General features: G+C 32.7%; 2 protein-coding genes across 2 annotated transcripts in view; one reads left to right on the forward strand and one right to left on the reverse strand.

Annotated features, from left to right (window-relative positions):
• Positions 1 to 1,942: 1,942 nt before the first annotated feature.
• On the reverse strand, positions 1,943 to 31,495 carry LOC143043754 (uncharacterized). Its single transcript, XM_076215935.1, has 8 exons — positions 31,294 to 31,495; positions 29,947 to 30,131; positions 13,686 to 13,728; positions 10,674 to 10,827; positions 9,083 to 9,309; positions 7,464 to 7,742; positions 5,984 to 6,271; positions 1,943 to 2,510 (listed from the first exon to the last, which is right to left on the reverse strand). The coding sequence occupies exons 1-8, from the start codon at positions 31,493 to 31,495 to the stop codon at positions 2,212 to 2,214; spliced, it is 1,677 nt and encodes a 558-aa protein (XP_076072050.1). The 3' UTR covers positions 1,943 to 2,211.
• Positions 31,496 to 70,755: 39,260 nt separating this feature from the next.
• The window catches only part of LOC143043463 (uncharacterized), a 9,274-nt gene continuing 7,940 nt past the window's right edge, over positions 70,756 to 72,089 (forward strand). Inside the window, exon 1 of the mRNA XM_076215750.1 lies at positions 70,756 to 70,791. The gene's annotated coding sequence lies outside the window, so the exon portion shown is untranslated. The remainder of the gene's footprint in view (positions 70,792 to 72,089) is intronic.

Here is a 72,089-nt window from a genome sequence, read left to right on the forward strand (position 1 = left end):
GTTGTGCTTAGTTTAACCCCACTCGAAAAATAAAGTATCCCAAAACAGAATGAAGGTGCACAGAAACGAAAAACGCGCAAACATAACAACTTATCATTATCGAATTGCTGACAAAATATCGACTCATTCTGTTCAGTTGTTCCAAGGGAAGGTATGACGAAAATTTTTAAGTTTGTTAAAATTTCCAAATATCGACAAACACGAAGCAGTTCAAAAATAGGCTTGCACGTTACAACTAAAAAATGTTTAAATATGAAGTCATTTGTTTGATAGTTTCTGAAAAACAGTATGACCGCGCAATTTGTTGGACGAACCGACGGACAAGGATATTGCATTAAAGACTTGAAGTCTAGGTACTTCTTCAACTTATTAAAATGTATTATCATGTTTAGGTACTTCTTTAGCTTATAACATGTATTATCAACAATTGATGTCAATCAAAATGTAGCTTGACAAACGAAGAGTCTGACTATCAAGTAGTCGTTGAAACATAAACCTCATCTTTCGGTACATAAACCTGACGCAATTTAAAATCTATGAGTTCTATTGTCATGTTCGGTCTTAAACAGGAACACGTACAATTAAAGCGCTTCCAACTATCAAGCAAGACAGTGATATATAATGATTAACAATAACTTAGATTGAAGAATAGGTGGTATGAGTGTCCACGAGACAACTCTCCATCCCAGTCACAATTTGCAAAAAAAAACCAACCATAGCTCAAAGCACGACCAACAACGCGGAGCCCCGGCCTACACCAAACAACAAGCCATAAAAAATGTTCCATTAAACGACCAGCTCAAAACAACCCAAAACAGGAAAACCAACGGTCAATCCATACAAAAAACGAGAAACGCGTAATATCAACAAACAACACTAACAAATGACAACCACCGAACTCCAGGCCTCCGACCCAGGACATGCGTAAACAAACACAGCGAACGTCAAAAACAAGTGGAAAATACCATAAAGAAAATCAAATTTCATAAGTCAAAAAGAAACGAGCAAATATCATGGCAAAAAAACCCGGTAAACGACGAAAAGACAAACATCAGTCTACAAAACAGTAAGACTGCAGTTTAAAAACGAACGAATTTGTTCTGACCTGTTTCTTCAGTTCGCCTGAAAAAATCACTTGAAACTTCGCAAAACAAATGATAACAAAAATACACGGAACACAAGATCTGGAAAAATTCACAGAAATTTTTTTTTCTTCATATCCGAGTTGCTAAAGACATCTTTTTCTTTGTAATGTGCTTGCATAATGGCGTATAGTGCACCATGTCATAATTTTAAATTGTAATGCCTAAGTTAGTACTTAACAGCATGTGAAATACAACGACGAGGTTGGAAAATAATATGGTCATAACCTTTCGGAATTTTGGGTCTTAAAATGCTCTTCAGTTTCGTACTTTATTTATCCTTTTAAAATTTTGATTAGAGTGTCACTGGTGAATATTTTGTTGACAAGACGCGTACACAATATTAAGCTTGGTATCTATGTTTTTTTATTGAAGATTACAGAGCATGACGGTGTGTAGTGATACTATAAAATGAAAATTTATTAGCGTTCAGTTTTCACTGTTCCAACGTTTATAATATTTATACTACACATTATTGTACAAAAGTGTGCACTAATCTATAGCGAAGTAGAAGTGCATGCCACAATCATGTAATTTTCTAGAAAGAGACGGGCGAAATATACTAAAAGGATTTTCAATCTCGTATGCCGAAAATTGACAGACAACGCTACGGCTAAAATAGGAAAAAAAGACTTACCGACAAACAATAGTACACAAAACGCAACATAGAAACCTAAATTATAAAGACTGAGCAACAACAAATTGAGGGTAATCTCAAGTAAATCGCATGAATGAAGCTTACAAATATTGACTTTTCTTGCATTGAATACACAACACCAGGAAATAAACAAAGATCGCTCACACATTCATTATCTGTTTTAGAAATATCGTAGATTCGAAATCTACAAATTTATGCACGACAAATTCCACAGGTTATCCCCTTTTTCACAAATTCCAAAGCACATTTTATAGAATGACAAAAGTCTCAATAATATAATCGTCCATAGACAAAAATTATAGACACAACTTATAACTAATTTTACAGCTAAAACTATACATGTGTAGTGTCTGTCAATATATATCATTAGTCAAGCAAGTTACTTCATACTGCTACACACATGGTTTAGTATTAGCATTGACTACTATGCTGATCCTTCAAGGGTTTGAAAATAGTACAACATTTGTCAATAAATCTATGAAAATCTAGAAGCACCAGCATACCAAATGTGGTCGACAGCATTACTATTCCGAAATATCCAATACTAGCCGAGGATGGTCGAGAGTCTTTAGCAGATGTAAGTTTTCTAGTGTGAGACGACATTTTTCGTTTATCTACCTTCATATTGTTTACTATTTCCTGAATACTCTCCTCCAATGATAATGTGGTTGTTACATTCTGACAAGTACAAGTACAATAAGGATAAATGCCTGAAAATATACGAGGCATTTCAAAAATTAAAACTGTAAAAAAAATATCATATACTATATGAAGCTACGTGTATTGTATCTGATCTAATATTACGTACAACATATAGCTTTAAAACTTTTTTTATGATATAATGTAGGCCCTTTTGTTTTGTAATACAACAATTTCGAGTTGTTTTTCGTGAATGAGTTACATCGGTTGACTCGGGTTCAATCGTCTTTAACAAATTCATCAAAGAAGGTTCTTACTTTAACGTTAAGGCATGAGCATTGTGACATATAACATTTACGGGAAAGTCATCTATTAAATGAGAACTAAGTAAGACTTAGACCTTACACTTTGTATAATTGCAGCTTATTGGAGATAGCTTATTGTGCTTTCTTGTTACGTACACAGATATAGGAAGATGTGGTATGAGTGCCAATGAGACAACTCTCCATCCAAATAATAATTTATAAAGTAAACCATAATAGGTCAATGTACGGCCTCCAGCACGGAGATTTAGCTCCCACCGAACAACAAGCTGTAAAGGGCCCACAAATTACTTGTGCAAACCATTCAAACAGGAAAACTAACGGTATAATCTATATAAAAAATGACAAACGAGAAACATGTATACATTTTACCTGTTGTCATGTCTGTTTGTTTTGTTCATACGTCGTTGTCATTATAGTGGAATTTGATGCGATTGTCATACAAGTTGGGGGTTTAGTTAGCTATAAAACCAAGTTCAAAAGACGTGTTAGGAAAGACGATAGTACTGCTGGCGCTCGTGTTGGATGGAAAGTGAATACAAAATGACTTGGGGACCATCTCTAAAAGTACAAATACTTAATATTTTTGTAACCTTTATTGGCGTGTTTGATACTTCTGAACTAATTTTTTTAAGAACCACAAAATGTTTTATAAATTCATTTTGAGGTAAATGTATATCAATCATGTGAATAATCTATTTTTTTTATATATATTTATGTATATCCTAATCCAGGGTCTTTGATTAGATGATAACTTTTCAAATAATTTTGATTTTAGAAATAAAAAGTTTGCAAGACATTAAAAAAAAAGTTAGCCTCAGCTGACATTGTTTCTCGTAGATTGAGGTTCAAATGGTATTTATTATCTCGACAACAAAATGTAGGAGGATTCTTGTAACGGTACAGTTTTCCGTTCTTCCGTCTGTCTTTCCACCTCTACATCCTTGATAAAAGAGGGATGAAAGATACCAGAGAGGCATTGAAACTCATAAATCGAAACTAACAACGTCATAGTTAAAAGAAAAAGACAAACAGACAAAAAATAGTACACAAACACCACATCGAAAATTTAAGACTAAGCAATCAGAACCCCACCATAACTGTGGATGATCTCAGATGCTCCGAAAGGGTGAGTAAATACTTCTCAACATGTGGCACCCGTCGTGTTGTGTATGTTAGCGAAACTCGGTAATAAGACTAATTCGGTAGGTCACATTCGTGAAAAGGGAACGGGATTGGGAACATATCCGATATTATCTAAAAGGGCCAACCAACTCGTGATGGCGTCCGTAAAATTTACGAAGGAATGACTTCAACTTCAACATTTGGAACTCTTGCTTTTTATAGCTTCATTGTGATAACACTCAACATCGTTTTAGGATTTTGACCAAACTTAGTAATACTTAGTCCTGATGAACATCTTGCATCCTGTTTTCAAGTTCAAGGTCGCAGGTGGACATTCAATTTATTTGAAATCATTGTTAACACTTTAGACTCATCATAGTTCATTATATATTGACCTCACTTGGCATATGAATGAATGTGTATGAATATCTAGAACCAAATTAATTTTGCAGTTCATAGGTCAATTGACCACTAATTGTTTCATAATAAAATAAACATAATTTAAGAACGAAAACGCCGAGGAAAAAAGAAATGTTATTTTATTTTTATTTCGGAGTCTCGTGTGTATCTTAATCACGCAATCAAAAGTTTATAGACATTCAGCATAGTTTGAACTTTATGGGGCAATCATAAGTTTATAGACATTCAGCATAGTTTGAACTTTATGGGGCAATCATTTGACCGAACTTACCCTAATAATTGAATTATGTGCTGGAAACAAATGCTTCCTAATTATAAAATTGTTATGTTTAAGGTAAATAGACCCAAAATCCAAAATATGCATTTATAAAATAAAGTATCAAGCATATATCTTGTGTAACAGGGTCTTGTGATTTCCAAAGTAAATTGTTTAAATCTTATTTTTTTCTTCAAAATCGTGCCCAAATGAGAGTCAAAAGGTAGTTTGTTTTCATTCGGGAGATAGGGCGGGACACAACTATTGTTCCTTTTTTTGTAAGAATGTGTTGATTCTAAAAATAAAATAAAACATGTCCCCCTTTTTCCACAAAGGTAAGGATTTGCCTCATTGTTTTTATTTTACTTTTCGCATTCCGTAATCAAATGATTAAAACTACATGTATTGGTTATTAAAATCTTCAATATACCACGTAGTTGATAAAAAGTTCTCAATTAGAAATTAGTTTTGGTCTTTGAAAATGCTCGATTACGACCTGAATACTATAAATAACGTATTAGAGTGGTCATACAGATAATTAAAAAAAAAACGATAGAGTATTTATACTTTTGGAAATGACCTTCGAATCATATTGTATTCATCTTCCGTCCAACACGAGCGCCAGCAGTACTATCGACTTTCCTAACACTTCTAATCCACCATTTTCTACACTAGAAATGCGTATACCAAGTTAGGAATATGACAGTTGTTATTCATTCGTTTAATGTGTTTAAGCTTTTGATTTTGCCATTCGAGTAGGGACTTTTTGTCCTGAATTTTACTCGGAGTTCAGTATTTATGGGATTTTACTTTTTAACTATAAACACTGTTTAGGCATAGATTACCTAAGTCGTATTTGGGATAACTTTTTGGTATTTTGGGTCCTCAATGCTCTTCCACTTGGTCCTTCTTTGGATAAATAACTCTTTTGATCTAGGCGTCACTGATGCGTCTGATGCATTGAATTATAAGCCTGGTACCTTTGATAACTATTTAAACGTAATGTACATCTCTGTTTTAACAAGTTATTGTTGATCGTCAGGTCATTTTTAGCTGTGTTGAGTCAGAAATAAACTCATCATAGATACCAGGACTAAAATTTGTATATACGCCAGACGCGCGTTTCGTCTACAAAAGACTCATCAGTGACACCCGAATCCAAAAAAGTTAAAAAAAGCCAAATAAAGTACGAAGAAGATATAATCCGTTTAACGTATCATTATTTTATTCTTTTCGTTTTTAATTAGCTTAGTATTTCTTGACTGAAGAAATTTCAATTATCTTATCGTTATAAATTGAAAAGGTAGCATTTGTCAAAAACCTTTTAATACTAGTATCTAGTAAATAAATAATATGGCCTTTCCTTAATCTTTTACAGTACTACAAATAGAATGATTGAATCTTAAATCCTAATTGGTACCTCCGCCAGGTCTTGTTTGATTGCCATTGCTTGTTCCAATTTCTGTTGTTGTCTGTGTTGTTTTTTCTCCTGTTGTCACTGTTGTTCTGTATTCTAATGTCGTATCATCTTTTATTGTTGTAATTCGGTCTTCCGTCATCTCAACTGCTTCTGTCGTTGTGTGTACCCTAGTGGTGTGATCTTCTGTCGTGTGTATTTCAGTGGTGTGGTCTTCTGTCGTTGTTTGCACTAAGGTGGTGGGGTGTGGTGTGGTAGGGAAACATGCTGAACAATGACTACGTACGTGTACTGAAAAAAATATTGTGTTTTTGTTTGTATGTCAGTTAACATGTTAATTTGACGCGTCTTTCAATTTCCGTAAACAACCCGAGCTCACCCTGGATTGTGTAAAAGAGGGACGAAAGATACCAAAGGGACAGTCAATTCTAAAGGTTTCGTTTTCCAAGTTTTCTATAATGTGTTTTATAGAGTGTTAATTAAATTTTGTTGGGTTTTGTTTCTATTGCCATGGAGTTACCAGTTTGTCTTTGACTAACAAGGTTTGTACCACTCCATTTTTTTTTATGAATCTAAAATAAAAAGAAGAAGACGCAACCAATAAAAGAGGGACGAAAGATACAAGAGGGATAGTCAAACTCATAAATCGAAAATATACTGACAACGCCATGGCTAAAAATGAAAGGACGAACAGACAAACAATAGTACATATACTCAACAACAATAAAGATGAATAAAAAGAAAAGGAGGATTTAAAAGAAATAATAGAAATTAATTACATCAAGGTCTGGATGGGTTTTACAGAGAAAAGAATAATTGGTAAAAAGTGCAGAACAAATGGCCAAAAAGATGATAATTATGGAAAAAAAGTGTCCATAAAATAAAGAAAAGAGAATAATGGGGTGTTAACAAATAATGATTAGAGAGTAATGAGCCAAATTCACAAGGAATAGAGAAAATACTGCGAATGCATAACACAATATTTAGATGTAACTCTTATGGATAAACTGGGCTGTTATATATGTGACTGTTTTGAATAAGGGAGATCAGATATGAATATTGACACTAAGTCAAGCAAATAATTTGAGAATGAATGCATATCATGTAATTTTATTCTTTTATTCACAATATATGTGGTTTTTGGCTCTGATTCTGACCGATAGTAATATACTAAATACTTATATAGATTTACATGTGATTATGTTGTTTTTACCAACTATTTATATCAATTATGCCCTTTATGAGCCCTGTAATTTGTGAAATAATTTTTTTCTGTTTTATTCTATTTTATTCTATTCTATTCTATTCTATTCTATTCTATTCTATTCTTCTATTCTATTCTATTCTATTCTATTCTAATCTATTCTATTCTATTCTATTCTATTCTATTTTATTCTATTCTATTCTATTCTATTCTATTCTATTCTATTCTATTCTATTCTATATATATTCTAATTCTAATTCTATTCTATTCTATAATTACTTGTTAAGTTACAGTTGCGGATGTAGTTGTAATGATTTCCGGAATATTGTTGGTTGATAATGTTGTAGTAAGGATCATCAGTGCTGTCATAGGTAAGACATGCATTTGGATCGCTCGTCACACGGTAAAGGAATCCCCAGCAAACATAACCATTTGCTATTATTGATTCGCAAGTGTTAATACAGCCTGGCACAGTTGCTGGCGAGATATAAAAACTACCGGAAAAACTCCCAGAACGCCATTGAGTATAAGTGTAGTAAATACCAGTAGTACAAATACCTGTAAAAGATTTAATGCAAAATAAGTCGAGCTCAGTTGTCAGTGAGCCGGTATTAAATGATTTACGGGGCTTTTATTTGATTTCATGTGGGGAGGGGGGCCTTACAGCATACATGTATGTTTATTACCTTTTTTCTGCATATGGTTAGGAAGCATGAGACACAAAGACTACTTGGGGGCAAATATGACAGATGGATTTTGTTTGACTTTTGAGGTCCTTTTGAACAACACATAGCACTTGATATATTCAAGTACTTGAACATAATTTGTCTTTACATTGTTGGTTTTAACATATCCTGTTAAAGGTAAATCCATAAAACTTTTTTCGACGCTCCTCACTTATAGCGTGTTTTATATTTTAACTGAACAAAATACGTTAAATAAAACCAACATTGCTCTAATAATGCACAAATTTTTAACCTATTTATAATTCTTATATTACATATATATATATATAAACAAGTCTAAATTGAAAACTACGTTCAAACCTATGATTGCGTTTGACAAAAACCGCAATTTGTATACGTGTGCATGTAAAACAAATTTCGTTGAAGAAGGGTCTATATGCAACACAAACAACATTTTCAAAAAGACCAAAAAAGTGAAAAAGTAAATTTTAACAAAACGCATTTGACTAGCAGGTCGAACAACTGATGTTCTTTAACCCTGCTGACTGCCATTGGCGATTGCCAAATAAAATTGATCACAAGATGTAACAAAATGGATCTTAATATAACTTTAATACTAAACAGAAAACAATTAATTAGTGGCCAAGATGTTATGCCACAAACATAAGGTGTCAATGTTTTTTTGTTTGTTTTTTTTTGTACACCAGATCCCGTTTTCGATAATAAATGTCTTTCAGTGATGTTAGGGATCGAAACGGTATTTGGAAGGCCATATCTAATTTACCCTCATTTTCAGACAGACTCTTGAATTTTAAGAGCCAATAGGATGAACGGATCATTTAAACCGGAGGGAAAATATATTATCGGTAATTCGTACATTTTGTCTTTGATTTTACGGCCTAATATTTTCGAGTATCAACGTACTGGCTGTATCACTGAAAATATTAGTCAATACATTGTGTGATGTCATAATTACCGATAAACAGAATAATAGGTAGTTTCGTTTTTGATCTTGACTATATGATGTAGAACATATCAACTCACCCTGACGGGCTAGTCTAGATATTCCACATGATATAGTCAGTATCAAATACGAAACTACCTATTATTCTATATAATTATACAAGCCCAAACGAAAAAATATAAACAAGTCTAAATTGAAAACTACGTTCAAACCTATGATTGTATATCAATTTTTAAATAGAATAATACTTTTGTCTTCTTCGCACATAAATGATTTCTTCTCGGTATCACAATCTGCCAAATTCCATTCCAGTCCCGTATTCTCTACAACTATGTAAGTACATAGATACCCAGCACCTTCCGTTTTTGATGGAGACCAATTCTCATAACTTGGCGGAGATCCGTCATCTGACCAAACGCGATTAGTATAATCACTTGGATTTGGAGCAAACAGTCCTATCCAGATGTGCATTCCCCTGAAACAAACCAAAATCAAGCTAGATAATGGAACGACCATTCAACTTCAAAAAGGGGAGGGATTATTGATTTTAAATAGATTTTCATCCGTAATTTGATGAATAAAAATATTCTGGTCAGGCAACCCAAAAAACAAATAATCTGAATTCAGAGTTTCCCCATACCTTAAAGTGTTAAATGCTGAAATAAAATAAAACCATTGATAGCGTTCAAAAGATTCTGCCCCATACAAAAAAAAACATTGCCCCCACCCTTTTGAAATTAAATGATTGCTCCCAAAATGTGTTTTCCCCACAGGAGCCTCGGTGACTCTATTCAGTACTGGTCCGAGACCACAATTGTCGTCCCTTGATTTTCGTTGTTCACCACAATTGTCGTCCCTTGATTGTCGTCCCTTGATTGTCGTCCCTTGATTGTCGTCCCTTGATTTCGTTGTTCACAAATATAGTCCCTAGTGTTGACAGTGGGTTACTAATATAGTCCCTAGTGTTGACAGTGGGTTACTAATATAGTCCCTAGTGTTGACAGTGGGTTACTAATATAGCCCCTAGTGATGACAGTGGGTTACTTTCGATTAATTTTTATGCCTTTTCCAAATCTATTTTTCATGTTTAATGCCTCAAATTGCAAGACGGGGGTGAAATTACACTATAAAAAAATATTGGTTCAGAATTTTAAAGGAAAGTAGTGATTTGGTCCAGTTGAAAAAGTTTTTTCATTGAGAAAGCGCAGGTGGGATTTTTTTAATTTTCATTTATCTTCTAAAAGAAATGCACTACGAAATAATTGTGGTCTCGGATCTACTCGGCGTTTCAACTTTGTAATCGATGCACCAAATCCATTGTTTTGATTGGTAGTTTTCTGAGTCCGAGTTTGATACGTTTATAATCATGCGTAAATATGTTATGACCGCAAGACCTCTGTGTTGGGACTTATTGTGAATATTGGATACTTACATGTAAGTTGAAGAATCGTAAAAACACCATTATTAGAAAGTAATATATTTAAATGCAGATCATTCATTGCAGTATTGTGAGATGGTAAAATGTAAACTTAAATGTATTGGAAGAAAAGAGGAACACTCTTACTATTTTTAAAATCTTATTCTCACAATGTATTTCATTTCATCGATATAAATGATTACTTATTCGTATACATATTTTTGATAATCTCATTTTCAATAAAGACCTAAGTATCAGACCTGGACTCAAAATTCAATAGCAATGATCGATGTTGATTCAAGTAATATTCATTTGTCTTAAAAGTGGGTTGTCGTTGAGATCCGTTCTCGACCAATCATATATGCGTATTCCCTACTATGCAAATCATATAAAAATTATATAATAACATTAACAATAGTTACAAGTGGTCCAATAGATGTTCTTTGAGAAGGTGATTCTTGGCTTCTCTATAAATCTGTACAAGATTTTGTCCTTCACTATTGCAGACGGTCAAGGCAGTTTCCCACGTCACAGGTGTCGTGTATAGTGTAATATCTCCCGCCATAACCTTATATCCTAAAACTATAAATATTTTCTCATAATATTTCAAGTAATAATAACCTCAAGTCACCTTGTTAAAAATATAGAATTGGCTTTATATTCTGAAAGCGATGCAAAAAACTCCTTCAACAATAAATTTTACCAGCAACATCACATTCGTTATCTTTAATTACTTTGGGTCTCTCTCTGATATCATGGAAGTATTATATTGACAGGAACTACTACGACCCGACTTCAAACGGTTCATCTGCGATGCCGCGCCCAATTTAATGACATGTTAATTAACTTGAAACATGGCACTATATTAATACACCAGCGTGTGGCACATTGCGATAAAGTCATGTGTCGGTTGTTTCCGGGGTACGGAAATACACGAAGAAAGCGGATGTTGTCATAAATCCTACGGAAACAGTTTTAAATTATACACACGTGTATAGATGAATGTGAACGAGACATACAATCATTAATTCCAAACAAACACTTTGACAATGGATGAATTTGAGACAGATAATATACCCGATGATTTTTTTCCCTCACATTTTGAAAGTGAGATATATTGTTCGTGTAAATCGGATGATTCGTCACATCTTATCGAATGTAAAAGCATAGAGTGCAAAATAAAATTTTATCACATACAATGTGTTGGATTGCATATCTGTTGACAAAAAAAAGACTATATTGGATTTGTTTTAAAAGGTTGAAGGGTAGAAAAAGCACATCATAAGTTGTGATTGAAAGTTGTTTGTCTTACGTCCAGTGGCATTTTATTTCATTCATATTCGGGACTGTACATATTGAAAATTGAGCCGATTTAATCAAGATTTAAAAAAAGACAATTTGATTATAGAGCAATTATAAGACTTACTCCAAATCCAGGGTTGGTATAACACCATGTTAAATAAGGCTTTACGTATATAATTATATATGAAATATCCTGACTGCCAAATATACATCACTGAATTCTGATTTTATGGACATGTATATGTTAAGTGCACTGTAAAACAGTTTCAGTTTACGTTTTTGATATAGACATTAACCCTTGTTTTTTAAGTGCATATATAAAGTATTAGATTTACAGTAGAAGTTGATAACTTTAAGATTTGTCCTTGTGGGAAAACAATACTCGGGTCATAAGACTTTTTTAAAATCTTGACTAGTATATATTGGCATAGTCATATATGTTCAAATGATAAAATACTGACCATGGCTTTATATGATCGGAAAGGTCTTTCAATTGCGGGTAGACATGAAGTTTTTATATTCACAATTAAAAAGATATTAACCAACATTATATAAATAGCTACACAACGAAGTGAGATCTCTGTTCGTATTTTGTTGATGTTGGTACTTGTTCGATTAATTTTCGTATTTTAAACTGGAAATTTCTACTTTCCAGGATTATCCAGTACCTTAACTATATAGATTACTCGAAACTTCACAGTATTTATTTTTATCAAATATATTTATTTTTAACCGGCGGTAACCGGAACACACCTTAATTACGATTTAAACTTAACCCACAAACTAATGAAATATTGTCACTCACCACTTCAAAACGTTGTAGTATTCAAAGTTCTCGTCCGATTTTCTTGTTTTGTACATCAGTCGATTTGTTTTGAAAAATTGAATAATTCTGAAAGACCACAGACGAGATTGAAATAAACAAAGGGGTTTTCCGACAGGTATTAGAGATAACCTTTCGCAATAAAAACCACGTGATGATAAAAAGTATGTCTGGTCAGTTTAGGACGGCGGCATCGCACATGGTCACAAAGGGCTATTAACGATAACATACTAATTAGTTACCATATCTTTTCTACAGAGCTCCCCGGGTTATAAATAAGTGCTAATAAATCGTTGTAGTTCCTGTCAATATAATACTTCCATGCTGATATCAAAGGAACTAGTTTGTTCATCCACTGTAATCACATGTCAACACTGAGGTTTTGAGTTAGAACCCCACATGTGGTAGATAAAGGCAACAGTAGTATACCGCTGTTCAAAACTCATAAATCTATGGACAAAAAACAAAATCGGGGTAACATACTAAAACTGAGGTAGGTGTGTTCGACTTCAATCTTAAAGTCAAATGAAACGAGTGAGTGGTGAAAAAAAATTGTTTATCTACAATGTAATTTTTGAACGAATGCATGTATATATCATAAATTTAGTCTTATGTACACGATTTTATCAGTTTTTACGTTAAAATATCGCATAATCGTATTTTTTTTCTCTCTCTGTCTGTTATGAAGTAAAAATCAGTTTATTCATTGTCGTGTTTTGAAACACTAGTTTACCGATTATTGCATTATAGTTAACAATCAACAAAGAAGCATGAATATTGGTTTTTTCACTAGAAGTGATAATCTCATGTTCGTAGTGTTTCTCATGTAAGTACAAATTTGGCGTGATTTGATTTGACATTTGATAGCTTGCATTTGCGCACCACTGATAAGTTTGTTGATGCTTCAAGTTGTTTGTTTTTGCTATCAAAACATTTTAAAACAAGTTTGAATTGTATCAAGCTACGCTGTGGCCACGATCCAATACCAGATCTTTTACAATACTTTAACAATATTTGACTGCCATTAGTTATTCTTATATTGCGATCATTTATCTCCATACACTAAATAACGATCATGAACTTATCAATAAACGGACTGTCAAATTGTGAATTGAAATGCGGAATGTTTCGAGAGACAATAACCCGACTAAACAGCAGAAACAGCCGAAGGCCACCAATGGGTCTTCATTACACAAAATTGTGTCTTGACTATGAAATGTCTGTTTTGTTTTGTTGATTTGCTGATATTTAATATAGATTATGCTAATTTGAGATATCTTCATTATAAATAAATTAAGAAATAACTTACCGTTTAACAAAATGAGATAGATGATTAAATTCATCATCATCATCTGAAAAGAAAACAAAAGTCATAAATATTTTTATTCTTAGCATTATTACCAATATAGCCGAAATCGAAACGTGCTTTTCTATTACATGTATAATAGTAAATAAATAAAATTAGTAGTATTCCTTCGTAAAAAAACAAGTACTATATACGATTGAAACAAAAAAGAGGCCTTCTTTCGCTCATTTTGTAAGTATGTCCAATATATGAAAAATCTAAACACTTAAAGGCATGTTCAACCATCTACATACGTGTATACCCACGTCAATTATTAATTGGAATGAGTGTCGTAATATCATCCACGACTCACTCCATACCTAGTGTTTGAAATGGGTAAAACGGGAAAAAGCTGACAAAAAATCTTTGGACTCTTTTTTTAATTCAGTAATAAAGATATTTGATATTCGTATACAATATTTTAAAGAACATTTTACTCCTAACAACATCATGAACATGAACAACAACCATAAAAACCCTACTTCGCGTATCAAACATAAACTAAAAGAACTAGCCAAGGAATTTGTGTTGGTCCCGGCTGATATAGCTCACCTTAAGAAGGTAATCGGATTCTTAGTATGAAATAGTTATGAAAATAAAAGTTTGCATTGAAATACTTTTGGAATCAAAATGGAATATGTTTTTGTTATAAATGTTTTTAGAGTAATTTAATATGTTTTTGTTGTTGTAGAAAGTTGATCTTATTCATTTGTGTGACATAGACTTCAAATGGTTTACGAAATAGCCTAAATGCGGTGCTTTCATGTGGCGTTAAATCACTAAAAATCAAATCAAATGCATTTTTGCAGCCTTTATATGACATTTGCAATTTGGATTTAAGTTAAGAAATAAGCCATATTTTTTTTGCGCTACATATTACATAAATCTGTGATAGTGTGATTTCCAATCAAGACATACAGAAAGATTTATTGAAAAATTAAATATATTTGATCGTGAATATTGGCCTTCTGAGGGAGTCTTCTTATTTTGGAAACAATTTCTTTTGAATTCACTCAATTCAATTCTTTTATTTAGGTCTTCTCTCTCAACAACTACAATCGATATTTATGAATTATTATAGTATTAATGAATGGGTGTTTTTATAATGGCCCCGGTATATGTCCAAGGTCTGTTGTAATGGCACGAGGCAACGCCGAGGTCCATTACAGACATCCAAGGCCACTATTACTGATCGAGGACATATAACAGGGCCATTATAAAAACACCAATTTCTTAAATTAATACATTTATGAACCAACTGAACAAAAGTGTATGTGTTGCTGCCAACTTGATGCATCCTCTTACTCTTTTAATAAAATTGAGAATGGAAATGGGGAATGTGTCAAAGAGACAACAACCCTACCAAATAAAAAACAACAGCAGAGGGTCACCAACAGGTCTTCAATGTAGCGAGAAATTCCCGCACCCGGAGGCGTCCTTCAGCTGGCCCCTAAACAAATATATACTAGTCCAGTGATAATGAACGCCATACTAATTTCCAAATTGTACACAAGAAACTAAAATTAAAATAATACAAGACTAACAAAGGCCAGAGGCTCCTGACTTGGGACAGGCGCAAAAATGGGGCGGGGTTAAACATGTTTGTGAGATCTCAACCCTCCCCCTATACCTCTAACCAATGTAGAAAAGTAACGCATAACAATACGCACATTAAAATTCAGTTCAAGAGAAGTCCGAGTCTGATGTCAGAAGATGTAACCAAAGAAAATAAACAAAATGACAATAATACATAAATAACAACAGACTACTAGCAGTTAACTGACATGCCAGCTCCAGACTTTAATTAAACTGACTGAAAGATTATGATTTCATCATATGAACATCAGGCACAATCCTTCCCGTTAGGGGTTTAGTATCATACCATCATAACATATATGAGAATAACATAACCCGTGTCATGCCAACAACTGTTTTTGGAATAAATGTGTTTAGTTCCGATGCAAAGACCTTATCAGTGACTCAATATTAACGCCAAAATATGCAATCTTTAATGACTTGACAACAGTATCGTAATTATATCCCTTCTTAATAAGTCTATTCAAAGGTTTTGTAAGTTTCTGGGGTGAATACTGACACACAGTAATGACAGCTTAGTTTGAAAAAAATAAATAATTTGTACCTCACACTCATGATAAAGCGTTAAATATACCAACTAACCAAGATATTAAGTTGAAAAAAGTTATGTGTTGAAAAACAGGATGAACAGTGATCCCTATATATGGTTCTTTAATGTTGGTTGCTGGTTACTAAAATAAATAAATTCAAAAAGGTATTATACTCTTTACAACTTAATTTTATTAACTTTATTAAAAACACTAACTGGGCTTAATACAGACAAACTGGGCATTAATACAGGGCCATAACAGAAAAAACAGGGCCATTACAGAAAAACAGGGCCATTACAGAAAAAAACCAGGGCCATTACAGAAAAACAGGGTCATTACAGAAAACATGTTATTTTTAATAAACAGTCATTGTTGGCAATAATGTACTTAGTTGGTTAATAAAAAACTATAATGCATAAAATGAGAGCTATTCTATACAACATTATGAGATACTAATAGTATTTAAATGCATAAATGTTTAAAAAAAAAATTTTGCAAATGTCGGACGAATTTGCGCCGATCCTGTTAACAACTCGAGTTGTTTCCTAATTTCAATATGATAATAAACGAGCCTTTGGCATCATTACAGTTAAAATCAAGCAATATCTAATTTTTACAAGTTTTTAAACATTTATCTTTTACTTCAAACAGAGAAAAGTCGAAAATATGTCAAAATACCTTTTGCATGTTTTCCACTGCAATACATATGTAAAAATAATGCTTTTTGTGCAGTTAATAATCTTTAACAAGATTTAAGCCTTAATGAACATCGAGTTCATTGTCGAATTTATATATTAATTATGAACTAAGTGTTACTAATAACCCATATAAATAATATAACTTAACGATTACTTATTTGTTCCATGGAAGTATTATATTGATTGACAGGAACTACAACGAATAATTAGCATTTATTTATAACCCGGGTAGCCCTGTAGAAAAGACATGGAAACTGTCTACATAGTACGCTGTCGTTAATTTCTTTTGTGTCTATCTGCGATGCCGCGGTCATAAATTGACCAGAGAGACGTGGTTTTAATCGAGACAGCTTTACAATATTACCTATCGGAAAACACCTTTACGTATTTTAATCGCGTCGGTAGACCTTTATTCGTGAACAACTTATTTAAACAAATCGACTGATGCATAAAAAATGAAAATCGGCCCGGAATTAATTATTCTACAACGATTTGAAATAGTGAGGGACATTATTTTGTTAGTTTGTGGGTGAAGTTTATATCGCGATTAAGGTGTGTTCCGGTTACCGCCGGTTAACAATAAAAATATTTGATAAATATTAAAACTGTGAATTTTACAGTAATATAAAGGGTTAAGTTACTGGATAATCCTGGAAAGTAGAAATTTCCAGTTTACAATACGAAAATTAATCGAGCAAGTACCAATCAACAAAATACAGCAGAAGAAAGCAGAGATCTAACTAGGTTATATAGATATTTATATAATACAATTCTATCCCCTAAAATATGTTATCACTATCCGACCAAATGAAACCGTCCAAATGATACTGGTAAATATTATTGAAAAGTCGCACAAGAACTGTCACTATACAAATCCTTGAGTCGCAGTACTAAAAAAAATATTCAACACATCGGGGTTCAGCTGAACATTCGTATAAACCAACCAATGATCTTACCCTGGATTTAGAGCGAATCTTAATACATTGTAATTTCTACATTTATTTAAAATCTCTTTGATCTTTTGATTTTATCAGAACGATCATTTACAATCGTCTTAAATATACAGGAAATGTGTGCCACTCAATGTTATTATATAATCACAACTTGCGATATATTGCGTATAGTGCAATTTCTACCCAAAAAAATGTATCAATAAAGATGGGGCATTTATTCAATAAATTTGGTACAAATTTCCATCGTCAATGTGTTTTTCTATAGAATTTATGATGACTTGCATTAATCCATCAATCACTCAATCGGCACAGTTAGGTAACGGAATCTGCCGAGGTTTGCCGATTGCTGTTTCCTAAGAATTTATTACAACTTTCGATTTCTTCGTTTATTTCCGTAATCCCGAAAGCAACCAAGAATGACAATATTGTAGGGCACCTAACGCTGGTATGTAAATAACGTGCCATGTTTCAAGCTAATTAACATGTCATTAAATTGGGCGCGGCATCGCAGATGAAACGTTTGAAGTCGGGTCGTAGTAGTTCCTGTCAATATAATACTTCCATGTTTGTTCTTAAGAAACAAAGTTTAACAAGTAAAGTATACATAAGACTAAATGAAGTGTGTTTGAACAATTATGTATATTTAATGTGATATTTTGCATTGTCTTATCATTGATTTTTGTATTATTCAGTCTCTTTTTAGAGAGATTTCATAATTATTATTGGTATATTTAATTGTAAAACTAATTAGAAACCCGCTTATGAAAAACTTTTATTGAATTGATTAACTGTCAACCTCTCATTGGTTTTAATAAAGTGAAAGGTTTATTGTGAACTTTTAATTTGGATTCTGCATTCTGAAGGACATTTTAGCGAAAAACAAAAATATATGTGGATGTTTTAACGCAGACATTATAGCTTCTGATTAGGCCATTTTTTTTTAAATTAGCGAAAATTAACATTTAGTCTTAGATGGTGTTTTTAAAACTTGTTAGTGGCTTTAAACTAGCCGTCAGTAACTGCGAGTAATTTAAGATCAGTATTGAGTACCCTTTTTTGTTGGGATATACAAGTACCCGTCCACGTCCAATCTGTGTATTTGTTAGATTATTTATATTTGTATCCGTCTGATGAGTTAAGTCTATTTCAACTTATTTTTATATACTTATTAGTTGGTTCTTTTGTTGTACTGTTACACCACTGTCCAATGTTAATGGGAGGGTTATGATCCCGCTAACAATGTTTAACCCCGCCACATTTTGTATGTATGTGAATATCCCAAGTCAGGATTCTATAATTCAGTAGTTGTCGTTTGTTGATGTGTTACATATTTGTTTTTCGTCCGCTTTGTGTACATAAGTTAGGCCGTTAGTTTTCGATATATTATGTTCGATAAAATTTAATTCCCTACAACTATCACAGAAAACCGTATTCATGCTTGCTGAATGTTTAAGTTGTTTGTATTTCCTATTTTGTTGAAAATGGATAAAAAAACTGTTGATGAAACTAACAGGAAAAAATGTATAATATATGTGATAGTTTCATATTTGAGACAAACATCAATTTACAAACAACAACGTATATTAGATTTAGAAGTATTGACGAATCTTCATCTCCCACAATACAAGATAATTCAAAAGAGAACGAACACTTTTACTAACAGTAAAGCATCAAACTCCCCGGCAGTTCCAACTCTGATCCTCGTACTACTCACACTAATGATGGAGTAAACGGATATAGTTCTGGAACGGATACGATCACTGTGCGGAGTTTGGTATCGCAAGAGCTCATTACATACGTTCACTCGGGAGTTCCAGGGTAAACAAAACTCGCATAAGGAAAGAAGTTTTTCGGTGAATTGTCCCTTTTTTTTTAAAAAGTTATTGGAAATAGAAAATGTAGCAACTGTGCTGAGATTGGATATTTTAGAAATAAAAAGTAAAATAAAAAATAATACTGAGCTGACTTATACATGTTATAAGTTAATTTTGCTTTGGAACTATTTATACACATGGTTTCCCCATAAAATATCAAAATTATTAGATAAATTAGATAAATGATTGTACATTTGAGTATTCCAATTATCAGGGAAACAAAGACCATTTAAATTACTTAATTTTCTTAAGCAAACATCTTATGAACTGGTGACTATTTGTCTACTCAATTATGTATTCGTAATTTCAACAAATAAATATTTGTCTATATATTTGAGAATTACATGATTCTTTTTATAATTGTATAATGGTTGTAAAAGAGTTCACCGAAGCACATTGTGTATGAAGCGCTGAACTTCTAATATAGAATCGTGTATCCAAGACTAAATATCAACCAGGGGCCGTGTCAATGACAGTATCCTAGGACATGTCCTAAGATAGGTCTTAGGACATTATTTAGGATGGTATTAGGACTTGTCTGAGACATGTCGTAGGATGTCAAACAAAGCTGTCTTAGGACAGTCCTAACTACGATGGTCTTAGGACCATCCTAACACATTTATTTAATTGAAAATATATGTAGAGATTTGAATGACATAGACTGAATTGTATTTTAGAACATATATGTAAAGAGAGGGAGGATGACTCTTATATAGAAAACAATTAACGCAAAATAAAAGTTAAAGTTTTTTACGGAAAACTAATAAATACGTTATTAAATATGATAAAAGATATAAATGAATGTAATACGAAAACAAAAGTAAATGGTCACAAAACTTTGTGATATTCGTGCTGCAATTTTAGTACATAAACTAGTTTTGTCCTTAGGTCCACTCGATTTCATTACATGTATCGAATCAGGATTAGGTAAAAAAGAAGTAAACTTTTTCCCATATTTGAAAATATGTTGCTTATGATGATAGTATTGTTTAGGCTTCAAAAAAGGCATCACGAAATAATGTAATATAATACAATTAAACCTTTAACAAACATTAAACAATTTTTTTTATTAATTTTATCTAATGATAGTTTAATAGTGTATTAGTATTTTTAGTATTGCGTTTATCCCATATTTGTTGTTTTTATTACGTTTTAGGACGATGTAACCTTTAGGACTAACCTAAGACACCTAATTGTATATCCTAACTTTAGGACCAAATTTAGGACATATATTATTTTAGGAGACTTTCGTTAACCCGACTTAGGACTAAGACGTGTCCTAAGACCATCCTAAGACATGTCTTAGTCCTAGGACAGCTTCGTTGACACGCGGCCCCCGGGGTGGTGTTCACGAAGCTTTCTTTTGATTTGGACGTTTTATTAGACCATTTAATGACACGTTGAAGGATGGTCGAGTTTAATGTGTAACGATGTAAGTAGTCCGTCTAAAACCTGACGAGGAACAACAATACATTTCACGTGTTGGAGCCATCGGCTCGTTTCTCTTGACAACGAGTAAACCGTCTTTAGCAATACACGCATTGTTCAGATAGCGTTTTATGTCCTTTACATAAGTACGTTTTTTTGACGGTCGGGTCCCTTGGCGCAAGTGAGCATGTGTACGCCGTAAGTCCGAGCATTCTGTTTGGATTGATATCCAGGCGTTCCTGCTTGTAAACGGAAGTTTTTGAATCCCTTCAAGAATGTCTTTTGTTGAGATATGTCTAACAACTGAATTTTCAGTAAATTGCACAAATGTACAGATTTGACAGGCTGAATCCTCACAGTCTGGTACATTGCGACTTGCAAAATCGGACGGAAGTATAGCAGCTCCTGCTACATGTTTTACTGTTACTTGATATCTACAGGCTGTTGAAAGAAATGTCGAAACACGTGGGCTTGCTGAATGCCTGAACACAGGGTTTACTATCGGTCAATATGCACGTGTTATGTTTTGATTGTATGATATAAGGACTTAAGTGCTTAATAGCTGAGGCAATAGACAGACAATGTAAAGGGTAGCGCCTAAGCCATGTTTTTTCACAGAACCATCGGTAACGATCCATAGTTGATCATTTGGTTGAGGTAAAAATATTGAACGATTTGTTGAAAGAGCTTTCTGTGCCTGTGAGAATATATCAGTAAGTTCGTCTGACCATTTTATAGTTTCTTTAGATTCTCGACCGGCTACCATATCATCAAGTTTGCCTAGTAATGAAGCGCAATCTGGTATTACTCGTGCGAGTACTTTATACGCTCCAATAAAAGACCGTAAACCACATACTTTGTCTGGTTGTGGACAAACTGATAATGTAGAAATACGATGCGGGTTGGCTTTGATAGTTCCTAATTGCCAAATCCATCCAAGAATAGTTGTAGTTTTGGGTGCGATAATCGTTTTAGTAGCAGACAAATTTAGACTGTTCTTTTGCAGAGCCTGTAGAACCCTTGTCCAGTTTTGTAGTAATTCGAGTTGGGTATTTCCACCGCAATAAAGATCATCAGCTATTTTAGCTACAACACCTTTTTCTACCAGATCACCTAAAACACGACACATTAGCTCCTCAAGTGCTGTTTCTGAGCCTGGCATGCCCATTGCAGAGCGCAAATACACACGCACACCTTTAAAGGGGGTTACTACACCGCAGTATTTCATTGAATCACTCGAAAGTGGAATTTGGTAGAACGATTTAGTAAGGTCTGTTGCTCTTATGTATTTCCACTGTGCTATTTGACGTAAGGTTGAATCAACATCTGGCATGAGTGACGGTTGGGGTTTGCTATATCGGCCTACGTCTGCAAATGCGGTAACTAAACGGAAACTGCCATTTGGTTTCTTAACTAAAAATGACGGGTTAACATATTCTACAGATACGCCAATATCTTCTGGGCGTTTGAAAACACCAATTGCTTCAAGTTCATCAAATTTTTGTTGAAGTTCTACTAGTTGATTACGGGAATATTGCGGCACACGGCCTTTGCGTTGCGGTGGTTGGACTGGTCCCATGTTCACTCTTGCTTGAAATGGACCGGCGGCACCATTGTATCCCTTGAAATATGGGTCGAAAACATCATCAAAGTTTTTGACCGTATCCCTGAATTTTACTTTTAACTCTTGAGATAACAAATTATCTGGGTCAATTTTTACTGATTCTGAATGATTTGTCAATCTTGGGTGATTTATTTTATCAATGTTCTCAGTTGATTCGACGGCATCACTTATACACTCTGGAACATATGTTGATCGTATTTGACAAAAGTGTTCGTTGCGTCTTAAACTATGGGGTTCCTGTGTCAAATTTGGAATACGAATTCTGCCGGCAACGCTTGTAATAAAATTTGGCGGGGGCCACACGTTTGAATCCTTTCCAGCATGCATTGATGAAACATGCGACTCTAATCTTGGTTCAATGGCGAATGTATCATCAGTTGAGCAAATATCAGATGGTAATTGCATTTCAAGAAAATCACCAGGCCAAATAGTTGTAAATTGAGCCGGAGCACGTAAAACGTGTGCCCGACGGACTGTATGATGTTCGGACGTGTTTTGAACGGAGCCATAAGTATAAACGGTATTGTTACCCAGTATTACTTGACGTTTAGCGGGACGGATAGAAATGTCATTTTTTTCCATAAAAGGAATACCAGCCAAGATGTCTACATCCAAAGTTTCGACGACTAAACCCTCAAAATGTAGTTCACGTCCATCACGTGTGAAATTAGTGTGCACTTCCCCAATGACTTTGAGGGGTGAAGATCCATCGGCCTGATGTGCAGATTGTGAGCTAGACTTTATTTCAATACCCATTCGTTTAGCTGCGGAAGCACGTAACATATTGCCGGTCGCACCTCTATCAATAGTTAAACGCGTGTTATAATGTGTATGGAACACGTCAAGATACGGAGACTGGCGGACTTGGACTCGGTTTACTGAATGCATAGGTTTAGAAATATTGTCGACTTCTACGTCTGACAATTCGTCATCTGAATTATCTAATATTCCGGCAATTTGTCGGGCTTTAACCATGTATTTTCGGTCGCTGTTCGGTAAGAAAGAGCACTTGCTGAAGAAGTGGCGGTCGGGTTGCCTGTTGCTTTACACAACGGACAACTTTTAATAGAGCGTGGATAAGATAATTTGAGTTTTTCTTCATGAACAAACTTGGATTTTGCAGGAAAGTTAGAAGTAGCTGCTCGCATAACTTTTGCATCCTCAGAATTACGGAGTTCCTCAAGTAATGAGTCAAGAGCTTGCGAAACTTCCGGTTTTATTGACGACAATGTTCGCGATCTCAATTCTGTTCCATATCTTTGTTTGACCAGTTTCGGTAGGTCTGTATGTATTAGTCTTAACCATGTTAGAACGACAAAGTTTTCAAGTGACGGTGTCATTTCTTCATCTTCCTCGATTGCGCCCCCGTGATGCGTTATTTGGGTATCGCGATGGAGCAGGTTGTCTTCAACAAAAGCCATTATTCGTTGATAAAGGTCTTCTGGACGTTCGTTCGGTTCAAAATGTATTGCTGCAAAGTCTATAAAATGAGCACCCGTTGATTGGAATCCATAATGTAAACGGATGGTTTGCCATATATTTTCAATAGAAGTAGAATTTTTTACTATTGTGTTTCTAGATATAACTGGGCAATAATTGGCTATTTGACCAAGCATTAATTCTAACATGCTGACTTTTTGTTCACGTGTACTCCTATTTGCCTCGGCTACATCTTCACCATCATTCAAAAAGCCACGGTTGGGACCAAACCTAGTTTTCTTTTGCCATTGTACGTTGTCTCCTAAAAATGGTGCAAAATGTGGGTCTAATGATAACGTGTATATTATGTTTTGTCTCCAGTTTTCAAATGAGTTTACAGTTTCAATTTTAGTAAGACACCACTGTTTAGGTGCTCTGTGAGTATTAGCCATTGTGTTAAATGCTTTTGCTTATTTATAATGCAGTTTAAGTTTCACGGTAAATATTTATTTACGGATGACCTAGACAGGTTTTAGTCAGTCCCGATGTTCGTCCCTCAACAATATGATGAATAATAAACCTTTCTTGTAGGCGTAAATTCGAATCACGCTGCCACCACGCCAGTTAAGATGAAACTACACCAGGGCATTAAGTCATTACTTAACTGCAATTGAATGTTACTTGTTTAATACAGCTTTAGACTAACACATGTATACAATGATGTTTAGTTTACAATGGAGAGCGAAGAGAGAGAACGAGCTAAAACATAGTTAACAGTTCCGGACAATAGAGCCTATTATGGCGCGGAATAATGATCAATCATTACATCGTCAGTTTTTACAACAATATCACCAACAACGGAAAATCACGTGACATCATCTTTAGAAGTTACAATGTCAGATTACTAGTTCAGTGATAATGAACGCCATACTAATTTCCAAATTGTACACAAGAAACTAAAACAGGTCTTCAATGTAGCGAGAAATTCCCGCACCCGGATGCGTCCTTCAGCTGGCCCCTAAACAAATATATACTAGTCCAGTGATAAGGAACGCCATACTAATTTCCAAATTGTACACAAGAAACTAAAATTAAAATAATACAAGACTAACAAAGGCCAGAGGCTCCTGACTTGGGACAGGCGCAAAAATGCGGCGGGGTTAAACATGTTCGTGAGATCTCAACCCTCCCCCTATACCTCTAACCAATGTAGAAAAGTAAACGCATAACAATACGCACATTAAAATTCAGTTCAAGAGAAGTTCGAGTCTGATGTCAGAAGATGTAACCAAAGAAAATAAACAAAATGACAATAATACATAAATAACAACAGACTACTAGCAGTTAACTGACATGCCAGCTCCAGACTTCAATTAAACTGACTGAAAGATTATGATTTCATCATATGAAAATCAGGCACAATCCTTCCCGTTAGGGGTTTAGTATCATACCATCATAACATATATGAGAAGAACATAACCCGTGTCATGCCAACAACTGTTTTTAGAATAAATGTGTTTAGTTCCGATGCAAAGACCTTATCAGTGACTCAATATTAACGCCAAAATAATGCAACCTTTAATGACTTGACAACAGTATCGTAATTATATCCCTTCTTAATAAGTCTATTCAAAGGTTTTGTAAGTTTCTGAGGTGAATACTGACACCTTTGTGCTTTATAAAGAATATTTCCATAAAAAATTGGATGTGAAATACCTGAACGTATTAGAAGTCTGCATGTTGAGCTATATTTACGAATGATGTCTTTATACCGATAATAAAATCTAGTAAATGTTTTGACTAGTTTGTGATATCGAAAACTCTGGTGTAATAATTTTTCAGTAATACATAAATTTCTCTCGTTAAAATCTAAAACATTGTTACATACACGAGCGAATCGTACAAGTTGAGATATATAAACACTGTACGATGGTGACAACGGAACGTCACCATCTAAAAACGGATAATTAACGATAGGAAATGAAAAATCATCCCTTTTATCATAAATTTTAGTATTCAGCTTTCCATTAGTGATATAGATATCAAGATCGAGAAAAGGGCAGTGGTCATTGTTAGTATTAGCTTTATTTAAAGTAAGTTCAACAGGATAAATTTCATTAATATACATACTGAAGTCGTCATTATTGAGAGCCAAAATATCATCCAAATATCTAAAAGTATTATTAAATTTGTTTATCAGATGTTGTTTTGATGGGTCTTTGCTTATTTTTGTCATAAATTGTAACTTATAACAATACAAAAACAGGTCCGCAATAAGTGGTGCACAGTTAGTCCCCATTGGAATTCCGATAATCTGACGATATACGGAATCCCCAAAGCGAACAAAAATGTTATCTAGTAAAAATTCAAGGGCATATATAGTATCAAAGCATGTCCAATTAACATAGTTTTTTTGTTTATTGCTACTAAAAAATGACCTAAAAGAGTTTGAACATATATATTCACATTCTAATTTTTGAATGCCCATTTAATTAGGTGTGTGAATTTTTTCTTAAGAGAGTAGTCGGTTTGTGCCCTTTGAACTTGAGGACGCTTAACTATGGCAACAGAATATGCATGCTGAAAAATCCTTTCTGTGATTGGACAAAATGCTGTCGTGGTGGGTTATTTGGTTGTGTTTGAAAAAACGTCTCGTTAATTATATCGTGATGGAAAGCAAGTGAAAAACTATAAATATTTGAACTAGATCTTACAAAGATTTATATTTTTATTAAAATAATTGTTTCTCCAATAGCTCTTTGCATCCGTGACAGCTGTTTATTCGGGACAATTATATAATTTTTAATGTAAACTTTGTTGTACGAACGTACGTGACTTTTAGAACGCACCTACACATGTGAGATTTCCGCGGGGTTTTGGTTAATGTAAACAGAAAGATACGAGGACCGAGAATACTGAACACAAACAGAGAAAACGTTATTTAAATGGTATCTTTGTGCTTCTAAAGGTTATCGAAATGATAGTTTTAAACATATACTCAAATTTAAATACGTCGGATATATTTTTTAAAGATAGTTCTTGTTTCAAATAATTGCGTTATAAAGTTATTTACCTGTGTCAAAGACCGCCAAAGAACTTTTTGTTTTATCAAAAAATATCGTTTAAATTTATTGCTTACACCCTTTCATTTATGTTAAATAGACTCCATGTATTTTTAAACTATGAGATAAAAATGTGTGTATTTCATTTAATATTTACAGTTCAAATAGAATTATGTTTAACCGTTTTCAGTGTCAAAGCTTCTGAATAAATATTTACATAATTCAACTGTTACAGACACCTTGCACGTTAATAACACTTGAATTAGTAAAAATTGAAATAAGTCATACAATTTATAATCCTAACAGAAGTCTTAAGAAATACTTTAAAAATGATTGTTATTTTTGTTTCATTGACAGTTTACAAAAGCGTGTGTTAAGCTACGAAACTATAAGGTACATAATTATGTAATACACTAAATACATCATTACGGTTTTCGAGTCTAGAAAACAAGAATATTATAAAAAAAAAAGAAAAAAAAGGACGCAACATTAAATATGGCTGAGAAGAAACATAAACAACTTACACATTGCATGAATATTTTGAAATTTTCGAAAATCATTAGTAAATTTTGAGTTTCCAAACAACATAAATAGTGATTTTTCATTTGTTCTGTGAAAGAATATTTCTCGGAGTTAGGTAGAAAATATAATGTACTCGGCGCGCTTAGTTTAACCCCGATCGAAAAATAAAGTATCTCAAAACAAGAATGTGTTGTTCCAAGGAAAGGCATGACGAAAAATGTTAAGTTTGTTAAAGTTTCAAAATATCGACAAACACGAAGCAGTTCAACAATAGGCTTGCACGTTACATCTAAAAATGTTCAAATATGAAGTCATTTTGTTTGATAGTTTCTGAAAAACGGTATGACAGCACGATTTGTTGGATGAACCGGACAAGGAGATTGCATTAAGACCAGAAGTGTAGGTACTTCTTCAGCTTATTACATGTATTATCAACAATTGATGTCAATCAAAATGTAGCTTGACAAACGAAGAGTCTGACTATCAAGTAGTCGTTGAAACATAAACCTTATCTTTCGGTACAAAACCTGACGTAATCTAAAATCTATGAGTTCTATTGTCATCATGTACGGTCTTAAACAGGAACAGGTACAATTAAAGCGCTTCCAACTATCATACAAAAAAAGCTAAACAGTGAAATATAATGATTAACAATAACTTAGATAAAAGAATAGGTGGTATGAGTGCCCATTAGACAACTCTCGATCCCAGTCACATTTTACAAAAGTAAACCCCCATAGCTCAAATAGCTCAAAGCACGACCCACACCATGGAGCACCGGTCTACTCCAAACAACAAGCCATAAAACATGTTGCATTGAACGACCAGCTCAAAACAACTAAAAACAGGGAAACCAACGGTCAATCTATACAAATAACGAGAAACGAAAAAATATCAACAAACAACACCAACAAATGACAACAACCGAACTCTAGGCCTCCGACCCAGGACATGCGTAAACACACAGCGAACGTCAAAAACAAGTGGAAAATACCATAAAGAAAATCAAATTTCATAAGTCAAAAAGAAACGAGCAAATATCATGGCAAAAAAAAAACGGTAAACGACGAAAAGACAAACATCAGTCTACAAAACAGTAAGACTGCAGTTTAAAAACGAACGAATTTGTTCTGACCTGTTTATTCAGTTCGCCTGAAAAAATCACTTGAAACTTCGCAAAACAAATGATAACAAAAATACACGGAACACAAGATCTGGAAAAATTCACAGAAATTTTTTTTCTTCATATCCGAGTTGCTAAAGACATCTTTTTCTTTGTAATGTGCTTGCATAATGCCGTATAGTGCACCATGTCATAATTTTAAATTGTAATGCCTAAGTTAGTATTAACAGCATGTAAAATACAACGACGAGGTTGGAAAATAATATGGTCATAACCTTTCGGAATTTTGGGTCTTAAATGCTCTTCAATTTCGTACTTTATTTATCCTTTTAAAATTTTGATTAGAGCGTCACTGGTGAGTATTTTGTAAACAAGACGCGTACACAATATTAAGCTTGGCATCTATATTTTTTTTATTGAAAAGTACAGAGCATGACGGTATGTAGTGATCTATAATATGAACATTTATTAGCATTCAGCTTTCACTGTTCCAACGTATATGGTATTTACACAACACAAGTTATTGTACAAAAGTGTGCACTAATCTATAACGAAGTAGAAGTACATGACACAATCATGTAATTTTCTAGAAAGAGAGGGGCGAAATATACTAAAACGATTTTCAATCTCGTATGCCGAAAATAAACAGACAACGCTACGGCTAAAATAGAAAAAAGACAAACACGTGCAACAATAGTACATAAAACACAACATAGAAAACATAAGAGTGAGCAACACTAAGCAGTGGCGGATCCAGATATTTTCATAAGAGGGGGCCCACTGACTGACCTAAAGGGAGGGGTGGGGCTCCAGTCACGCATCAGTGATTCCCTATATAAGCAACCAAATTTTTTCCCAAAAAGGCCCTTCCCCCCCCCCCCCCAAAAAAAAAAAAATCCGCCTCTGCTAAGCCCACAAACAACTGGGTGATCTCAGGTGCTCCGCATGAATGAAGCTTACAATAATTGACTTTTCTTGAATACACATCACCAGGAAATTAACAAAAGTCGCTCTCACATGATCTGTTTTGGAAATATCGTCGATTCGAAAACAACAAATTATGAACTACAAATTCGGGAGGTTATCCCCCTTTACACAAATTTCAAAGTGCATTTTATAGAATGACAAAAATCTCAATATTAATGAAATCGTCCAGAGACAAAAGTTATTGACACAATTTAAAACAAATTTTACAGCTAAAATTATACATTTGCAGTCTCTGTTAAAACATCACTAGTCAAGCATGCAAATATATACATACTACTACACATATGGTTTAGTCTCAGCATTGACTTTTATGATGGTCTTTCTTATGTTTGAAAATATTACAACATTTGCCAATCAATCTATGAAAATCTAGAAACACCAGCATTCCAAATGTTGTCGACAAAATTACAATACCGAAATATCCAATACTAGCCGAGGATGGTCGAGAGTCTTTAGCGGATGTAAGTTTTCTAGTGTGAGATGACATTTTTCGTTTATCTACTTTAATATTGTTCACTATTTCCTGAATACTCTCCTCCAATGATAATATGGTTGTTACATTCTGACAAGTGCATGTACAATAAGGAGAAATGCCTGAAAATAGACGATATCATTAAAAAAAACTAAACATTTCCTGGACTTTGAATTTATCTATGGTATCTGATCTGATATTACGTACAACATATAGTTTAGATTTTTGTTATTGATTTTCTGTGTTTTAAACGCCACTTTTAAGCACCGCTTTTGGGCTATATCATGGCGGCTAATTTTTATTGGTGGAGGAAGCTAGAGTGCCCGGAGAAAACCAACAACCTTCGATAGGAAAACTGACAATCCTATTCAATTAAGGTTGGAGTCTAGTGCATCTGCACGAGCAGGGATCGAACTCACAACCCCAGTGTTTACTGGATAGTGATTACAGTAGTAACTACTTGGATCACTCGGCCACCCAGGCCCTTCATATAGTTTTGAAACTTTTTTTATATATAAAATAGGACCTTTATTTTTTATGCAATACACCAATTTCGAGTTTATTTTTCAAGAATGAGTTAGATCGGTTGACCCTAGGTCAATCGTCGTATACAACGTCATCGAAGAATAGGTTCTTACTTTTACGTTAAAACAAACGCATTGTCGAAATCCGGATATGGTGTACAATTTTTGCACCTCATGTTTGCAGTATACCATCTTCTCCGCAAGTTTATTGTTTTCTATTTGGTATTAAATTTTAAAATAATTAAGATCCATGTTAATACATCTCGTGATCAATTTATTTGGCAATCGTCAATGGCAGTCAGCATGGTTTAAAAACATCAGTTGTTCGACTTGTTAGTATAAAAATGCGTTTTCTCAAAATATACTTTTCACTTTTTTGTTCTTTCGGAAAATGTTGTTTCTGCTGTATTTAGACCCCTCTACCAAGAAATTTGTTTTACATGCACACGTATAAAAATTGCAGTTTTTATCCAACGCAATCATAGGTTTGAACGTTGTTTTCAATTAAGACTTGTTTATATCATGTATATAGTGACATGTTTATACCTGGTAACAAGTCACTGTTTCCTGTCGGTCATTTGTAGCTGTACTGACTCAGAAGTTACAAATTTAACCTAGCCCGCTCCATTTTTAACATACAGCATATTCTTTCTCTTTAACTTGATTGTGTTTCTCTTTACCGAAAACATTTTAATTATATAATCGTTAAATTAAAAAAAAAATGGATTTAAATGAATGAATCTGAAATCCTAATTGGTACCTCCTCCAGGGCTTGCTGGATTGCCAATGCTTGTTACAACTTCTATTGTTGTCTGTGTTGGTTTCTCTCCTGTAGACGTCTCATCTTTCATTGTTGTTGTTCCCTTTTCTGTTGTCATCGCATTTTCTTTTGTTGTTTCTGTTGTTAGGTCTTCAGTTGTCTTATCATCTCCCATAGCTGTTGCATGGTCTTCTGTTGTCATCTCATTTTTGAGGGTAGTCTCTGTTGTTCTGTATTCTGCTGTCGTATCATCTTTTTTTGTTGTTGCTCGGTCTTCTGTTGTCATCTCACCTACTTCTGTCGTTGTGTGTACACCAGTGGTTTGGTCTTCTGTCGTTGTGTGTTCTTCAGTGGTGTGGTCTTCTGTCGTTGTTTGCACTTCAGTGGTGGGGTCTTCTGTGGTTGGAAAACACGCTGGACACTGACTACGTACGTGTACTGTAAAATTATTTGTGAGTTTTTATTTAAAAATACAGTATATCAGTTAACAAGTTAATTTGACGTGTCATTCAATTTTCGTGAACAACAATCGAGATTCAATTCGCCTTTTCAGTATCTGAAGGACTATAGATATTCTCTTTGTTCGTACACTAAAATGAGAAAAGCGTACGCAATTTGTTGAATTCCTACTGTTTATAACGTTTGAAAACAATCACAACGTTTTGATGTACTCTTTTGAAGATATTACCCAAAATGCATTAAATTAAAAAACGACGAATTGCAAACTGTAATTTGAAGAACTAGAGGCACTAAAGAGCCTGTGTCGCTCACCTTGGTCTATGTGCATATCAAACAAAGGACAAAGATGGATTCATGATATAATTGTGTTTTGGTGATGGTGATGTGTTTGTAGATCTTACTTTACTGAACATTCTTGCTGCTTACAATTATCTCTATCTATAATGAACTATGCCCAGTAGTTTCAGAGGAAATATTTTGTAAAAATTTACAAAAATTTACAAATTTATGAAAATTGTTAAAAATTAACTATAAAGGGCAATTACTCCTTAAGGGGTCAATTGACCATTTTGGTCATGTTGCATTATTTGTAGATCTTACTTTGCTGTAAATTATTGCTGTTTACAGTTTATCTCTATATATGATATTATTGAAGATGATAACCAAAAACGGCAAAATTTTCTAAAAATTACAAATTCAGGGGTAGCAACCCAACAACGGGTTGCCTGATTGGTGTAAAATTTCAGGGCAGATAGATCTTGACCTAATGAACAATTCTACTTCATCATATTTGCTCTAAATGCTTTGGTTTCAGAGATATGAGCCAAAACTGATATTTACCCCTATGTTCTATTTTTAGCCATGTCGGCCATCTTGGTTCGCGAGCAGTGTCATCGGACATATTATTTTAACATAGATACCCTAATGATGATTGTGGCAAAGTTTGGTTAAATTTGTCTCAGTAGTTTCAGAGGACAAGATTACAACAATTTACGAAAAATTGACTATAAAGGGCAATTACTCCTTAAGTGGTCAACTGACAATTTTGGTCATTTGACTTATTTGTAGATCTTACTTTGCTGTAAATTATTGCTGTTTAAAGTTTATCTCTTTACATAATAATATTCAAGATAATAACCAAAAACGGCAAAATTTCCGTAGAATTACCACTTCAGGGGCAGCAACCCAAGAACGGGTTGTCTGATTCATCTGAAAAGATCTCAATTTGATTAACATTTTTACCCCATGTCAGATTTGCTCTAAATGCTTTGGTTACAGATATAAGCCAAAACTGCATTTTACCCCCTATGTTCTATTTTTAGCCATGGCGGCCATCTTGGTTGGTGGGCCGGGTCATCGGACACATTTTTTAAACTAGATACCCCAATGATGATTGTGGCTAAGTTTGGTTAATTTTGGCCCCGTAGTTGAAGAGGAGAAGATTTTTGTAAAAGTTAACGACGGACGCCAAGTGATGAGAAAAAAAGGTAACACCTCAACAATTAGAAAACGATAAAAGAAACATTCATATGTCCATAGAGTATACAGAAAAAACAAGACAGACCTTGCAATCTCGAGCTATCTATTAAAAATCGTGTAATTCTTGAGAGTTTGCTTCAAAAGCAGTAAAAGTGTTAATATGCATATTGAAACCAGGTGTATTTGTATGTTATAAAAAAGAGAACAAAATGACTACTGGGTCAACAGAATAGTCTGTGACACAGACATACTATGAAGTTCAACCAAAAAATTGCAATCATGAAACTTTCGGACCTTTGAAGACAGTTACATTAGAAGAATTATTTTGTTTAAATGTTTTTGAAAAGATCGAATGAAACAAATAATTGCATGTCCAGGGATAAGGTCAATCAGGACAAATTAAAGCTACAGTTGTTTGCCGATTTTAAAATCATGTAAATCCATTAAGAAGGGACAGATCAAGGTAACATAACAAATACTAAAAAAGGAACAAGACGGGATGCATCGAAAGGAAAATGTTTTCTGCTTTGCATGCATCATGCGTCATGCAAATGGACGGGAAAAACCAACAATTATAGACCTAGTCAGTATTTATTGCCATGGCTGGTTTAGTCTTAGCTTTATCCTAGGTCACTTTTAAAGTTTTGAATGTAAAAATGCAACCACTATTTATTGATTGATTGTTGCTGTTTTAACGCCACTTTTAAGCGCCACATTTTGGGCAGTTTTTATTGCTGGAGGAAGTCGGAGTGCCCGGAGAAAACCGCCGACCTTCGATGGAAAAATGACAATCATAGTCAATTAAGATTGGAATCGAGTGCACCCGCACGAGCGGGGTTCGAACTCACAACCTCAGTGTTGACTGGCTACAGTTTTAGAACTACTCAGACCACTTGGCCAACAAGGCCCCTACAACACAATAAGATTCCATGTTAAGGTGATACCAAAAACCTTGACTCAAATTAATTAGGCTCGTTCAAATTTCATAAAATTATGACAAAATATTTACTTTGACTCTTTGACAAAAATATAAAAATTTTGAAAAGTTTTAACCAAGCCTTTTATCGGAAAAATTTGGTTAGATATATAGCAATTTGGTTAAATATATAGTAGCATATATAACAATAATTTTGATCATTGAGAAGCTTAATATTTCCTTAACAATACAACGTGCATGTGTAATTAAAATGTTTCGCTGATTTTACAGAGTTATCTCCCTGTAGTGTTAGGTACCACCTTAAACTGAGGGAAAGACATATTCAATAATCGATGTCATTGTGCTTGTTCATGTTATATCTTCTTTTATACATTATGAACAGGACATGTTCTCCCTTCCGCGGAGCACCTGAGCTCACCCCGAATTTTGTTAAGGTTTGCTACGGTGTGTTATATAGATTGTTGATTGTCTTTTTTATTATTTTTTTTTCTTTTGCCATTGAGTTGCCAATTTGTCTTCGACTAACGAGTTTTGTACCACTCGCTTTTATATATATATATAAAATTTAATCTAAATAAAAGGAAGAAAACGCAATCAATAAAGATGAATAAAAAGAAAAGGAGGATTAAAAGGATAAAAAGAAATAAAAGAAATAGATTACATACAGGTCAGGATGGGTTTTACAGACAAGAGGATACTTGGTAAAAAGTGCAGAATAAATGACCAAAATGATAATAGAAAAAAATAACCACATAAAAAAAAAAGAATAACGGGGAGATAAAATATAATGAATAAAGAATAATGAGCCAGATTTATAAGGAATAGAGAAAAAAAGTTAAAAAATTTCCAGAATACAGAATTACTGCAAATGCATAAAAAAATACTTAAGTTATATATAATTACTTGTTAAGTTACAGTTGCGGATGTAGTTATAATGGTTTCCAGATGCTTTTTGATTGATAATGTTGTAGTAAGGATCATCAGTGTCGTCATAGGTACGACATACCATGGGATCTGACGTCACACGCAATACGAATCCCCAGCAAACACCATTATTTCCTATTATCCATTCGCAAGCGTTAGCACAGTCTTGCGCTGTTGCCGGTGAGACAAAACGATTACCGGTAAAACTCCCATAGTGCCATTCAGTAAAAGTATAGTAAACACCAGTAGTGCAAATACCTGAAACAGATTTAATACGAAATCAGCGAAATCGAGCTCCGTTGTCAGTGATCCGGTACTAAATGATTTAGGGAGCTACCATTTGATTTCTAGGGGGAAGGGGTGGTGCTCTAGGATGAAATTAAAAAAAAATTAGGCAGGACAGGTGTTTTGAGTAAAAATAAAAAAGGCAGGATGAGTCGCATTGCAAAAAAAAAAAAAAAAAAAGGCAGGATGACAATTTATGTAAAAAAAAGTCAGGAAAAACTAATAAAAAAAGACAGGACCGAAAAGAGTGAAAAATAAAAAGGCAGGACAGAGATTACAACTTAAAAAAGGATGGATAACATTTTTCATCCTAGCCCCCCCCCCCAAAAAAAAAAACAAAAACAACAAAAAAACAAAAACAAACAAGAAACAAATGGTACCTCCCTTATAGCATACATGTAACTATGTTTATTTACTTTTCTGAAGATGTTTAGGAAGCATTAGGACACTAAGAATCTAACTCCGTGGGGCTAATATGAAATATGGCTTTGGTTTTACTTTTGATGTCCTTATTGGCCAATATATAGCACTTGACATATTCACGTACTTGGACATCCTTTGTCTTTACATTGTTGGGTTTAATCGTTCCTGTTGAAGGTAAATCTATAATTAGATATAGGAAGATGTGGTGTGAGTGCCAATGAGACAACTCTCCATCCAAATAACAATTTATAAAAGTATATCATTATAGGTCAATGTACGGCCTTCAACACGGAGCCTTGGCTCACACCGAACAACAAAATATAAAGGGCCCCAAAATTACTAGTGTAAAACCATTCAAACGGGAAAACCAACGGTCTAGTCTATATACAAAACTGTTTTCGACGCACCACGCTTATATTTTTAGTGTTATATATATATTAACTGAAAAAAATACGTTAAATAAAACCAACATTACTTCACTAATGCACAAATGTTAAACCTATTTATATTTCTTTAATAAATATATATATTATATCATTTAAAAAATAAAGCTTATTGAAGAGAACTGTAAGAGAGAACAATTTATCTAGGCTGGTTATTAACCTTGCAACATACCGGTATAGCAGAGCCAAACAGATAAAGGACCGGGAAGCAGTCCTCTATCAACTAGTAAACCATTAGGGAGCGACAATTTAACTTCAAAGGAGGGGGTGGGGAGAGGGTTATGGGTTTTTCCTAAAAAAAAAAATCTGATCCCCAATTTGATGGAAAAAAATCTTCTGGTCAAGCAGATGACAAAAAAAAAAAATTCTGAATGCAGATTTCCCCCATACCTTATAGTGTAAAATTTTGAAAAAAATAATTTGATAGCGTCGAAAAACTAAATGATTTTGTTCGTCCCCCCCCCCATCACCCCTTTGAAGTTAAATAGTTGCTCCCTTACATATCATAAAATATCTATGACATATTGATAAATTTTGCAGTCATAATTTATGGTTTTACTAAGTGATCACATATGTTTATAGTGTCTCTGTGTTCTGTCTTTTGAAGGAAAAAAATGCAACCTACATTATTTCCATTGTTTTTATAAGTTATGATTTAAAAATTTTCTAGAAAATAAGATCTTATAGAACAAATATATCAAATAGAGCTAGTGCAATACTGTTTAATAAATTACATTTACATATATGGTTCATTACAATACGCTGCTATTTAAATTGGGTAACAGCCATCTCGTGTCATTCTGAAATCAACCTTAATTTCAAGTGAAATGTAACATTCATGATGACACGAGCTTCCACAATAAAGTGTACAGGTAAATTGAAGTATTTTAAAGGGTGGTGAAAGCGTTGATAGTGCGCACATTTTATGAATGAAGTGCTTCCACGCTTCATAAAAATGTACTTCGGTCAACGCTTTAACACCCCAAAAAATTTACAAAAAGAAGCATTTAATTCTTAAATAAAATAATACGTTTGTCTTCTTCGCACATAAACGACTTCTTCTCAGTATCACAATCTGCCAAATTCCATTCCAGTCCCGTATTCTGTACAACGGTATAAGTACATAGATACCCAGCACCTTCCGTTTTTGATGAGGACCAATTTTCATAAATTGGCGACGATCCGTCATCTGACCATATGCGATTAGTATTATCACTTGGATTTGGAGCATACAGTCCTATCCAGATGTGCATTCCCCTGAAACAAAAGACCAAGATGAAGCTAGACAAGGGAACGATCCTTTAACTTCAAAAAGGGAAAGGGGTTATTGATTTTTTTCTAAAAATATATATTCTTATCCCAAATTTGATGAATAAAAATATGTTGGTCAGGCAACCCAAGAAAATATTCTGAATCCAGATTTTCCCATATCTTATAATGCTTAATATTGAAAAACATGATTTGATAGATAGCGTTAAGAAAAAACATTACCCTATCCATTTGAAGTAAAGTGGTGCGGCTCCCTAAACGAGTTTTCCCCTCCGGAGCCTCGGTCACTTTTACTCAATACTCGGCGTTCAAACTTTGTTATCGCTACACCGAATCCATCGTTTTGATTGGTTGATATCTGATTCTGAGTGTGATTGATTTGTTATCATGCGTAAATTATTAATGATATGACGACAAGGTCTAAGTGTTGCGACTTGTTCTGAATATTGGAAACTTAAACTAAAGAATCGCAAAAACACCAATATCAAAAAGTAAAATATTTAAATGTAGATTATTCATCCATTTCATGATTCAATTGCATCGATTTTTCCATTATACATTGTAGATAAGATGTACACGCAAGAATCATTGATTGATTGTTGGTTGCTTAATGTCCAATGAAAAAATATTTCATGCATGTTTTGGACGAAATATATATATGCAAGAATGTTCACAATTAGATAGTGGTGTAATACAGTAACTGTTATAAATACAGCAACTGTTGTAATACACAAAATATACTATTCAAGTTTAACTAAGTCATGTAAGTAATAAGTTGTAAGTTGTATATGGAATTGAATCAAAATAGATTGCAATATTATAATGCAATCTTTGTAAGAGAATAAAGTAATGTTAGATACTATGCAAACTTAAATGGATCGGAAGAAAACAGGAACACCCTATTTTTTAAATCTTATTCTCAAAATGTATTTCATTTCATCGATATAATTATTTGTATATTACATATTTTTGATAATCTCATTTTCAATACGGGCCTAATTATCAGACCTGGACTCGTATTAAATAGCAATGGGTTGATTCAAGCAATAGTATCTTAAAAGTGGGAGGTATTGGTGATCCGTTCTCGACCATTCATATGCGTATTCTCTAATATGCAAATCATATAAAAATTATATAATAATGACAATAGTTACAAGTGGGACGATAGATGTTCTTTGAGAAGGTGATTCTTGGCTTCTCTATAAATCTGTACAAGATTTTGTCCTTGACTATTGCAGACGGTCAAAGCAGTTTCCCACGTCACAGGTGTCGTGTATAGTGTAATATCTCCCGAAATAACCTGATATCCTAAAACCATAAATATATTCTCATCATATTTCAAGTAATAGTTACCTCAAGTCACATTGTGAAAAATATCAAATTGGCTTTATATTCTAAAAGCAATGCAAAAAACTCCCGCAACAATTAATTTCATCCACAACATCCAACATGTTATCTAACAATTATTCAGGGTCTCTCTCTGATACCAAAGGAACTAAGTTGTTCATCTACTGTAATCACACCAACGCTGAGGTTGTCAGTTAAACCCTACATGTGTCAGGTGTGTTCGACTTCAATCTTAAAGTCAAATGAAACGAGGGAGTGGTGAAAAATACTGTTTATCTACAATATAATTCTTGAACCAATGCATGTATATATCATAAACTTAGTCTTATATACACGATTTTATCATTTTTTTGCGTGAAAATATCGCATAATCGTAATTTTTTTTCTCTCTCTGTCTGTTATGAAGTAAAAATATGGCAGTTCATTGATTGTCGTGTTTTGAAGCCGTAGTTTACCGATTGTCGCATTATAGTAAACAATCAACAAAGAAGCATGAATTAATATTTAGAACGTGTGAAATATGTCAATCAGGTAAATCAGGTAATAGTTTATTTCAGGGACAGATCTTGAGTTTTACTACCGAAGGTCGATGATTCTCTCCAGGCACCCTGGCTTCCTCCATAAAAAAAACTAAGCGTCTGTGATAAAGCTTATGTTGTTGAAAGTTGAATTAAACACCAACAATCAATCAATTTTGTTTATCATTAAAGGGAAGTTTAGAGCGTTTAAAAAATATAAGAAAGAAGATGTTATATGATTGCCAATAAGACCAACCTTTTACAAGAGACCAAATGACACATACATTAACAATCATATGTCACCGTAAGGCCTTTCAACAATGAGACTTCTGAATAAAAGAAGGGATAATCAATATCAAAATTGAAAAATACACCCAAGAATGCCATAACAAAGGTTAAGTGTTCTTTCGTGCTAGTTCTTTCGTGCTAATAATTTCATGTTCGTAGTGTTTCTCGTGTAAGTACCAATTCGGCGTTATTTGATTTGACAATTGACAGCTTGCATTTGCGCACCACTGATAAGTATGTTGATGCTTCAAGTTGTTTGGTTTTGCTATCAAAACATTTTAAAACAATTAAGTTTGGAATGTGTTAAGCTACGTTCAGGACACGATCCAATACCAGATCTTTCACAATCCTTTAGCTATATTTGACTGCCATTAGTTATTCTTATACTACGATCATTTATCTCCATACACTAAATAACGAGCATAAACTTATCAATAAACGGACTGTCAAATTGAGAATTGAAATGCAGAATGTTTCAAGAGACAATAACCCGACTAAACAGCAGAAAAAGACGAAGGCTACCAATGGGTCTTCATTACAGAAAATTGTGTCTTGACTATGAAATGTCTGTTTTGTGTTGTTGATTTGCTGATATCTAATATGGATTATCTTAATTTGAGATATCTGAATTATAAATAAATTAAGGAATAACTTACCGTTTAACAAAATGAGATAGATGATTAAATTCATAATCATCTGAAAAGAAAAAAAAAACGTCATAGATATTTTTATTCTTAACATTATTACCAATATAGCCGAAATCGAAACGTGCTTTTCTATTAGTAAGTAAAATAAAATTAGTAGTATTGCTTCGTATTAATTGGAATGAGTGTCGTAATATCATCCACGACTCACTCCGTACCTAGTGTTTGAAATGGGTAAAACTGGAAAAAGCTGACAAACAACCATTGGACTCTTTTTTTAATTCAGTAATGAAAATAGTTGGTATTCGTATACAACATTTTAAAGAACATTTTACTCCTAACAACAACCATAAAAACCCTACTTCGCGTATCAAACATAAACTCAAAGAACTAGCCAAGGAATTTGTGTTGGTCCCGGCTGATATAGCTGGTAATAATATCAATATTGTTTGACATAAATTTTATCTGGAGGTTCTGCGAAAAGAAATCCCGAATTCACCAACATTCCAACTGACTTCATTTTCAGAAAACGACATCTGTAACAAACACAAACTTTTAGCTACTTCTTTACAAGCAAAACCAAATACAATGAAAGTCCCAACTATGTACTGGCTTACGAAGCTACACAAAAAACCTTACAAATATAGATTTATTTCATTTTTAGGCCATTGTTCCACTACTAAGTTGTCTATTTTACTTACTAGTATACTTGGTGCAATAACAAACCTGATAATAAATTGTTCAAATAAGGCCTTTGAAAATAGGGGAGTTAATTACTTTTGGAGTGTCAAAAACTCGTCGGAAGTACTTGATAAATTGCATGCATGCATACATTGGTGATTTTGAATCTGACCAAAGTTTTTATTTTTCTACCCTTTATACCACTTTTCCTCATATTCTTATTAAGAAAAATATCACATCCCTATAATTAACTGGGCATTTAAAAAGTCAGAATGCGAGTACATATTATGTTCAAACTCTTTTAGGTCATTTTAGTAGCAATAAAACAAAGAAATATGTCAACTGGACATGCTTTGATAAAATATCTACGCTTGAATTTTTACTTGATAACATTTTTGTTTGCTTTGGAGATTCCGTATGTCGTCAAGTTATTGGAATTCCAATGGGGACTTACTGTGCATTACTTATTGCGGACCTGTTTTTGTATTTTTATTAGTTACAATTTATGACTAAAACTAGCAAAGACCCATTGAAACATTATTTGATACAAAAAATTAACAATACTTTTAGATATTTGGATGATATATTGGCTCTCAATAATGACGACTTCAGTATGTATACTAAAGAATTTTATCCTGTTGAACTTACTTTAAATAAAGCTAATACTAACAATGACCACTGCCCTTCCCTCGATCTTGATATCTATATCATTAACGGGAAGCTTAGTAATACTACAACAATTTATGATGGAAGATATCCTATCGTTAATTATCCATTTTTAGATGGTGACGTTCCCTTGTCACCATCTTATGTATGGTGTTTATATATCTCAATTTGTACGATGCGCTCGTGTATGTAACAACGTATTACAATTTAGCGAGAGAAATTTATGTATTACTGAAAAAAATTTACACCAGGGTTTTCGATATCACAAACTAGTCAAAAACATTTACTAAATTTTATCATCGGTATAAGAAAATAATTCGTAAATATAACCCAACATGCAGACATCTTATACGTTCAGGTATTTCACATCCAATCTTTTATGGTAATATTCCTTACAAAGCAAACAAAATGTCAGTATTCACTTCAAATACTTACAAAACCTTTAAACAGACTTATTAGGAAGGGATACAGTTACGATACTGTTTGGCTTTAATATTGATTCACTTATTAGTTCTTTGCATCGGAACTAAACACATTTATTTAAAAACATAACACTTGTTGGCATGACACGGGTTATGTTCTTCTCATATATTTTATGATAGTATGATACTAAACCACTAACGGGAGTGATTGTGCCTAATATTCATATGATGCATGAAGACATAATCTTTCAATCGGTTCAACTGAGGTCTGGAGCTTGCATGTCAGTAATCTGCTAGTAGTCTACTGTTATTAATGTATTATTGTCATTTTGTTTTTTTTCTTCTGTTACACCTTCTGACATCGGACTCAGACTTCTCTTGAACTGAATTTTAATGTGCGTATTAATATGCGTTTACTTTTCTACATTGGTTAGAGGTATAGGGGAGGGTTGAGATCTCATAAACATGTTTAACCCCGCCACAATTTTGCGCCTGTCCTAAGTCAGGAGCCTCTGGCCTTTGTTAGTCTTGTATGATTTTTATTTTAGTTTCTTGTGTATAATTCGGAAATTAGTATGATGTCCATTATCACTGAACTAGTACACATATTTTTAAGGGGCCAGCTGAAGGACGCCTCCGGGTGCGGAAGTTTCTCGCTACATTGAAGACTCATTGGTGGTCTTCGGCTGTTGTCTGCTATATGGTCGGGTTGTTGTCGCTTTGACACATTCCTCATTTCCTATCTCATTTATTTCTATACAGTGTGGTAGTTCAAAATATTGTCGAGCGATACACATATAGTTAAGGTGGTACCTAACACTACAGGGAGATAACTCTGTAAAATCAGCTCAACGCTTTAATGACGTTGTGTTGTTAAGGGAATATTAAGCTTCTTAATGATCAAAATAAGTGTTTGTCAATCTGCTATATAACCAGTGTAAATGTTCTGATAAAACGGTTTGTTCAAATATTTTGATTTTTTTTATATTTTTATCAAAGGGTCAAAGTAAATAGTTTGAAAATAAAAGTTTGCATTGAAATACTTTTGGAATCAAAATGGAATATGTTTTTGTTATAAATGTTTTTAGAGTAATTTAATATGTTTTTGTTGTTGTAGAAATTTGATCTTATTCATTCGTGTGACATAGACTTCAAATGTTTTACGAAATAGCCTAAATGCGGTGCTTTCATGTGGCGTCAAATCACTAAAAATCAAATCAAATGCATTTTTGCAGCCTTTATATGACATTTTCAATTTGGATTTAAGTTAAGAAATAAGCCATATTTTTTTTGCGCTACATATTACATAAATCTGTGATAGTGTGATTTCCAATCAAGACATACAGAAAGATTTATTGAAAAATTAATACATATGATCGTGAAAATTGGCCTTCTGAAGGAGTCTTCTTATTTCGGAAACAATTTCTTTTGAATTCACTCAATTCAATTCTTTTATTAAGGTCTTTTCTCTCAACAACTACAATCGATATTTATGAATTATTATAGTATTAATGAATGGGTGTTTTTATAATGGCCCTGCTTTATGTCCAAGGTCTGTTGTAATGGCACGAGGCAACGCTGAGGTCCATTACAGACATCCAAGGCCACTATTACTGATCGAGGACATATAACAGGGCCATTATAAAAACACCCATTTCTTAAATTAATACATTTATGAACCAACTGAACAAAAGTGTATGTGTTGCTGCCAACTTGATGTATCCTCTTACTCTTTTAATGACAGCTTAGTTTGAAAAAAATAAATAATTTGTACCTCACACTCATGATAAAGCGTTAAATATACCAACTAACCAAGATATTAAGTTGAAAGAAGTTATGTGTTGAAAAACAGGATGAACAGTGATCCCTATATATGGTTCTTTAATGTTGGTTGCTGGTTACTAAAATAAATAAAATTCAAAAAGGTATTATACTCTTTACAACTTAATTTTATTAACTTTATTAAAAACACTAACTGAGAGCTATTCTATACAACATTATGAGATACTAATAGTATTTAAATGCATAAATGTTTAAAAAAAAAATTCTGGCAAATGTCGGACGAATTTGCGCCGATCCTGTTAACAACTCGAGTTGTTTCCTAATTTCAATATCATAATAAACGAGCCTTTGGCATCATTACAGTTAAAATCAAGCAATATCTAATTTTTACAAGTTTTTAAACATTTATCTTTTACTTCAAACAGAGAAAAATCGAAAATATGTCAAAATACCTTTTGCATGTTTTCCACTGCAATATGTAAAAATAATGCTTTTTGTGCAATTAATAATCTTTAACAAGATTTAAGCCTTAATGAACATCGAGTTCATTGTCGAATTTACATATTAATTATGAACTAAGTGTTACTTATAACCCATATAAATAATATAACTTAACGATTACTTATTTGTTCCATATGAAGTATTATATTGTGTTTTTCTATAGAATTTATGATGACTCGCATTAATCTATCAATCACTCAATCGGCACAGTTAGGTAACGGAATCTGCCGAGGTTTGCCGATTGCTGTTTCCTAAGAATTTATTACAACTTTCGATTTCTTCGTTTATTTCCGTAATCCCGAAAGTAACCGAGAATGACAATATTGTTGGGCACCACACGCTGGTATGTAAATAACGTGCCATGTTTCAAGCCAATTAACATGTCATTAAATTGGCCGCGGCATCGCAGATGAAACGTTTTCAGAAGTCGGGTCGTAGTAGTTCCTGTCAATATAATACTTCCATGTTTGTTCTTAAGAAACAAAGTTTAAGAAGTAAAATATACACAAGACTAAATGAAGTGTGTTTGAACAATTATGTATATTTAATGTGATATTATGCATTGTCTTATCATTGATTTTTGTATTATACAGTCTCTTTTTAGAGAGATTTCATAATTATTATTGGTATATTTAATTGTAAAACTAATTAGAAACCCGCTTATGAAAAACTTTTATTGAATTGATTAACTGTCAACCTCTCTTTGGTTTTAATAAAGTGATAGGTTTATTGTGAACCTTTAATTTGGATTCTGCATTCTGAAGGACATTTTAGCGAAAAACAAAAATATAAGTGGATGTTTTAACGCAGACATTATAGCTTCTGATTAGGCCATTTTTTTTTAAATTAGCGAAAATTAACATTTAGTCTTAGATGGTGTTTTTAAAACTTGTTAGTGCTTTTGAACTAGCCGTCAGTAACTGCGAGTAATTTAAGATCAGTATTGACAAGGATTTGACTTACTATACAAATCCTTGGTATTGAGTACCCTTTTTTGTTGGGATATACAAGTACCCGTCCACGTCCAATCTGTGTATTTGTTAGATTATTTATATTTGTATCCGTCTGATGAGTTAAGTCTATTTCAACTTATTTTTATATAGTTGGTTCTTTAGTTGTACTGTTACACCACTGTCCAATGTTAGTGGGAGGGTTATGATCCCGCTAACAATGTTTAACCCCGCCACATTTTGTATGTATGTGAATATCCCAAGTCAGGATTCTATAATTCAGTAGTTGTCGTTTGTTGATGTGTTACATATTTGTTTTTCGTCCGCTTTGTGTACATAAGTTAGGCCGTTAGTTTTCGATATATTATGTTCGATAAAATTTAATTCCCTACAACTATCACAGAAAACCGAATTCATGCTTGCTGAATGTTTAAGTTGTTTGTATTTCCTATTTTGTTAAAAATGAATAAAAAAAAAAAACTGTTGATGAAACGAACAGGAAAAAAAAGGTATAATATATGTGATAGTTTCATATTTGAGACAAGCATCAATTAACAAACAGCAACGTATATTAGATTTAGAAGTATTGACGAATCTTCATCTACCACAAAACAAGATATTTCAAAAGAAAACAAACACTTTTTACGAACAGTATAGCATCAAACTCCCAGGCAGTTCCAACTCTGATCCGCATACTACTCACTCTAATGATGGAGTAAAGGGATATAGTTCTGGAACGGATACGATCACTGTGCGGAGTTTGGCCTTATCTAAAAATTTGAGTTTTTTTTTCTTACCTATTACTTAAATCCATAAATTTTACCGCAATACACCAAACTATTAAACAATTTGGTATTCTATAAGGTCAAAATAATTTGAAAGATAGTCTGAACAGAAAATTCTAGCTTTTTATTCCTTAATTAAATCCTTAAAATTGACAGAAATGAGCCAAGCTACCAGTTTGTTGCGACATGTTTTGAGTGCCCGCAAAAGAAATATCCTACAAACCAATAAATTTGATTGCAAAATTTTTCCTATAAAATATGTTCTGGCCCATCCACTAAATATTTTAAAAAAAGTTCTTGCCCATCCAAATATTTCCACAAAAAAAGTGCTTGCCCCGCCCCATTTTGCACCGGCCCATCCATCTGATAAATATTGAACGGTCCCTAAGTTTTGATGTAATACTCATAGCTACGTTATTATATATGATAACAGATATACTGAATGAATTTCTTACGTCAAAAATAAAAGTAAATAGTCAAAAAACTTGGTTGAATGCGATATTCGTGTTGAAATTTTAGTATATAAACTTGTTTAAATATTGTCAATAGGTCCACTCGATTTTATTTCACGTATTGAATAAGGATAGTTAAAAAAAGAAGTCACTGAATAATTTCCACCTTAAAATTATTATTAAACTGTATGTTCAAGTGCAAAAATGTTGTACATGTATATGATCATAGTATCTTTGAAGCTTCTAAAAGGGCAGCACCATTTATTTAAGATGAGCGTAATACTGTGACATCGTAAAATATACTTTTTGAACAGTTACTATTGAGTCACATTTCATACAAATATGTATATAGAAAAGTGATTTTAAAAAAGAAAAGCAATTCACCAAATCATGCAAATGACTCTGCAATATCTCAATGTATTGATACATGTGCACCAAGTAAGTTCTAGAAGACACACCCAAAGTATTTTTTTCTATTATTAAGGTTATGCCATATTTGTTGTTTTTATATCGTTTTAGATCATCGCAACTATTAGGACTATCCTAAGACACCTATTTATATATCTTAACTCTAGGACCAAAATTAGACGTGTCCTAAGAGTCTTAGGCTAAGACCATTATAAGACACGTCCTAGTCCTAGGACAGCTTCGTTGACACGTCCGCAGGTTTTGTAGTATCAAATTGCGTGATTTTTAGGTGGGTGGGGTGGATGGTTGTGTCAAAAAGGTGTGTATAATTGCGTAGAGATATTCAACTTTGGTTAAAAAGTTTGTTTCTCAATAGTTTCTATATTTCCAAACAGACTTTTTGAGAAAGGTATGTTATGAACCAAAATGTAATAAATTGGAAAATATTACACAGAATGCATTAGATTGAGAAACGGCGAATTGTACACATTATATGCAGAAGATGAGAAGGAAAATTGTCAATGCCATATATGTATCGAATCTTGTTAAAGGAAAAAAAAAACGTTAAAGTGGGTTCGCATAACTGCTTTTCTGAATCAAAGAGTGTTTACAAGTACATGACCACGTTGGTAGCCATATTAAAAAAAAAGAACATATAAGATAAAAACAAAATTTATCTGAAGTAAAATTTGCCTGACGGAGGAATATTTATCTTTCTTATACATAATTTATCAACGAATCAACACAGTTTTAAGAATTTTAATATAAAAAGAAGATATGATATGATTACCGATGAAACAACTATCTACCAACTACCAAAATGACACCAAAATTTACAATTATAGATCATCGTACGGCCTTCAGCAATGAGCAAAGCCCATACATCTTAGCCAGCCATACAATTTAACACCAAGTATATTTTTACAATAAATCATGTGGACTCTCTCTATTGTCGGGGCTTTATGTGTACCCCATATTTCGTTTGCATAACTCAATAAAGAATTTATATAAGTATCAAAAAGTTATAACAAAGTGACATAGTTTAAAAACGTACTTTTCACCTTTCTTCTTTAAGCAAACATTCAATTTGCTTTTATACCTTATTTCTACAATTTCTGCTGTAATATATTATATTTGCCATTAAAATTAAAAATTTGCCATTGAAATTATCAAAAACATCAATTTCTTTCTTATCATAATGCCATTTCTCCTCAATATGAACTCTACCACCTTTTCCAAATACTACAATTTTAGTTTTATTAATATTAGGTTTAAAGCAAATTTTGTAACCCAAATACAGATTCTGAGAAAATAACCATAATTATCATCAGCATACATAAGTAGAAATAATTTCAATTCTTTCATCTCATATGGTATGGCATTACTAATAATGAAAGCCATTTCACAATCGTTAACATATAAGTATGGACGATAACACCTCTCCATGCATCAATCCCATTGGTGAAGCAATCAGAATTAAAACCACTAGAAAGTGTTAATTAGACTAAATGACAAGCAATTTTGATACAAGTTGATATTAAATTTTCGTGTAAACATGCATGCAGTCTTAAATAGCAGAAATAGTTCTCTGTGTATATATTTTTGATGAATTGATGCAATCTCCGGCGCAGAGTTCATATCCGTTCCATACATGCTCCGCAATACTGCACTTAATATGCATCTAAGGGAAATGCATCTTTAAGTATAAGTTATCAAACATAGCAAAATTTTCCATTTTATATACTTATCTTCGTTAAAATGCGATTTAAAAAAAAAAAATTTCGATAAAAAGAATCTTAATTAAATAACAGTAATGTAGATTTCGTTTAGAGATTGGGAACAAAAAAGTACGCAAAAAAAGGTATGGCAGAGGTCATATTGAGTGTAGTATTACAAAGTATTGAAAATTTTATCAGCTGACATATTATCTATTTTTATTTTATCTAATGTCAGTCATACCAACTGACAAACTCAGCGGAAACCGTGTATTCAGGCGTTAATTCTATGTCTTTCAGCTGCTATGGACGATTCTCTTTATTAACAATTTTATTTGTATTTTAGGGGTTGTTTACATTTTGAGTTGTATGATAAACGTATGTTTGTACGTGTTTCTTAGTGAAAACAGCTCAATTTTATGATACTTTATTATACAGAATCATGCCACACAGTTTGTTTACACTTGAGTGTGTCTAAATGACCTTAATTACAGCCATGAAAATTGTATATCCCAATTTACTTATGGCATTTACGTGGGAATTCTGCAAATACCATACTGCCATATCGAAATTACCAATTTATACAAAACAAATATATACATGTACATGTATAGTCACAGAAGTTTGAAATCCTAGCACTGACGGTGTAAAGATATGACACAGTAGAATTAAGAAATAGGGAGGTACATGTACACCCGAAGGTACACCCCATTCCCATCCTTATTTTTATCTAGAAAAGGACAGGGAGGGGGCAGGGGCGGATCCAGCCATTTAAAAAGGGGTGGGTTCCAACCAAGGACAAAGGGGGGTTCCAACTATATGTCCCCATTCAAATGCATTGATGGCCCAAAAAAAAGGGGGGGGGGGTCCAACATATTAAAACAATATTAAAATTTTGGTATAACTACAGAAAACAACTTATGACAAAACTTTGAATTTCCTACTCAAATGACTCAAATAAGTGATTTCAAAATCACTTATTTCAATAAACCCCCTGACTTAAACAGACATATGGTCCGAGACCACAATTGTCGTCCCTTGATTTTCGTTGTTCACGAATATAGTCCCTAGTGTTAACAGTGGGTTACTTGCCAATAATTTTTATACCTCTTCCAAATTTATTTCTCCATGTTTAATGCCTCAAATTGTAAGTAGGGGGGTGAAATTACACTGTAAAAAAATTTGGGTCCAGAATTTTACAGAAAAGTAGTGATTTGGTCCAGCTGAAAAAGGTTAAAAATTAGCACTTCGGAAGCTGTCAAAAGATTTCAAGACACCCTAAACACAAAATTGTCCATATTTTGAGTTAGAGGCGATGAAGTTTTCTATAATTTTGATATAATTTGTCCCAAAAGTAGTACAACACACTGTAAAAATTTCATTGAGAAAGCGCAGGTGGGAATTTTTTAATTTTCATTTATGTTCTAAAAGAAATGCATTACGAATTAATTGTGTTCTCGGACCATATACTTTTTGTTGGCCTTACTCTTTGTAACTTCTATATGTATCCACCATAAAGAAAAGTTGTTTGGAATGAAATGAATCCCCTCTAGATACTCCTTAATAATAAGTTGAAAAGGTTTTATTTACTTCTTTCCTTCTTTAAATTTTTTTTTGGGCGGGTGGGGTGGAGGAGGGATTGAACCTGTTGTTTACAAGTTGTAAATCAGCATGTCAGACATTAACTGTAAAGGGCTTTTATAAAATTGCATAAAACTTTGGTGAATTGTTTATATCTATCGACGTGAGCTCCCTTTTTTAGCTCACCTGGCCCGAAGGGCCAAGTGAGCTTTTCCCATCACTTGGCGTCCGGCGTCCGGCGTCGTCGTCGTCCGTCGTCGTTAACTTTTACAAAAATCTTCTCCTCTGAAACTACTGGGCCAAATTAAACCAAACTTGGCCACAATCATCATTGGGGTATCTAGTTTAAAAAATGTGTGGCGTGACCCGGCCAACCGACCAAGATGGCCGCCATGGCTAAAAATAGAACATAGGGGTAAAATGCAGTTTTTGGCTTATAACTCAAAAACCAAAGCATTTAGAGCAAATCTGACATGGGTAAAATTGTTTATCAGGTCAAGATCTATCAGCCCTCAAATTTTCAAATGAATCCGACAACCCGTTATTGGGTTGCTGCCCCTGAACTGGTAATTTTAGGGAATTTTTGCTGTTTTTGGCTATTTTCTTGAATATTATTATAGATAAAGATAAACTGTAAACAGCAATAATGTTCAGCAAAGTCAGATTTACAAATAAGTGAACTTGACCGAAATGGTCAGTTGACCCCTTTAGGAGTTATTGCCCTTTATAGTCAATTTTTAACCATTTTTCGTAAATCTTAGTAATCTTTTACAAAAATCTTCTTCTCTCAAACTACTGGGCCAAATTAATCCAAACTTGGCCACAATCATCTTTGGGGTATCTAGTTTAAAAAATGTGTCCGGTGACCCGGCCATCCAACCAAGATGGCTGTCATGGCTAAAAATAAAACATAGGGGTAAAATGCAGATTTTGGCTTATAACTCAAAAACCAAAGCATTTAGAGCAAATCTGACATGGGTTAAATTGTTTATCAGGTCAAAATCTATCTGCCCTGAAATTTTCGGATGAATCGGACAACCCGTTGTTGGGTTGCTGCCCCTAAATTGGTAATTTTAAGGAAATTTTACTGTTTTGGGTTATTATCTTGAATATTATTATAGATAGAGATAAACTTTAAACAGCAATAATGTACAGCAAAGTAAGATTTACAAATAAGTCAACATGACTGAAATGTCAATTGACCCCCTAAGGAGTTATTGTCCTTTATAGTCAATTTTTAACAATTTTCATAAAATTTGTAAATTTTTACAAACATTTTTTACTGAAACTACTGGGCCAAGTTCATTATAGATAGAGTTAATTGTAAGCAGCAAGAATGTTCAGTAAAGTAAGATGTACATACACATTATCATCACCAAAACACAATTTTGTCATGAATCCATCTTCTTCCTTTGTTTAATATTCACATAGACCAAGGTGAGCGACACAGGCTCTTTAGAGCCTCTAGTTTTTTTTACAACTTATGTTTCCGAGAAAAGGGGGAATATTCAAGTTTTCAAACTTTAACTCAAAAATGCTTTCAGCAGTTCTCATGAAACAGTGGTGAATTGTTGATATATCTAGTGATGTAAGTTGCTGCCTTTAGATAGAATCTTATAAATTTTACATTTCTAAGTTATGGGGTTTTATATATTAAAAAGGGGAATTTTCAAGTTTCTGATAATGTTATGAACAATTCTCTTTAAACGTTGGTGCATTGTTTATACTGTATCTATTGATGCAAAACTCCCTGCTTGATTTTCATAAATTTCTAATATGATATTGAAAAGTAATTGAACTTTATTCTTAGTACACGTGACAAGCTTAACATGTGCTCATGGCCCAGCTGTTTATTGAAAGTAGAATTCCTATGAATGACTTTTAATTTCTTGCATCCATTTTATTTGAATTTTAAGGAAAAGTTGTTATTTATGTAAACAAATCCCACATTGATGTATAACATGTACAATAATCAGACATCAACCCAAGCCAACCTGGGTGTAATTGAAAGACATCTAGAGGTCAATACACAGTTTTAAACAAAAGACAATATAATGAAAAATATAGCAAAGTTTTGAGATGAATTATTATGAAATGTATTAGCAATATATATTTAGATTATCTATAATACTAAAATGACGAGGTCCAATTTGTCAGCCGTCATCAGGTAAAAACGGCAAATCAAAGAATTCAACTTTATATATAGCTAATATAGGACATTGGTGTTGATTAAAAATTACACCACTCCAGACCCTTTTGCAGTCCACATAATTAATATTGCCAATAATTAACAAGTTCCGGGTCGAATCCGATACCGATACCAATAGTATATTCACCTGTTACCTATTACCTTATCTGTACGTTCCGCATCTAACAGGCGCACCACCATACGGTGTATTTAGGATTTTGCTATATACACGGGTCATAACCACAGGGTTCACACTACTAAATTCAACCATTGTCACATTGTTCCCTATTGTAGTATTCAGTTTTCAATTTGTTAGCCGGCATGACGTAAAACAGCGAATCAAAGATCAAATAACTAATATATATATAGGACAATGCTGTTGATTAAAAAATACTCCATTCCAGGCACTTTTGTTTTCCAAATAATTAATATTACCAATAATTGATAAGTTCAAGGTCGATGGGTTCAAACAGAAAGCATTTTAAAGCAGAAAAAACTGTACTTCTTATAATCGGCATGACTTTATCAGATAATACGCATAGTTCTATTACTTTAATTCATTCACGGACCCGCGATATCACGGGTGTGTTCTAGTATCGTATAAAATTTAGGTTCCACCTAACATTTAAAACTGATATTTCGTTGAAGCCAGTCCATCATGCAGAGGGATATTTCATCTATGTGGAATCTTATTTTATCATGAAGTCAGATTTGAACATGGACTTGAGAAATAAAGGTGGAGTAAAGCCCAAATGTCAGTTTTAGTCTTATATAATTATGTTTATCAATTTTACTCTTATATATGTTTAAATATATTATTGATTCAGTGGTAATGGTAAATAGAAACTCACAAGTCTAAGATAACATTTTATAGTTTTAAATGTTTCTTCGCCAGTTAATTAACTAAAATTAGGTGGAGATTATTTCCAACAGACTGAGAGGGACACTCAACCTATATCAATGTGTGCATGAAAACTTAGTGATTGATAGTTCATAGATACTGAACTTTTACCACAAATTTGTGAAAGTTTTAACCGGTATTTATACTTAAAATACTATAATAAAGTTCATGTCTTTTTCTTCAGGACTTCTGATCCAACCATGTATACGTAGTATGGCATGTTGTTGCGATATGGTTTTGGTCAATGGATGTTTATGAGGGACCTGTATATACGTAGTCGGATCTGTATATACGTAGTACAAAGTATATCACTGGATTGAGCTCTTTGTCCAAGTGTATTATGAAAGTGTTTTGCTTTGAGCTCAGTTCATTGTTATGCAATTCATTCATTGGGAAATAAAGATTTGACAGACAACTCTCATGTACAAGGAATTGTTAAAGTTGTATCCATTTTATGTACGTCAACAACTCTCATGTACAAGGAATTGTTAAAGTTGTATCCATTTTATGTACAATATAAGTAATAGGGAGATAAAAGCATTTTATTTAGATTTTAATTAAACATTTTTGTCCATTAGCCAAATTTATAAAAAAAATTACCAAACAACGCTACTCTAGCTACTAGCAATATGATGGTTGATTGCCATGTAACACTTTATTTTATACACGTATACTGTCTACTTAACACCTTAGTCCTGAGTGTAAATGGTCATCCAGTATTGTTAAAAAAAATAAAATTTATAAGGCCTATTTTGAATTCTAAAGCTATATTTCATTGTACATGTTCAACATTTATCATTCAATTGTTTATTTCTTAATTTTTGTGAATTAACAGCAATTATTAATTACTACAATACACTTTCATACCACAACAAAACTGCCTTACTGTATTGGTATTACCTATATTTGTATCCATATCACAAAATGAATTGAAAACAGAATATTTTTGCAATACCTTTTTTATATTGAATACTATAACTTTTTAGGTCTTTAGACATATTTAGGAGATGTTCATATCCACTTGAAATTTTATCAGATGACTTCTGTGGCAGTTATATTTTTTTTATGAGCCTTTGAAGCATGCTCACAAAGGTTCTTTTGATGATATCATTTTCATACTGGCCAATTTTATTTTTTTGCTCTGACCTGCTTTGAAGGAAATATTTTCAAATAATTAATATAAAATAACACAGAGGTTTAATCTCTAGCTCATCTAGCCCCAAGCATCATGTCAGGCATTGTCATTACTAATGTCTTCTAAACTGGGTAAATTAATTCCTAAAACAATTAAATGTCTTCTAATCTGAGAAATAATTTCAACATTAAAACGAAATCTTTTACTTATGATTATGATGATTCTCCACAAATTAATATAAATAGAAACATACAAATAGTAAGCAAATACATATTCTCAGATACCATCTCCCATGTAAAAAAAAATCACATCATGAAAAAATGAACCTGTTATGTGTTCCTCTACTAGCTTCAAAATGTATCCAATCAAAGATGTGGAACATATTATATCATAATCATTTGGCAATTAATGCAATTAGTGTCTCTTCCATGCCAGTTTTGAACATAAAAAACTAAATATTAAATAAACAACTCTCCTAATGCTCAGGTTGGTTGTCATATTGTGCAACACAGTTAATAATATTGGAAAAATATAGAACTTCTTTTGTCATACAAAACACTGTCAAACACCCAAACATACTATCCACACTGATCTGTGTCCACACTTGTTTTTAAATTAAAAAAAAATCAATATTTCTTTCAATTTCGAAAAAGAATGAACTACTTGACTGAATAAATTTTATTCCAAATTTAATCTCCAGCCTCTTTTTTTACAATGTAAAAAAAAATAGCTACTTGAACAAATAAATTTGATTAAAATATTTGTATAAATATTTGTCTTTGTTTTTTTCCAATAATCTTAATTTGTACAAAAGCGCTGAAATCGTTAAACTTGTTTGCTTAACTTGCTGATATAGATAAAAAACCAAATTGCATATAAAACATGCTGGTATGCATATAAATGCTTACTATATTCTTTATAGGTCTATTTGTTTGAGCAATGCACACTTAGCTCACTTCATATTTATTGTTCATAGTTTGTTACATATTGAGAGACTAAAGATGTTTAAAATAGGTAAGTTGAACACAATGGCATATTAACCGTTATGGAGCTAAATTAAAAACAAAAATATGGGCTTTTCTCATTGTCGAAGACAGTATCGTGACCTATAGCTGTTTATTTCTGTGTCATTTGGTGGCATTGGCAAACATTCCACTTCTTTTTATATATTTATAGAGAAAGCTATATGTTTGTAATTATGTTTTGTTAAAGACTGAAGTTTTGGGAATTTAAAATTGAATAAACTTGAAAGGCACATTATGAAATAACAAAAAATAGAATCTGGATGTTAAGGTAAATATTGCTGTAGGTATTGTTATGCGTTAGTTTTTCTACATTGGCTAGAGGTATAGGGGGAGGTTTGAGATCTCAAAAAACATTGTTTAACCCCGCCGCAATTTTGCGCCTGTCCCAAGTCAGGAGCCTCTGGTCTTTGTTGGTCTGGTATATCCCTGTACTAGTATGCATATTTGTTCAGAGGCCAGCTGAAGTACGCCTCCGGGTGCGAGAGTTTCTCGCTACATTGAAGACCCATTGGTGACCTTCGGCTGCTGTCTGTTCTATGGTCGGGTTGTTGTCGCTTTGACATATTCCCCATTTCTATTCTCAATTCTATTACCAAAAACAACCCACAAAGTCTTGCATAAAGAGTATGTTATAGTTCGGTAAATTATTTGTACTTCATTAACGAGATAGGAAAATGTGTATGCAAGAAATATGACTAGTGTTGTTTATTGAAAGTCAAGAATATAATTTTATAGTTCTTCTTGTCATGATGGCAGAGGGACGCATTGTTCTTACAATAGAACAGAATTTCGATTCAAAATAGAAATGTGTAATATGAGGCAGAACACAAAAAGTAGTTAATTTAATGCATCATTGTTGTTTGTTTGCATTCAGTAGCAAATATTTCAAGAATAATTCAGAGTAGAAGAAACTAATAACAATTCAAAAAGGTAAGTTCTGCAACATCCCGGATAAAGGACAGGAATTTCCACTGTCGCTTGAAGTGAAGGTCACATAAACAATGACAAATAAACCCACACACAGAACGGTCAAAGAGTTATTTTCATGAAGAGAGTGTTTCACTTGTCTCATATGCAGCGTCATACATGTCATATTTAATGTCCAAAATTAAAAATGGAAATTCCTACTTCCATCCGTCAAGGCAAAACATATTCCCCATAACTGATCCTTGGGGTCCTCCATATAAGCCGGTTTTCGATTTTGATGCAAAGATAACAATATCTTCATATTCACAATTCCCTTATGCAAAGCTCTGAATCATTGTCCAACTTTGGTTATACTTTTCAGGTAATTAAAAATTGAATAAACTTGAAAGGCATATTCTAAATAAAATTGAATCTTCTAGGTTACATAGATTATTTTCAATCTGTTTCAGGTAAATGATTAAAATACGTTGATGAACTTGACTTTTACAAACGCTTAACTGATTTAAAGAGTTGTCTCCCTGAACCAAGGTTTAACCCCTTAAATAAGTCAGATTTTTTAAATTTTAATTTAACAGAGAAGTCTCTACAGAAATTTTCTAAATTGCATGATTTTCTTTTTATTGAGGATGCTTGAATCCTACAGAATTTAAGAATATGTCTAAATTTCGAAATTGCCTTAAAGTTTATGGTTCTATTCCGTGAAGTTTTGAAATAGTTTGTAACTGTAATATATATGAATAACTTATTTACCGTCTGTTGCAGTGATGAAGATAATCGCAGTGCTGATTATAAAAGAAATGACAGGTAGGCTTAATTAAACCCTGGATGTTTTGTCAGACTCTTAGTCATGCAAGTGATGTCATATACCAATAACATTAGACGTTAAAGCTTTAGTCATTTGAAAATATCATCTCATTTTTCTCGCCACTTGAAAATGCAGACTGTTAGAAAACCAATAAATTTAAGTGATGATATCAATACGCCGACCCATTTCTGATCCTAAAGTATTATTCGAAATTTTACTGCCTGTACCCAAAAATTAACTTAATGTCATGGATTGAATTTCATAACATTATAATGATTACGTTTGTATGTTGTACATTTTGAAAAAATATAATTGATAACGCTCAAAATTCTAAAATATTGACTTTCAAGCCAAATTATCTTTTAATTGATTGATGTATGGCGTCCAAAGCACATTCTTTGATTTACTTTCAAAAGGAACACACTAAAAACGAATATTTAAAATCCAAAGATGCGCAAGAACGGAAAAAAGTTGAAGAGCTATGTTTCCAAAAAAAAAAAATAGACCCAACTATGATAGCCAAATTCATATATGGTAAACTTTGATCGAGGGAGTAGAAACCCTAGTTTCTTAATAAATGATGCTTGAATTTAAAATCGAACAATTTTAGAAGGAGTTGTTATAAATCATGTCAGCACTTCTGAGATGCCGATACGTACCCGTGGGAACTGATAGTCTACCAAAAGCGTTCACGATACAGGTCACTTTATAAATTCAATGGGTATCAAGCACTTTCTGGATTTATCTTCATAAAAAACGCCAAATATTTGAACGCCTAGAATGTATAAAAACCGAAACCGTTGAAGAGTAGTAATCATTCATTAATGATTTGATGACAAAGTATACCTCAATCAACCATGTTAACAAGAAAAATATATTCCTTTAAGTAAAGTCTTACTTGCAGCGTCGTTAAGTATAAAATTTTAACTATCACAATGTATCAGTTCTATATGAGATAAAGTCACATTAAACTATAAAGAAACACAATTATTTCTGCATATTTCTTTTCTTCTATTTTACAGAACATTCTCTCCTTATTTTAGCGTCTAGAACATTATATACAGTTCCATTAACATGGAATGATGCTAACCAGTACTGTAAAAGTATAGGACAACATTTAGTGGAAATTAATCGGCAGACGAAGCAGCAACTTCTACATGAAGCTTTAATAGACATGTAAATATATTTAGTTTGTCAATACAGACAACGGTTTTCAATTTAAGGCCGATGTTCCTGTTTGTTACTTTTATGAGTATTTTCTTAGTGAAACCTTCAAAGTTGACTTTTAGAAATAATCTAAACAGGTTAAAGGTGAATTATTTCTTTATCGGATGTGTCCTACAGTTGTTATTCATTCGTTTAATGTGTTTGAGGTTTGATTTTGCCTTTTGAGTAGAGACTTTCTTTTTTCGAAATTTCCTCAGAGTTCAGGATTTTTGTGAATATACTTTATACAGTACCCTGTATATTACTGACTTTTCAAAGTCAGGAAAATGACAGTTGTTGTCAATTCGTTGGAGGTGTTTTAGCTTTCGATTTGCCATTTGATTAGGACATTTTTGTTTTTAAGTTCAATATATGTGTGATTTTACATTTTACTCTATTATTACAATTTGATTGTGGCTAAACCTGCAAGCTAGTCGATGCATGTAAAACATTACATTACATCTGGCTAGGACTCACATGTCAATTCGCCTACTTTTGAGGGTTAATACTTGTCATACAAGTGAGAGGTTAAGCTAGTTATGAAACCAGGTTCAATCCACCATTTTCTACATAAGGAAATGCCTGTACCAAGCCAGGAATATGACACTTGTTATCCTTTTGATTGTTGTGTTTGAGCTTTTGACTTTGTCCTTAGATCAGGGACTTTCCCCTTTGAATTTTCTTTGGAGTTCATTATTTTTGGGGATTTTACTTTTTTGCAGTTTTGAAGCTAAAGGGATATTAAATTTTATTACAGATTGTGAAAACCGAGAATTTGGCGAGCCTCACTACTATTTTTACGGTTTGATTAAAAAAGATTAAAATATGTGAAGATAATGAAAAATCTTCATATGAAGAAAGTTAGATAACATATAAGTCCACAAAACAATTATAAAAACATGACTTTAGAAAATATGAAGATTCACCGGAAGGGTTTTAATCACGTGTGTCATTGTGTGTTTACGCTATTATTAAACCACTCGAAATGTCAATTATTGCATTATACTTTATACAATAAGAAGAAAAATCAAAATTAACAAAATATATTTTACAACTGTCGTCCGTTAGATTTTTATTTTATATACAAAGCGATCTGGTTGTACGTAAACTAGAAAACAACCCAACGACAGAAATAACATAAAGACATCTGCATCAGTGTCTTTTCAGTTTGCATTGCACTTAATTGTCCAGCTTTTACAAATACTGCAAATGGTTTCTTTGATCTTCCACCAACTCATTTTGTATCCCGGCTACAATTTGTGTTTAGTAATTGGAATGTAATAATCTTGGAAAGTGAGACTGTGTATTTCAAACATTCGAACCATATGAAAATTGTACAGCCAACAAGCAAAAACAACATATATTGAAAAAAAAATGTAGAAAAAGAATAGCTCTTAATGTTTATCATAAATTTCCATATGCCATAACTATTAGCAATTTTGTTATCAAGGTTTTATAAGTAACCATTTCTTGTGTTGACATGAATGATCATTGAAATGGTCATAATCATGCATTAACTGTTTACAAATCTTTGAATTTATTGAAATACTAAGGCTTTTCGACCTCAGGAAAAGGATAACTTAGCTCTTTCAACATAACATTTAGGAATGTTGGGTCCTCAATGCTCTTGTTTGTTATTTGGACTGTTTAACTTTTAGTTTGAGCTTCACTAAAGAGTCTTTTGTAGACGAAAGCGCGTCTGGCGTACAAAAAATCAATCCCGGTATATATAATGTTTTTTTTGGACACTATCATATTTCCATTCAGTTAGATCTGGTTCTGATGTACAAGCTCCATTTGGACATTTAGTAAAATAACTTGCTGACGATTTATTGTCTTAAGATATTTCAGACAACTTTCAAAGAAATGCATTTCCCTTGATACGTAAAATTATAATTCCCTGTTTGATCTAGATATATTTTAAGCCCTTTTTATTACTGATTTATTTCACTTGACTAGGCGGAGTTTAAAAGTTTACAAAGGTACCAGGATTATAATTGAATACGCCAGACGCGCGTTTCGTCTACATAAGACTCATCAGTATTCAATGACGCTCATATCAAAATTTTTATAAAGCCAAACAAGTACAAAGTTTACTACTTACTAGGCTGGTAATACCCTCGGGGACGAAACGTTTGCTCATCATAGATAGGTGTTTTTTCGGATAAACTCATCAATTAAGTGTCCAGTTATGGTTATTGAACCGGTAAAATATGTAAACACTAAATGTATATTTGCAAAATAAATCAATGAGACACAACCGTTTATTTTTTGGTAAGCAAAATATTCAAAATATGCATAAGTCGTTATTCTATAACGTTTTGAAATACTTTTATCTTATTATTAACAGAATAAGTCAATCGCCAATACTTTAAAATATTCTTCTTTAGCATAAATAAACCATATTAATCTTCAACTAGATTTTTTGGTACCATATTGTACACTCAGTTTTTTTGTATATCTGTTTGGTGACACTGCTAGTTGATTAAACATTATAATTATGACGGAAATCATCCTTATCACACAAATCTTCAAATAGACAGTCAAAATGCAAATTAAAATGTAAGCTCACCCAATCAGATGAAAACACATTGGAAAGAGTAATGTCAGCGGTTTTAAGTTTTTACTCAAAATTGGATTTTCAAATATACAGTATTCGGGCATCAGTGAAGAGACACTAATTGATCAAATGCGCCACCAGTGCAGTAAAATGTTATCAAAAGAGTTAAGGAATACTTCTCCGACTACAGCGCACTTCATGTCCTAGCGATTGAAAATTTTATCCAGCTTTGTTTCTTCTATGCATTCATATGATTAAATGTTTTTAAACGTCTATGACAAGAGAGTTGTTACAGCCAGAGTACATAAAGTTTCATGTTGGCCTCTAGTTTATGCTTATATTGATCACAATAAATTGCAAATTAAACATACCATATTATAGTTTATATTGCAAATTATTTTCATATGTTATCTGTGCATCTAAACAGATTTACTAAAACGAATTAATTACTAGTATCCTAAATATTGCATAAATGTGCTGTTACATTGTTATAACGGCAACATTACCAACTTTACTTAATTAGATGCGAGTTTTGACGATACATGTCTGTTCAGTAATGCACGAGGTCGGCCTATTTGAAAATCCAAGTTTTATATTAATAATTTGTACTAATATAATAACATTTCATTTATTGTTTTAGCCTGTGTTAAAGTTTAAAATGCATATGAGTATATTTGTGTTAATAATTTTGATTTATTCTTTCTTTTTCTAGAGAACAAATAACTCCTAACTTTGAAGGAGACATTTGGATAGGACTACATGCTCCAGATCCAAATCAACCAACCAACCGTGAATGGACAAATAACTGCGTTTCATCAAATTCGTTTTCAAACTGGTCACCCGGAATGGATACTGGTAATGACAAGTTATGCGCTTATGTAGAGGTCGAAAACGAAGACATGCATTGGCTCTTAGCTGATTGTGGAACAGACGCAAGATCATTTATATGTGAATCAGATGCAGGCAAGATATGCATAACAACATTTTTCAATTTCAATGAACTGGTCAATTACCTTTTGAATTAGATTTGCAGACAAACTCTTCGAAAACAGTAAAAAGTAGTTACTTAATTTACCTTTACTACCTTTACGATTAAACTTCTTTTGTCTGTAAAGTAGGTATAAATACAAATGGCCGTTCAAATAGATTAAGGCGTAAAATCAAATTCAGGGTATGGCAGTATAGTGCAAACCATATTCCCTTTATTTCTTACTATTTATGGAGTGTATTACTTGACAGTATAGTACATGCAATACTACCGAAAAAAAAAATTTAATACACCCAATTTCTTCTTCCTCTTATTAAAGGATACATGTACGACACAATTGATGTAAGCACATTAAGAGTCATGTAAACAATAAAATCACAATAAATACTGAACTCCGAGGATAATTCAAATAGGAAAGTCCCCTGATCAAATGGCAAAATCAAAAGCTAAAACACATTAAACGAATGGATAACAACCGTCCTATTCATGACTTGATGATGGCATTTTCTTATATAGAAAAAGGTAGATTAAACCTGGTTTTAAAGCTATGCAAAACTCTCACTTGTATGACAGTCGTATCAAATTCCATTATATTGACAACGATGTGTGAACGATGTAATGGACACCCAAACAGGAGGAACAAATTGCCAACAACACCCTATTTACAAAGATGGGAACACTTTGATTCTGTTAAAGAAAAACCTAAACCGATCTAGGATTGCTTGTTCTTCAGTTGCAAAACTGACCTTGAACTTATTTGGCTAAAGGAATACTGTGGATTCATTATTTTTCGTTATACATCATTTTTTGTGGATTTCGTGTGTTCAGATTAACCACGAATTTAAATTTTCAATTAATTACAAATTTTTCATAGACTTGTATGCAGAATTAAGCAGAACCTTGAATTAAATGTCCACGAAATTGAAAGTTTTGTTCAATCCGCGAAAATTGGTACTCACAAAAATAAATGAATTCACAATAGTATTTATTCAATTTGGCTTCCTCTGTTTATTTACAGACTAACATTGATGCGTATGTATGCATCCTTGTTTTTCAAATGTTTACGTTTTTGTCGTCCCAATTGAGCATGTTGAAGTTATACCTCAATAGGAGCTACGGATATATGAAATGTTAATTGTTATCCTTATTTACAAAAACTGACTCCATATCACTATGCGAACTATAAGCTACTTATTTATGTTATTGACAAGGTCTTTTTGACGAAAATTAACATAAAACATATACCATGTTATATATTGCTCAATAAAATTCTTCGTGTTTTCACTACTGTATTTTCTTTTTTTTTTCAGCCATATGCAATGAAGGATTTTCTTATGATATCGCAAATAATACTAGGCTATCTACTGGATTGGATGAAAATTACCAAATAAACCCAGGAACTGCACTAGAGTGTACAGATACTTGCAGTGGGATGTCAATCTGCTGGGCGTTTTTGTTTACAACTACTGTACCCACCAAATGTGTGCTGTATGGAGCGTATAATGGACCTTTCCAAACAGAAAATGACAAAATTCCTGCTTCTGGTAAAGATGTTTATACGAAGAGGTGTAACTTTGAATGTAAGATTCGTATTTATTATTTTCTATTCAGAAAGTAAACATAAAAAAAGTAAATGAATAAACGAATAATACAGAAGCTAATTGAAATATAGAATGTATTGTGATATATGCAATAAATTAATGTAACCTAAGATACATTACATTTTGTTTTTATTATAAAATATAACAGATTGTACTTGGGTATATCAGAATTAAGATGGGAGATTCTTTTTATATTTAATTTTCATCTTGATATCAAATGATAAAAATAATATAAACAAACGAATGATGATAATTAAAATTTGTATCATGTGTATATCGAATAATATGCTGTTTTTTTTTTACAGTAAATAACCATACTGATGTCGTGAGTGTGCCACCGTATAATGATTGCGGATTTGTTGTTGTTAGTGATTGTGTTTTATGTGAGACAACCCAGCAAGTAACAACAACACAATTTCAAACATCAACACAAATTGAAACAACTTCCTTCAAAGTGTCAACTGCAGATAAGACACCAGAAATAACACTTCCAACAACAACTGAAAATTACTTGACAACCACCGTAGAAGTTACATCGTCAGATAACCCCACAACGACATCCCAGCTCAAAATCACATCGACAGATAAAAAATCTATTCAGAAAACAACTGAACATTACTCAACTTCTAATTTAGAAGTTACAACTTCACAGGTTCAGACTACACCATCTCAGTCCGAAACCACAGAAGTAGGGAACACGTCAAGTTTTACAACAACACAGCCCGAAACCACAGAAGTAGGGAACACGTCAAGTTTTACAACAACACAGCCCAAAACCACAGAAGTGGGAAAAACGTCAAGTTTTACAACAACACAGCAGAGATTTACAACAAATAACACAGGTATAGAATTCGAAAAATAAAGATAAAATAGATAAATACATGCTTTATTACATCCATAGTCCTGGTGAACGAATAATTAAATAATTAAACATTATGATGGTTTGTAGGTAAACACGTTTAAGACAAATAACATTTTCATTAAGATGTTAAAGGTTCATATTTTTAACGTTAAACATGTTAATTCCGGTGTTTAAGGTTCAAGTTTGTACGAATGACGCTTATAATGGCCTGCGAAATTGCACTTCATTCAAACATTCAAAACTGCAACCAGAAAATAGACCTTTGACGAAAACAGATTATAAAAAAAATATTCTCAATTTTTTTCGAACTTTTTCGACAGACTGCATTGTATTATCATAAAGTACAGTTATATAAGTCCATCCAATTCGTTTAAAATGATGGAGTCAAAAACATATTTAATCATTTTATCTATATTGTCCTAATCGCGCCTTATGTCTCTTGACGTATTATTATTCAGTATTTAGCTAAATGCGCAACAGCCACAATAAAATGCATTTTGAAATACTAGACTTGTACTTAACATTTGAATTAAATGTCTAATGCTTGATTGTTTTTATTTGTTGCAGGTAAAACACCATACTGTGTCTGCACGTGTAACAATGTAACGAAACAAGTTTCATTGCAAGAAAGTATCAATGAAATAGTAAATGAGATTAAAGTTGACAAATCAAGAACATCATCGTATACAAGAAAACACACTTCTGCTTGGGATTCACGAAAATCGTCTGCAAGTATTGGATTTGTAGGAATTGCCATATTGATTTCGGTTGCTTCCTTGATAGTGTGTCTAGACAGTACTTCGCTTATTTACAGAGTGTGTGCACTGCTCAGGAAAACGGGCACCAGTTAAAATGTTCAAAACGAAAATGGGAAACCGTTTCTAATCTATTGATGACATGGAAGACATTATACATTGCACAAATTAATACACATGAGTGAGGCTTGTTGTGACTATTTTAGAGATTAATGTTTTGATATTCGTGAACATGGTATCGTTGAGTAATTGACAAGTCTTTTAATATTACATATATGACGATACTAATACATTCATGGTACCGATATTATTGATATATTTTATATAATAAACATGTATAGTTTCCGATTTTTTTAAAAATCTATTGCCTTAAACACAGAGTAGACTAACGGACAAAAACATCTAGAAGTGAACAAGTTAAACCAATTACTAGGTTCATTTAAAAAATAGCTTGTTTGACTTTCAACACAGCTGTATAATGTCCTGCCGGTATATATACATTTATGTTTAAGAAGGTAAGTGGAAACATTAATGTACAGTTTCAGGTTTTTTTTTCTTCTTTATACTTACCTCATTTTTAAAGACTGTCGTTAGCAGATATTTTATTAAAGTATTGTTAAGAATACGATAACAACTATTTTCAGTAGTTTTTTATTTATACAAATGGAAAACATTTTAATATTTTGCTCTCAAAATTTTGTCAAAAGGATTGTCAAACACATTGTAATACCTTGTCACTGAAAAAAAATCATCAATAGAAAACAGCAATTGATGAGAAATCTAACCTGAAATGTAGGCGGGGATCTCCTAGATCTTAGTTGCTATTTTTACTCTTCTATCTGTTAAATTATCCCAAAAAAAAAGATGAAACGCATTTTTTATTAGCATGTTAAACAGATAAAAATTGAATTAAGAGACAACAACTCGACCAAAGAGCAGAAAAAAAAAGAATTAAAAAGAAATGATGAAAAGACAAGCAATCCTTACAATACAATACACCTAAAATTTATCAATAAGATTGAACATTACAAATCCGAACGAAATTTTACAAATTGATAAGTAACACCAGTGAAATAGGATGAATTAATGCAAAATGTGTTTAACAAGACTGAATGATTCGATTAATGTTAAGCACATGTCTAGATCGTTAATAACCATTGTAAAGATCTTTATGTTTACACTGAGATTTTTTGTCTTTTAATTTATTAAGGTTGTTTAAAAAATTGCTTTAACACTACAATTGAGAATGGAAATGGGGAATATGTCAAAGAGACAACAACCCGACCATAGAAAAAGCAACAGCAGAAGGTCACCAACAGGTCTTCAATGTAGCGAGAAATTCCCGCAACCGGAACATAGATAATTGCGGTCATATACAAACATTTACATTACTACACCCAAGACATATTTAAAAAACAAAAACAAAAAACAAATCCCAGCTTAACGTAAAATTATGGAAAGTCTTTTATTTTATATTTATGTCAGCTTTCAGCACTTTTGACTATTGAGTTGCAGATACGTTTTGATTGGTGGAGGAGGGAGAGAAAAATCATGTGATTACGGTTTAAACTAAGTCTTGTAAATACGGAAATTAAAGATTTATTGATGGTTTATAGTGCCATGAGTTGCAATATTATTCAGATCTTAGTATGAATAAAATATGTATAAACCGTTCAAATGTATATACAGTTTATTTTCTCATAGCTATGCCTTGAAAACTAGAAGATATTATAACCGTGATAACATAGTGAAATGTATGTGTTTATGTCACTTGCAACAAACATTGCTCGAAGACTATATAGTTTTATTTTAGTATGTGAAAAAAATGCAATTACAAGACAAAATGTAGGCTTAAACATTTTATTTGAGAAAACCATCCAGTTTCAGATTACATAAATTATGCCGTTGGTTTTCTCAGTTGATTTGTTATACATTTGTTATTTCGGGGCCATTTATAGCTGACTATGCGGTATGAACATTGTTTATTGTTAAAGGCCGTACGGTGACATTTAGTTGTTAATTTCTGTGTCATTTGGTCTCTTATGGAAAGTTGTCTCTTTTGCAATCATGCCACATCTTCTTCTTTTTTTTTATTATGTCGAACACTTAATGTATGTTTATCATGTTGAAGAATTAAATAATTTAGGAAAATATCTTTTTCTTACTTTAAAAAAAATCTGTTATTGTTGACTGTATTGCATATTCTGTGTCGAAATTCTTTCTTATCGATTACTACCGGGCCAATAATGTAATTAATGTGCGAATATTTGTTAAATAAAAATATAATTGAGCTGTATTGTTTACGCATAAAGTTATTATTATGGCTACGAATGCAATACTGTATCATTGTCACTGGAGTTCTCAAGTCTAATTATTGCTTTAATGTATATGACTATACTTATTTATGTATTTTTGGTTAATATACTAAGTATGTGAAAGAAGTTTCGGTAATATTGTTAACAGCATCGGGACCTTCTAAAGAACCTTATACGGTGTTGAATTTTCTCATTCTTGAAGGCGACACAGCACGATAATTAACCCAATCCATTTCATATAATCTCTGATGGATAATTGTCCCATTGCCAATCATAATACATATCCTTAACATCTAACATATCTGCCCTTAACTCAAAATCCACAGGGACAACACATCAACTTGAAAGATTAAACGAAGACTAATGACAAGGTTATTTTCTGCAGGCAAACACATAAATATTTATAATTGTTAAAATAGTATGTGTTCCTTAATCAAAGCCAGAAATATGACAGTTGTTATCAAAAAGTCGGTTTTAGTATGTTTATTTGGTTGTAGTTTTTCGGGGGTTCCCTTATTTTCCTCTGATAGATGATAAGTTTCCCTTGGTTATAGTTTGTAACAGTGATTTTTTTTTCGCTTCATCGATTGATGAATATTGTACCGCGGTATACTATTGTTGCCTTTATTTATGACTTTTTTTTATATTCATTACTTATCGTGGGTTTCAATATTCATACACAAAAGATGACAATTGATATCGTAAACGGCAAATTTGACTTGAAGTAATAATGAAAATTAAATTTTTCAGAGACAATGATCTACATTCGTCTTAAGATAGAAAGACAAATCTTCTACATGTCGAGATAAAGGGTGTATAATACATATATAGGTTCGTCTAAAGCTGAAGGAAATGGCAAAAATTACCTTGCGTCGTGTTTTCCATATCTTATTCGAAATAATTTCAAAATTTTAGAAAACAAAATCATATTAGTAACAAGTCGATGACCAACTCATAATAACCTTGGTGTTTGTAGTTCACCAGCAGTTGTTATGTAACAATAATATATGATGATAGTCACAATGGGTAATACTCTTTTAAGGTGGTACCTAACACTACAGGGAGATAACTCTGTAAAATCAGCTAAACGTTTTAATTATGTTGTGTTGTTAAGGAAATATTAAGCTTCTCAATGATCAAAATAAGTGTTTGTCAAACTGCTATATAACCAGTGTAATTTTTCTGATAAAACGGTTGGTTCAAATTTTTTGAAATTTTTATGTTTTTGTTAAAGTGTCTAAGTAAATGATTTGTCAAAGTTTTATGAAAATTAAACGAGCCAAATTAATTTTAGTGAAAGTGTTAGGTACCACCTTAACATGTTTCATAAAAACAAATTAAGTTACATATTTCGACCTGCAGTCTAAAGTACATATATCGGAAAAGAACAAATGTCTGTCATTGAATATCGACCGTGTGAGTAAATGTAGTAAAACAAATTCCATAATCATGACTGTCGTAAATAGTCTCATACACTCAGCATCAGTTCTTTAGTTTTATTTCTATCTATTTTTATGTTATATTTCAAATGCTAAATTATCATAATCAATATATCTACAAATTTCGAAAATAAAAACCCTTAACCGAATAAATTTGTTTGAAAACTTTCTATAAATATTTGTTATAAGTTGATTTTCAATAATCTTACTAAGTAACAATGTACTGTTAAACTACCTTGTTTAACAAATAAACATTTTATGACAATATTTAATCTTAAATATATTTAGAGTCACATAAACACGATGCTGATAAAATAATGAATACGAAAAGTGTTTGTGTTACCATTCTTATATGCGTGATGTCCTGCTTTATCAATATTGCTTTCTACATACTTTGAAAATCTTGTTTTAAATATCTTGATCAGGAGAATAACGATGTTTAAGATATGTAAGTTTTATATTAGAAATAGTCTGTTTTTGAAGTTTCGAAAGAATAAATACTATTTAAGGTAAAATTCAGGGAAAGAATACGACAAATTATAAATTTTCACTACTGTTCTCTAACTATGAACAACAAAGAATTTTACAAAATATTTGTTAGTACTTCTTACAACTAAATTATGATCTTTAACGTTAACTTGGTACGTTGTTTTTATTTAAAGCCATATTGTACCAGATTATGGTTGTCTTTTTGACATTGTTTTCATTTTGTATTTATATTATGTCATGGATCTAATTTGCAACATGTGGAACAGGATCTGTTTACACTTTCGGAGCACCTGAGATCCCCCTTAGTTTTTGGTGGGGTTCGTGTTGATTATTCTTAGTTTTCTATGTTGTGTCATGTGCACTATTGTTTGTCTGTTTGTCTGTTTTCATTTTTAGCCATGGCGTTGTCAGTTTATTTCGATTTATGAGTTTGACTGCCCCTCAGGTATCTTACGTCCCTCCTTTATTAGTTCAGAGGATGTTTATCAGATTTTGTTAATATTTCTTGTGAGTTAAATCAATTAATATTTTATAGTGACCTCTTTCTACTTTATAATGTTATACTTTTGTTTCATGTTAGGGTTAAAGTTTGAGCCCGATAAAACAACTAAACTCGCTTCATTTGTTTGTCATGAACTGGTTGTTCAGTTGTTATCGTTAGTTGATGCGGTTCATGAGTAATTCTAGTTCCATGTTATTTAAGAGGTTAATCCGTTAGTTATACTGTTTGCATTGTTTTATACAAGTTATGTTTGTGCCCTATATAGCTCCCTGTTGGGGTGAAAACAACAAACACAGAAGAAGCGATTATAGTCATAGGTTTTTTGTTTGTTGATACGAAACCAATTTTTGAAGCATGAATTATTTGTTTAGTTGGTACATAGCACTACAAGGAGATAACTCGGTTAAAATCAGATAAACGCTTTAATCACGTTCTATTGTAAGGAAATATTAAGCTCCTTTAATGACAAAAATAAGTGTTTATCAAGCTTATATATATCTAATGAGAAATTTCTGATAAAGTGTGTGGTTCAAGGTTTTTGAAATATACATATTTTTGTAAAAGGGTAAATGTATATATTTTTGTCAAATTTTATGAAAATTAATCGAGCAAAATCAATTTCAGTCAAGGTGTTATGTACCATCTTAAATATGCTGAATGTATGTCTTATATTTCTCTAAAGATAATAAATGCATGTAGCATTTAATTTTTGATATGCATGTATTGGAATATAATGTTCTTTGAAGAACTACGATTAATTTGTTATTTTAACAACTTATTTTCATATTTGTTTTTACAGTAACGAAGATAATATCAGTGTTGATTCTGATAGATATTACAGGTAGGCCTTATTGATATTTTGTTTTAAGAAAATATCACCTTTATTCTAACGCTTATTATACAATGTAGCAGTTTACAACATGATTAAACGGAAGTGATTATATCAATTTGCAGCCCTTTTGTTGATCCAAGCGATTTTGGCAGTTTGTATGTCTTTAAAAAATGAACCTACCTTTATATAATTATATAAATGGTGGAATTTGAAGTACTTTTATTATCGTTTGAAAAATCACAGTATTATCAGGATAATGATGGGCATATTTACAATTATCATTGAAACAACAACTGAAAACTTCCCATATTTAATAATCCGTAGAATAAATTCGTTTCCCAGTGGGATGATGAACTAATACGATGTATACAGGGTTTCCTACGGGGCTCTACCTCCATTTGTTCTTATCCCAGATTGAGTTTACTAACACCATAAATATCGTATTACACATACTTTGTAACGAATGGTATTAATAATTACATTGTAATTATTTGAGAAGGGAAAATGGAAAATATGTCAAAGAGACAACAACCTGACAACAGAGCAGACAACGGCCGAAGATTCTGAAATTTTGCCGAAATATCTTGTCGTTTATCATTGTTTATATCATAGTAAATGCTTTCTTTGTTTGACATGAACGTTTGATATTTTAATTTGTTGTGATACATCACACATGTTACATATGAACACTATAGATGTAAAACAGAATATTCTTGACTAAACACCTCACTGAAGTATTGGGTATGTTTTGTACTCTATTTAGCCTTTTAAACATATTTTTGATTCGTGCGTCACTGATGAGTCTTTTTTAGACGAAACGCGCGTCTGGCGTACATATATTAAATTTTGATCCTGGTATCTATGATGTGTTTATTTATGATTCATGTAAACACATAACATAGCATAATTCGATCGAAAAAGAACCAAATGACTCAAAATGCATTGGCTCTCAGCTAAATTTGAAATAGACACAACATCATTTATATGTGAATCAGATACATGTGAGACAGGACAGAGAAATACACGAATAAACAATCCAATAATACATTTTGACATACTAATAAATGTAAATACAATTAATAGACTTATATTTAACAAGAAACGTAGTGTCGACTTAAGACTTAATTTTATCGCGATGACAAAAATATATCAATACGATAAACTGGAACCTGTGTTCATATGCCTACCACAATGTATATATTTACATACAAAAAACAAGGTCAGCAATGTTTGGTTTACATTTTGTTATCACGCAAATGAGGTAGTGATAATTTGTTGAAAATTTGTTGAAAAAAGTATATCTCAAT

Source organism: Mytilus galloprovincialis, chromosome 8 (genome assembly GCF_965363235.1).
Source record: "Mytilus galloprovincialis chromosome 8, xbMytGall1.hap1.1, whole genome shotgun sequence".
NCBI classification, from domain to species: Eukaryota; Metazoa; Mollusca; class Bivalvia; order Mytilida; family Mytilidae; genus Mytilus; species Mytilus galloprovincialis.

What these genes read in the sequence shown, in the direction of transcription:
- LOC143043754 (XM_076215935.1), bottom strand. Translation starts at nt 31,495, where the DNA reads ATGACAACAGAAGACCATGCAACAGCTATGGGAGATGATAAGACAACT. An exon ending in TCCAGCAAGCCCTGGAGGAG is followed by an intron (nt 30,132 to 31,293) that starts GTACCAATTAGG and finishes GTCTATTTTCAG; the next exon opens with GCATTTCTCCTTATTGTACA. An exon ending in GAACATCTATTGGACCACTT is followed by an intron (nt 9,310 to 10,673) that starts GTAACTATTGTT and finishes GGTTTGTTTCAG; the next exon opens with GGGAATGCACATCTGGATAG.